Source organism: Pongo abelii, chromosome 18 (genome assembly GCF_028885655.2).
Source record: "Pongo abelii isolate AG06213 chromosome 18, NHGRI_mPonAbe1-v2.0_pri, whole genome shotgun sequence".
Taxonomy (NCBI): domain Eukaryota; kingdom Metazoa; phylum Chordata; class Mammalia; order Primates; family Hominidae; genus Pongo; species Pongo abelii.
In genome coordinates, this window is record NC_072003.2 from 50,590,293 (window position 1) to 50,662,381 (window position 72,089).

At 42.2% G+C, this 72,089-nt stretch overlaps 1 long non-coding RNA gene across 1 annotated transcript; it reads right to left on the bottom strand.

The window, feature by feature from the left end:
* Positions 1–28,647: 28,647 nt before the first annotated feature.
* LOC129050786 (uncharacterized) lies at positions 28,648–33,234 on the bottom strand. Its single transcript, XR_008514565.1, has 3 exons — positions 32,786–33,234; positions 30,464–30,554; positions 28,648–29,864 (listed from the first exon to the last, which is right to left on the bottom strand). It is a non-coding gene; the product is annotated as an uncharacterized LOC129050786 (long non-coding RNA).
* Positions 33,235–72,089: the final 38,855 nt, after the last annotated feature.

A 72,089-nucleotide genomic window follows, 5' to 3' on the forward strand; every position in this document is an offset into this window, starting at 1 on the left:
AGATAGAATATTTAGATTTCCAAGAAAAAAACCTGAGTCAGAATAATCTTTTCCCTCGTAAATAACAGAGAGAGAGAGTGAGAGAAGGAGTGAAGGGGTAACATTCCTCGGTGTGAAAAGTATAAAAGTGTCCCAGCACTGGGCTGGCCTCCTGCTGCTGGGATGTCCCCCACCCCTGCGTTCTCCTCTTGGCCCAGCAGCCCAGCTGACACGTGATGCAGGCTCACAAAGGGAAGAATTCCACAGGCTGGGCTCTGAGCTTGTCCGTAATTTGTTACATTGTTCCCCCACTTTGCTGCACGTATGAGATATGCAAGACCCCCGACAGCTCTGAGACCACTGCGGTGGCTGGGCACAATGAGGGGGCTCTGAAGCTGAATTGTGGCCATAACCTGGAGTTCCTTTGCCTTTGTGACTGCCGATAGGATGCTTCAAGTCATTGGGGTGGGCCTTTGTGAGTGTGATTACAAACCAGGAGAGGAAGGGTGAGGAAGCAGGGCTATCTGTGCACACACGTGCAATAGTTACTAAGCTGGTGTTTCTGGGGCAGGCGGAATAGGAGCTGGGTGTTTATAACATGGTCATTCTCCTTTACAGAATCCTCTGTGAGCCGAGCTGCTAACCACTATGACAGGACTTTGTTTTGGTAGCGTGTTAAGTTAGCTTGGCTGTTTCCACCTGCTGCTCAGACCCACTGGTGACATCATGCTCGCAGGCTCACTGGCAGGCTGGAGGATTCTAGTTTCATGTCCAAAGAACAAGCAAAAATGGAGCCGATCCATGTGGGAATGGTGCCCACATCTGAGGCCTCAGTCACATATGTCCTGAGAGCTCTGGTCAGTGTTCCCGCAATCCATGTCCCAGATGGCCCTCTTTTGAGATTGACCCATGCCCCGGAGCCAGAGCTCTGGTTCCCTGGCAACCGTCCCTCCCTGCCTCTCCTCACCTCCCACCCTGTACTTCTGTAGACACCTGCAGGTAGGCTGCAGCAGGCATGTAGCCATTTGGAGACTCAGTTTCCTTACCTTTAAAATATGGGGAGCCTATAGCTCCCTAAAATTTAGGAGGAGAGGGCTAGGCCCAATCATCTCACACGCTTGCTTTGTATCTCTCCACTGCTTCCCTGCCCGTTTAAAAAATTATAAAGCAGGTATTACATATTGTATACATGCAGTACCTCTGTAGGTGCTGAAGCATAATAAAAGGAAAAAAATTATGCACTTGCCACTCAAATTAAGAAATAGAACATCGCCAATACGGTAGTGTTTTCTGTATGTTTCTCTTCTATCTCATTCTACTCTCATAAAAGTAATCAAAATATGGGTCAGGTGCAGTGGCTCATGCCTGTAATCCCAGCACTTCGGGAGGCCGAGGCAGGTGAATCACTTGAGTCCAGGAGTTCGAGACCAGCCTGGCCAACATGGTGAAACCCCGTCTCTACTAAAAATACAAAAATCAGCCAGGTGTGGTGGCACATGCCTGTAGTCCCAGTTACTTGGGAGGCTGAGGCAGGAGAATCACTTAAACTAAGGAGGTGGAGGTGAGCTGAGTGCAGTGAACTGAGATTACACCACTGCACTCCAGCTTGGGAAACAGAGTAAGACTCTATCTCAAAAAAAATAATCAAAATATGTACATCCCTTCAGACACACACACACACACACACACACACACAGACACACACACACTTAAAAATAAATAGAGATCATTTTAAATGGTGGAAAAGTTCAGGCCCATATGAAAGTAGAGAAAATATTTGATGGGTTCCCAAGTGTTCATCACCCAGCTTCAGCAGCTGGTAACTCCTGGCCAAGTTTGTTTCATGCCTACTCTCATACTTTCTTCTCCTTCATATTATTGTGAGACCAATCTCTTAATGTCACTTTATTTCTTCTAATTTTGAAAAATAAATATTTTCTTTCTTTTTCTTTTTTTTGAGACAGAGTCTCGCTCTGTTGTCTAGGCTGGGGTGCAGCAAAGGGAACATGGCTCACTACAGCATCGACCTCTCTGGCTCAAGTGATCCTCCCACCTCAGCCTCCTGAGTAGCTGGGACCACAGTTGCATGCCACCATGCCTACCTATTTTATCTTTTATTTTTTTGTAGTCTTTGTTGCCCAGGTGGGTCTTGAACTCCTGGGCTCAAGAGATCCTCTTGTCTCAGCCTCCCAAAGTGCTGGGATTACAGGTGTGAGCCACTGTGCTCAGACTTGCTTTTCTTTATAGTTTTACTGCATGTGTATATATTTCAAAATCTATATATTTTTAGTTTTCCTTCTCTGTGTATTTTATAAAAGCAGGATTATTTTGTGTGTTTTCTTCTGCATTTTTTTAAAATTCAATTTTATGTCTGGAGTTCATCCTCCTTGGCATGTGTACCTGTAGCTTATTCACTCCTGCTGCTGAGTAGTATTTCATTTTATGAGCATTCATCATTTATTTAACCATCTGTGTATGGGCATTTAGGTGAGTTCCTGTTTGAGCAATTTTAAACAAAGTTGTTTCAAATATTGATAGACATGTCCTGTGGAACATACATGCAACAGTTTCTTTAAGTAGAGACCAAGAGTTAAATTTTTAAGTCTTATCATATGACCCTTTCTAACTTTATACAATGTTGCTAAATTGTGTTACTGAAGTAGTTATTTTAATATATAGTCCCATGCTGATATTTGAGTTCCTGCTGCTTTACATCCTCACCAAAACTTGACGTTGCCAGATTTTATTAACGTTTTGCCAATCTAGTGGTACAAAAATGAGTGATTTTCATGATGATGATCATTTATCTTTCCCTTTTTCCCACTAGGGTTGAGCACTTGTGGTAAACTTCTCTAGTTTTCAATGAGATTTCCTCCTTGGTGAAGTTTCCTTTGTGTCACTTTGTCTTTTGCCTATTTTCTATTGAATTATTTTTATTTTATTTAATTAGTTAATTAATTTATTTATTTTGAGACAGAGTCTCGTTCTGTTGCCACGCTGGAGTGCAGTGGCGTGATCTCAGCTCACTGCAACCTCTGCCTCCCGGGTTCAAGTGATTCTCCTGCCTCAGCCTCCTGAGTAGCTGGGATTACAGGTGCGTGCTACCACGCCCAGCTGATTTTTGTATTTTTAGTAGAGATGGGGTTTCACCATGTTGGCCAGGATGGTTTTGATCTCTTGACCTCCTGATCCACCCACCTCAAGCCTCCCAAAGTGCTGGGATTACAGGCGTAAGCCACCACTCCTGGCTGAATTATTTTTTAATATCTTAATTTTCAAGAGATCTGTAAGTATTCTAATAATTAAACTTTTATTCACTGATGATTGATTGATTGTCTGGAAATTATATTCTCCCAGTTTGTGGATTTTTTTAACTCTTTTTTTTCTGATGAATGGAAGTTCTTAATTTTAATGTAGTCATGTTTGTTAATCTTTTATTCTGCAGTTATTTACTATTACCATTATTATTATTGGTCTTCCATAAGAAAATTGTTCCCACCCAGCAGTCATAAAGACATTTTTATGCATTTTCTCCAAAAAGCATTAATATTTTGCCTTTTATATTTAGCATGGTTAATCTGTCTGGGGATTTTGGCATATAGTATGAGGTAGGGACCTAATTTTAATTTTTTTTCATGTGGGTAATGAATTTCCCCAGTCCAACTTATTGAATAATCATTGTCCTGAAGTAGTTAATGGATTTGAGTTATAGCCCAGCAAATTCCACAAAGAAAATAAAACAGCACAAGGTCCGCACAGAGTGACGGGAGGCAGGAAAGGGGAAGTCCATGCCACCCAAGGAATAGCTTCATTGAACGGGTGATCTTTGAGCTGAATTCAGAAGGAGCCACCCCTGTAAAAGTCTACAGGTAAAGATTTGCATGCACAGAAAACAGGGTGTGCAGAGACATGAGATGAGAATGAGCTTTGCAAATCTGAGGAACAGAAAGATTTGGAGAGAAGAATCTTGTGAGTGAAGAGAGCCTGGTGTAAGCTGAGTCAACACTCAGAGATAGCATTTTACATAGAATATCATAGACAATGAAAAAAATTGGGATTTTACACTAAGCATAGTGAAAAGCATTTGGGAATTTTAATCAGGAGAATTGTGTGACCTAATTTATGTTTTTAAAAGATCACATGGGCTGGAAGGTGACAAATATACCATAAGGGCCAAAAGTGAAGAAAAAGTCCAAGCCAGAGAGGATGATGGTTAGGGCAGGAAATTGAGGTGTGCCTCTGTGCATCAGCTCATCTGGCCAGCTCACACGTGGAGCACATTCCTGGGATCCCCAGAACTGGCTTTTTCTCTGCTTCTCCTGTGCTTTGATCACCAGTCCCTCTGCCCTGGAGTATCCTCCCTGAAACTGATCAAAATCCTGTCCACTCTTCAAGGCCCTGTTCACACGCTTGTTCTTCCCAGTAACCTCCTCCTTCTGAATGGAATAAATCTCTCCACCTTCTTGGCCTTGTTCTCATGTTCCTTCCCTGCCTGATGGCTCTTTGCTCCTCCCATCTTGTATTGGGGTTACTTATGTGCCTAAGTTCTAGTCTTTATCTTGTTGCCAGCAAGTTGAGTGACCATAGGCCAGTCTCTTTCTCTATCTGAGCCTCAGTTTCCCCATCTCTAAACAAGCAGGTTTTGAGTAGATCTTCTCTGAGATCCTTTTCAGGCTGTAACACTCCGTATTACATATCTCCTGCCCCATTAGATTTAAGTATATTGAGTTTAGGCAGCTTATTTTCATTTCTATCATTCTGTCCAGGCTCTTACTGAGTAAATATTGACGATTATTATAATCTATGTAATCATCATTTACCAATAAGCATTCACTCTGAGCTCTAGACGATGTTTTATGTAGGTTGTAAACAAGAAAAAAGGCAGAAATTTAAGAATGTAGATTAGCATTCTGAGTTCCACTGCCTGCTTTGTTGAGTTTCTTCTCATGTATGGATTTGGGGTCCCTCCAGGATCTGATCATATGAGTGACCACAGACTTGCTTAACTCTCCTTTTTGGATGGTGGGAACAGGCAGCTACATGACGCTAGTATCTCTCTACCCAGATGTGTGCTGTTAAACTAACCTTGTCATTAGCTTGACTTGACAAGTGGCCTGGTGACTGGTTACTAATTATCTAGTCCTTTTTTTACTGTTGTTACAGGCTGATTAAACTTGATGGGTTCTGGAGATGCCGAGGAACAGAGGCAGCATCACCTACTTGCCTGGACTCTAGATGGGCAGCTGATCATCTTGGACAGACTGCTAGATGCTGTACCCAGGATGGTCACTCCCAGACACCATAGAAAATGGTATGTGTCCTCCCTTCTCTCTGCAGGGGTCTTTGTGGGTCATGGAATGGCTTTCTTCGGTTCAGTATTTCTTGGGCATCTGCCTGTCTCTGCCAGTCTCACAGATACAAGCCATGATCTCTGCTTTCAGGAGCTTTCGAGAGAGAGGGTATTGGCCTGTGCCTAGAGAACTCTGATCTCAATTTGACAAGTGACTCCACAGACATATACCAAGTTCTGTGTCAACACAGAGATCTGCATGATGAAATCAGAGAAGTCTTTTCTGAAGAGTCAGCATAGAGAATGGCATTCCAGGGAGATGGAAGAGCACCTATAAATATGAACACATAAAGAATGTTTCTGGCCAGGTATGGAGGCTCACACCTGTAATCCCAACACTTTGGAAATCGGAGGCAGGAGGATCACTTGAGTCCAGGAGTTTGAGAACAGCTTGAGAAACATGGCGAGAACCTGCCTCTACAAAGAAATGCAAAACATTAGCCAGGCTTCGTGGTGTGCACCTGTAGTCCCAGCTACTTGGGAGGCTGAGATGGGAGAATCACCTAAGTCCAGGAAGTTGAGGCTGCAGTGAGCCATGATAACACCACTGCACTCCACCCTGGATGACAGAGTAAGATCCTGTCTCAAAAAAAATAATAATCATAATAATGTTTTATACAAAGCAAGGACTTCAGTGAACCTAGAAGCATGAGGTGTGTTAGGGATGGGAGAGAGGCAAGAAGGTGTGAGTGATGCTCAGATTTGAAGCTCACCCAGTGGGCAGTGGAGACCCAGCCGAAATTTCTAGGCAGGGGGCTTTAGGGGCCTTAGTGTGGGTGGCAATGCCAAGGAGAGTCCTGGGAGAGGCTGGAGCAGGAAGACATCCTGGGAAATTTCAGGTGAGAAAGAACCAGGGCACTGGGGTTAAAATGAAAGGGGATAATTTGGGAGCCATTTAAGGGAGGGCATAAGCAAGGCTTGTTGACCACCCCGATGAAAGGGAGGGAACTAAGGTTCAAGGTTGGGCAACTGGGTGAATGGAGATGCCAGCTGAGACAGTGATCTTGCAACTCCCTGCCCAAGACCCCCCCCATAGCTTCCCATAGGCCTAGAATAGAAGCCAAATTCCTCACTGGGGCCTCCCCATTCCATCCTGATGTGGTCCCTGCTTTCAGGCCTCATCTCCTGCCAATGTTTCCTGACTCATTACCTTCAACCAAGGCCTCTCCAGTCTGTTTCTCTACCAATCAGGCTTCTTGCCACCTTCCAGATATTGCACCTGTAGATTTTTCTGTGGCAAATGCTCTGCCCAATCTTCACATGACTGACTCCTTGTCCTGATTCAGGTCTGTTCTGGTCATTTCTTCAAACACATTTTTCCTTCTCTGGCTCCCCCACCCCCATCTAATGTGGCCCATTGCTCTCTACTTATCCCTTTATTTTCTGCATAATGCTTATCACTATCTGAAAGGATTGTTTCTTCTTATTATACACATACTTATTTCCTATATTCCCATCTAGAAGTTATGCTCCATGAGAAGGGTCAGTATGTTGTGCAACTCCAAGGACACTAATCACAAAGAACACAATGCAATTGCTGCCTCTTGCATTGTATAATCTGGTAATCTTATCTGTAAGAGCAGGGACCTCCTCTATACTATTCACTTCCATGGCCTCGTGCCTCGAATGGTACATGGCACATAGAAAGACACTAAGGAAATATTTACTGGATGAATAGGGAAGACAGGAAGTAACACAGCTTTTGTGTTTTGCAGGAACAAAAAAATACAATTGAATTTTGTTTTGGGCATGCTGAGTTTGAATCGCCCAAACAACTTCCAGGTTGATATGTATAGGAAGAGACTGAAGATATGAGTCCAAGAAAAGACATATCAACCTATACATGAAGGCCTGACCTTCAGAAACATTCTCAGAGACCTAGAACCTATTATTTCAAGTAAGAATGTAATTTTCATGGATGGGCGTTTATTTGTCACTTGTCTTAGGTGATTTTTCTTGCCTCGTCCATCAGATACTCAATTACAGACTTCGCTTGAAACTTCTCAGTTTGGGAAGTTATGAGACACATTCAAGGGCATTTGTAGATTATTAGGGAAGTAAGAGATAGTTATGGTGCTTTATGCCAGGGCATAGAGAGAGCAGTGACCCAGCTCTCTCACCCTCATTCTTTTAGTGACATCGCCAAAGTGAATCATAGATGGTCTAGACACTGGTCAAAAGAAAACTTTGTGTTTTTATGAGCTGCAAATACATAATGCCACCACTTTTATATCTTTTGTCCTATGCTTACACGGACCCTATTAATCAATCTCAGGTTTTTTTTAAATTAGTGCATAGGAGCCTACAATTCCTCAACACATCACTTCAGGCAGATACCACTAATCTGTCAGAGTTGGCACTGGGATTGAAACCTACTAGTTATACTTGTCACATAATGAGACTTTCTTCTAGTTTCTACTTAGAAAAGCACAGAAATATTAACAACATCAATGAAACTTCCTCTCTGGTGGGTCTTGCACCACTCAGCCTGTCTATCAACTGAGAAGACTCTTTACTCTCAGAAATGGCTCAAGCATAGTCCTGCCTAAGAGTGGCAGAACAGACATGACAAGATCCTTTCCAATCCTGGGATCCATTGATACTAAATTGGACAGATAGGGAGAAGCAAGGACTGCAAATACAGAAATCAAGCATGAGTAGAGACTGGGAAAAGTTTACTCTCACATTTCATAAATATTTATTGAGAATTTACTATGGGTCAGACACTTCTAGGCGTTGAGGATACAGCAGTGGGTGAGACAAGAACACAGGCCCAACATTGTATTCATGAAACTTGATTTTTAATTTTGGGAAAAATATGCATACATGCACATGTATATTACGTGTATGTATATACATACATACATACATGTATGTACATATACGTGTCTGTGTATATACACATATAACAAGGCCATAATGTCAAGCAGGGATTATTGACATAAAATTAGAAATAATACAGAGTGATGTAAGGGATGACAATGTTAAATCAAGTGGTCAGGGACCGGGTGCAGTGGCTCATGCCTGCAATCTCAACATTTCAGGAGGCTGAGGCAGGAGGATTGCTAAAGCCCAAGAGTTTGAGACCAGCCTGGGCAACATAGTGAGACCTCATCTCTACAAAAATAAACTTGGGTCAATAAATCAATAAATCAGGTGGTCAGAGAAGGCCTCACAGAGATGGCACTGAGTGAGATCTAAATGACAGAAAGAAATGAGCAGTGCAGGCTCTCAGTTCAGTACATCCCGGCAGGTGGAACAGCAAGCACAAAGGTCTTGAGCAGGATGGAGCTGCTGGGTCTGAAGAACTGGGGAGAAGCCAGTGTGGCTGCCAGGTTAGCCAAAGGAAAGTCGGTGATGTGGCGGGGGCCGGATTACTTGGAGCTTCATAGACCACAGTAAGGAGTTGGGATGTGATTCTAATTGTGATAAGAAACCCTCAGAAGTTTTAGGCAATGCAGAAATAGGATTTTGTTTTTGTTTTTTAAAGATCTTCATGGCTGCTGTATGGAATGTTGATCACAAAAGAGCGAGGGTGGAAGGGGAATGTCCAGGTAGGAGAGGAAAAGAACGTTTGCCATAGGAAAATGTTCCAAGACTTTCAGACTGCTCTAACTGTATCCATACCAGGGAGGGGTGGCTGTGGTCCCACTGCCTGCATGTGTGCTCTCACCACAGTTGCTTGTGCATTCTGTTTTGTGTGTTTGGCTTCCAAGTCTGCTGCATTTAACTCTTTGTTGTCAGTCTAGTAGGTGGCTTTTTGTGATTTCTGGGAGTCTGGCTCCCCATCCATATTTTATCTTGATTTTGGCCAATCTTCTCTTATGGTTAATGTAACATTAATGTGCTTATTTGCTGTGATAAATTGGGTCTTTTGCTTATACCAGTAGAAAAAGCCTTCAGGTCTCAAGTGGAATCACCCCATTACCCCAATTCTTTGTCCCCAGAGAGTTCAGTGATATTGTGTCCCCACCCAAATCTCATCTCGAATTGTAATCCCCACGTGTTGAGGGAGGGAAGTGATTGGATTATGGGGGTGGTCTCCCCATGCTGTTCTAGTGATAGTGAGTGAATTCTCACGATATCTGATGGTTTTATTAAAGGTAGTTTTTCTAGCACTCTTGCATGCTCTTCTCTCTCCTGCCACCATGTGAAGAAGGTTCTTGCTGCCCCTTTACCTTCCATCATGATTGTAAATTTCCTGAGGCCTCCTCAACCATGTGGAACTGTGAGTCAATTAAACCTGTTTTCTTTATAAATTACACAGTCTTGGGTATGTATTTATGCAGTGTGAAAATGGACTAATACATTCAGCAAGACTTATTCAGTCTGAACAGTGTGTTTTTAGCTATGAATGTGTGATAACAGTGGCTACTTTTTGTTTGGCACTGTACAAGTTGCCATAAAAACCTGTGTACATTTTGCAAGTATCATATCATTGGGTCCCCAGGTAGATGGAGAAGTTGTTAATATTATTCCATTTGATAGATGAAGAAACAGATTCAGAGAGGTTAGACAGATTTTTTAGAAATGCTTTGTACATGACTAATTATTGCTCTTAATTTTAAGTTTTTCTTCTTAAGTATTCAGATTTTTACAAATAATAATTTTTAAAATATTCATTATCTGTTATCTCCTGAGGACAGTTCTGTAGCATAAGTTACAACTTCCTCTGTGGGCTGTGTTTATATAGAGACTAATATTCTCCTTAAGTGCCTAAACGTTCTGCATAAATTTCCAAACACAGTGCACTCCCATATGTGCCATTCACTGTGCTGAGAGCTGCAGGAAGGGTATCAATGAATGAGCCACAGCCTCTGCCCTTAAAGAACAAGCAACTGGTGGCAGGGAATTGGGATGATTCTCCAATGGTCAACACTGCCTGTTAATAGAAGCCCAACTCAAAGCAGTTTAGGAAAAATGGCAAATTATTGGCTTATGTAACTGGAAGTCCTAAGTTGCCTCTGACTGAGCATGGCTGGACCCAAGGGGCTTAAATGATGTCAACAGGACTCCTTTTTGCTCCTCCTCTTTCTCTAACTCTAGCATCTTCTCTTCTATATGCTGTCTTCATTTTCAGCTAGATTCTCCCCTTACAGTGGAAAAGATACTCCTCACCAATGTCAAGCATATGTCACAGCTAGGAACCAGCTAGAAACACAGGTCACACTTTCCTTTCTTCCAAAAAGAGTATTCCAGGGAAGTGCAAAGAATGATAGTAAATTCATCCAACACTAGTCACATGCCCATCCCTGAACCAAATACATTATCCAGACACATAATAGACACTCAGTGATTGCAATGCCCTGTTGGAGTTAAGAAGACAGTAATGGTGCTTAAATAATATTAATATATCTAGCATTGTATTTTACAAGCATCATGATATTGAGTGCTCATAACATTTTATGAGGTAGTATATCAGTCACTTTAGGCTAAGTTATGCTTCTGTAACAAACATTCCCAAATGTCAGTGGCTTATAACAACAGAAATTTATTTTTTGCTCACGTTAATGCTCATAACAGGTCAGCCTCAACTGTGCTCCATGTTATCATCATCTGGGAACCTAGGCTGAAGGAGGAGCCCCTATCTGAGGATTGGGTGTCTCCTGGGAGAGGGGAAAGATAAGATGACAGAACCACGTGAGGCTCTTAAAACTTCTCCTTGGAAGTGGCACATCTCACTTCCACCAACATTTCATTGGCAAAAGCAAAAAATATAGCTAAGTATGAAATCTAATAGGCAAGAGTGTATCATCCTGTCAAGAAGGAGAACAAAAGTATTGAAGAATAACATGATCTCCCAAAGGCAGGAAAAGTGATTATCCCATCCGTTCGTCTCCTAGGCCTGCCATAACAAATTACTGCAAACCAGCTGGCTCAGAGCAACAGCAGTTTATTCTTTCACTCTTCAGGAGTCAGAAATCAAGGTGTGGGGCCCTACTCTCTATAACTTTTTCTTTTGCCCTGCTCTAGCCTTCAGTGTTTGTTGGCAGACCTTGGCTTTGCTTGGCTTGCAGCTGCATCATTCCAGTCTCTGCCTCCATCATCACCTGACCTCCTCCCCTCTGCCTGTGTCTTTTCTGAAAGTCTCCTCTCTGTATGTCTGTGTACAAAACTACCTCTTTTTTTCTTTTTTTTCTTTTTTTTTGGGACGGAGTTTTGCTCTGTTGCCCAGGCTGGAGTGCAGAGGTGCGATCTTGGCTCACTGCAACTTCTGCCTCCTGGGTTCAAGCAATTCCCTGCCTCAGCCTCCCGAGTAGCTGGGATTACAGGCGCCCACCACCACGCCCAGCTAATTTTTTGTATTTTTAGTAGAGACGGGGTTTCACCATCTTGGCCAGGCTGGTCTTGAACTCCTGACCTTGTGATCCACCTGCCTCGGCCTCCCAAAGTCCTGGGATTACAGGCGTGAGACACCGCACCCGGCCAAAACTACCCCTTTTTATAAGCATGTCATCATTGGGTTAAGATCTACCGTAACGCAGCATGACCTCATCTTAACTTGATTTCATCCACAAAGACCCTACTTTCAAATAAGCTCACATTCACAGATAGCTCATGTCAGGACTTGAACACATCTTTTGGAGGAACACAATTTAACCTGCAACATCTCATTTTTAAAATGAGGAAACTGAATCACAAAGCAGCTAAATACTTTACTTGTGAACACACAACTAACCAGTGTGGGGCGATGTTAGAATCACACCTAAGTGGCTTGGCTCAGAGCCTGTGCTCCTAACCATTCAACTATGCTAGATAAAAATTTCAGGCAGGGTTCTGTGGCTCATGCCTGGAATCCCAGCACTTGCAGAGGCCAAGGCAGGTGGATCACTTGAGACCAGCCTGGGCAACATAGTGAAACCCCGTTTTCACACACACACACACACACACACACACACACACGCTAGCCAGGAGTGCTGGTACACCTCTGTAGTCCCAGTTACTCAGGAGAGTGAGGTGGGAAGATCACTTGAGCTCGGGAGTTTGAGGCTGCAGTTAGCTGTGATCATCCCACTGCACCCTAGCCTGGGTGACAGAGCCAGACGCTGTCTCAAAAAAAAAAAAAAAAAGAAAGAAAGAAAACAAAACAAAATTCAGAATCTTGGGTTCTTCTTGGATTCTTGTTTCAGCTCTGCCTCTCACTAATTACAACCATGGGGAGGAACTCAGTTGTGATGTTTCTCAAATGGGCATGAATTACCGACCTTGTCTTTCAGGATTGCTCCACGTTTAAAGCAACATGAGAGGCTAGAAAGCCCTTAGAAAAAGTACTGAGTTCTTCACACATGGAAGGCAATGTGGTGAGTCACGGATCAAGAATGAGCTACAGTCCTGAGATGTTTCCTACAGTTATTACCACAAACCTACTGCTTCTAAAGAGCAACAAGTGGCAATATTTGGTAAAGCAATCAAATTGGTCTCCAGCTTTTCTGCTCCAAGTTTCTCAGTCATAAGCATGAAACTGTAATATGCAGCAAAAGAGGCCGTTACATAAAAATATGTGTATTTTTAACGTTTTAAGGATGTCGGTGGAACCAGAGGGTTGAATGGTACCCAGATGATGTGCAGTCAGGATGTGCTGGATAAAGCAGGGTTAGGATATCCGTAGACGTTTTGGTTATTAGAGCAAATAGACTTCTAGTCCTTTGTGATAATACCAACTCTTTCTGAGGGCTCTTGATATCCATCATATATGTTGATCAAATAATCTATTGATGACTCTCCTCACTCTTAGATTACCCTTGCTCTTATACTTTCCCTGTACTCCCCCAAAGGGAACATTTTGCAATCATCTAACCTATGAGGTCTTCTTGTCCATCTACATTCATTCCGTTAGTGATGCTACTCAGGGCTCTGGCTTCCGCAGTCACCTGAACATGAAACCCAAAAGCCAGAGCAGGTAAGCGGTGTCTAACTCAACAACAGCCATGGGCAGTATTCCACTGGCTTGAGCCTATTGATTCTTTTCGGTTTCTCCCTCTCATCACTAGCCCTTGTCTCCAGAACCTAAGTGTGGATGACGAAGTATGATGGGGATGTCAGTCTGACATTGAAGTATGCAACTCTGTGTGTTTTCCTCCTACATCCTCTCTCCCTAGCCAGGATTTAGTGGACTCTTTTCTCCACACCTCAGCTTCTTCTTTTATTATTGCTTCTTGAAAAATATAAAAGTTGTGGTTGAAAAATTAAAATAAGGCTAGGTGTGGTGGTTCACACCTGTAATCCTCCATTTTTGGAGGCCGAAGTAGGAGGATCACTTGAGGCCAGGAGGTCGAGACCAGCCTGGGCCACACAGTGAGACCCCCGTCTGTACAAAAAAAATGAAAAACTATCCAGGTGTGGTGGTGCATGCCTGTGGTCTGAGCTACTCAGGACATTGAGCTGGGAGGATCACTTGAGTGCAAGAGTTTGAGACTGCAGTAAGCTATGATCATACAACTGCACTCCAGCCTGGGAAATAGAGAAAGACCCTGTCTCAAAAAAACAAAAAGCGAAAACAAAACAAAGCAAAAAGTTAAAATCATACCCCACCCCATGATCCAGATATAGCTCATGTTAAGGGTTTATGTATATCCTTCTAGATCTTTGTCTGTGGACATGCACACACATGTTTCTGGACATTACACCACATCTCCAGCCTCTTTTTTTTTTTTTTTTTTTTTTTTTTTTTGAGACAGGGTCTCACTCTGTTGCCCAGGCCAGAGTGCAGTGGCACAATCACAACTCACTGCAGACTTGACCTCCCATCTCAGCCTCCCAAGTAGCTGGGATCACAGGCGCGTACCACCATGCCCAGCCAATTTTTGTAGAGATTGAGTTTTGCCATGTTGCCCAGGCTGGTCTCAAACTCCTCGGCTGAGGCTATCTACCCACCTCGGCCTCTCAAAGTTCTGGGATTACAGGTGTGAGACACCATGCCCGGCCCCCAGCCTCTTATCTCCATGTCTTCTTTCTTTCTTATTTTTGCTTTCTACTGTTCTTATTCTCCCCCTAACCCTTATGGCTTAGGCCTCTTGAATCAACCCATGAGGACAACACATTTACCTAACACCAGGGGTGCTGCATACGGTTGTGCACTACACAACTCCAGGGGGCGCTGTAGACTTAGAGCCCTTGTTACTGCCTCTTCTTGACATTCCTCCAGAATAATATGTGTCAGTATTTGTCAGTCTTGCATAGAGCTCTTTATAGATTTCAGTTTACAAAACATTTTATTTGACCTTTATAGCAATCCTGGATGGTAGACCAAGCAAATAAAATGAGCTGTTTTCTCATGAGCCAGTGTGAAAGACTCAGGTCGAACCAACTGTAAGGAGTCATGGACATCTTGTGTGTCTCTTCTCAGACTGTTTTCCAATGGGAAAAAGGGTGGAGCGTACTCAGTCTCAAACTAGCCTTGAAAGAAGATGAAAAGACGTGACCAAAGGTGACAAGAAGAACAACAAAAGGTTGGTGAAAGAACCATAAAACTTCCCCAATGCGAAGACATTAAGATGCTGCATGCAGGAGAGGTGGGGCTTGTAAAAGGTGAGAGTAAAGACAAATATATAAATGAAGATATTTGGAGGGGATGGTCAAGGCCAGAACTTCTCTGCCTAGATAAGGAGGACATCTCACCCCTCAGGCTGAGGTTGTTGCTGAGAGACAGAGTGGAATGGTATTTCCATTTTTGTAACTCTCAGAATCCAGCTCTCCAATCCAGCCCACAAATAATCTTGCCTAATTTTTTCATACAAATAGAAATCTTGCATTTTTTGTGAACCTTGAAATATATTTGGTTCTCAAGTTCGGAGGATCATGTTATATTTTGAAATAAAAATTGTAATTGGATTAGACTCAATTGCAGTTGTAGTAAGACTGGCTTTGGGTATGGAATATGAATGAGGTCAGCTTAAAGGAAGTAATTCATTCCTCTAATGACAACATCTTGGTCTATGAAATGAAAAAAGATCAAAGCTCATTCAAAAATAAATGTATTTAATGGAACAGTAGTTAAAGAAGTCTGGAGAATTCATTTTATTTTCATTGTATAATATCTGTTTCTCATAGAGTTGTCTTGTTCTTTAGTACTTTTTATTCTTATAACTGTGCATGGGTTTGATTAGCTTAATTAGTGTTAATGTCTTGGGAGCAGAATGTGGGACTGTGAAAGTTTGGGTTCCTGAAGACTTTGAAAACAGAACTGTTGGCCTCGTTCTACATAAATTCAGAATCGAAAATGTCTGATGGTTATTATCATCTTAAAGTAATTGAAGCACTGCTAAAAATAAAAACCAGAAGGAGAAAAATTGAACCCGAATAAAAGAAATAGAGTTATCCCAGATTTGGATACAATTCTCTTGGCAAATTGAGCTTAAATCTGAAGTCTCAAGAAATAGAATGACTGCCAAAAAATTATTTTTCCCACTGTGTGCTGTTAACAAGGGCAGTCTCTTCGTTTTCACAGTATTTCCTTCTATTTTCCTCCTGTTGTCTGTGGCCCCACTTTATGTTAGTAGGGACGTTAGAATTCGGAAATACCACTTCAGATTAAAGTCTTGTCAGATCTCATTTATTAACTGGCACGGCGTCTGGTGTCCTGGAGCGAGAAGGTCTCCTGAGGAAGCATTTGTTGTGAGCCTCTCTTGCAGGGACTGAGTTTGGAGCAGGACTTTCCAGGAACTGTCCTGTGTTAGGAGGAGAGGAAGTTCCACAAAACTAGGACCCAAGAGAGGATTAAGTATTTTGATCCTAAAAAGAAAAGGGTTGAGGGATGAGGTGGGGAGGGAGATGTTCCAAAATGTTTTACTTTGAGCTGGGCATGGTGGCGGGTGTCTATAATCTCAGCTACTTGGGAGGCTGAGGCAGGAGAATCACTTGAACCCGGGAGGTGGAAGTTGCAGTGAGCTGAGATCGCGCCACTGCACTCCAGCCTGGGTGACAAGAGTGAAACTCCATCTCAAATTAATTAATTAATTAATTAATTAAAATGTTTTACTTTGATAACCTGGCCTTTACGTTCTTTGCATTATGTGAAATAAGCTTTAATCAATGGTAATATATGAAATAACACTGCTTCAGTCATTCAATAAATATTTATAAGTTAAAAAAATATATATGTGTGTATTTGTTTGTATGCCCACAATATAGCATGCCTGTACTCGGGGCTGGAGAAGTGGTGAATGGAACTTAACACATTGCTGCCTTTTTGGCAGTATTAAGGTGTCTCTGTGTGTGTGTGCGTGTGTGTGTGTGTTGAATGTGGTGAGTGTTAGAGAGACAGAGAATGAACAAATAAAGAACAATTTCTAATAGTGATCCGTGCTAGAAAGGAAATAAACCAGTTAATAATATATAATTGGACTGTTCTTTCCATACCTTTTAATAACATGTTTAGCATTTGAAAAATTAACATGTTTAAGTAACTTTATAGATTTTTTCCTTATCAATAATTATTAATTACCATCAACTATAATATACATTGATAGAATATTTGAGCAACTGGAAATTTTTATTTCATGCCACTTCAAATATTTATTTACAGTATCTATTGCTTTTCATGACATTTCTGAACCAAAGAGGCTTTTATATTTTTCAGTCTCCTTTTAGTGTTAGATTTTTTTTCACCTGTTAATTCCTTGAAAATGGAGCAAACCATGTAGAGTCCATTCATTTGGTTATTCAGCGCACACTAATTCATACCTTCTCTGTGCTAAGCTGGGTGATGTGGGCTGTTTCCAGAGTTTGTGTGACAGCCTCTGTTAATCATAATGTAATTCCAGAACACTATTATTTCACTCAGCCGGGAGATGATAGACAATTTACTCATTTTTACAATTAATTTTCCTATCCAAATCCTTTTTCCAGACCAGATTGAAGGTTAGCATTCAGTCTAGCCCAGGCTCAGTTCCTGCCAGTTCCTCTTCATGGAGCTTTTGACCAATTTGTTTTTTGTTCCAGTCACGGGCACCTGTAGAAAGGTGTGGATGGGGAAAGCCCTTCAGAAATACAGGAGCCCTGACATCTCCTTGTCCCTGGAGAGGATGTCTCAGGGGAGGAAAACATTTAGTAAATGACAAAGGATAATAACCTCTTGGAAAGAAAGCTAGGGTGGACGGAGACTTTAAATATACGCCTGGGGGAAAATTTTGAAATCTTTTAATGCAAAGAAGAAAATATTTCCAGCAATAAAATGTAAAATACAATGAAAAAGTCTAGAAGAAGCCCTTCCCTGCATAGTGTCCTGCCATTTACAGACCTTCTTCTGAGAGGAGAATATGGCTACCTTATCTCAGAGGAGCTGCTTTAGGTACTGAGACGGGGAGCCAGGGTTGGGGTACATGGACACTCTCTCTTCCCTCCCCGCTAGCTTTACTGAGGCATAACAGACAAGCAAAAATTGTACACATTTAAGGTATACAATATGATGTGTTGATATATATATATATATATATGTTGTGAAATGATTACTACACTCAAGCTAATTAACATATTCATCACATCACAGAGTTACCGTGTGTGTGTGTGTGTGTATGTGTGTGTCTGTGTGTGTGTTTGTGAGAGAGAGAGAGAGAGATGGGACTACTTAAGATTTGCTCTCTTAGCTAATTTCAAGTATACAATACAACATTATCAACTATAGTCACCACATTGTATATTAGGTCTCTGGAACATATTCATCTTATAACTGAAAGTTTGTGCTCTTTGACCACTGTCTCCCCATTTTCCTCATCCCCCGAACCCCTGGTTACCACCCTTCTCTTTTGAAGCCAGGCATTGGTGGAATTTTATTAGGATCTTGAATTGTCTAATTTATCCCAAAGAATATAAGTGCCAGTGATTCATACAGGTACTTATTATCAGTTTTTCATGTTTACAGTGTTAGTTAGGAGTCTGTTGTCTATCTCAATGTAACAAATTACACCAAAATATTGTGTCTTCATGCAGCAAACATTTACAATCTCACAATTGTGAGGTGGGGGTACCAAGAATCTGGACACGCCTGAGCTTGTGTCTCTGTGTCAGGGTCTCAAAGTGGGACTGGGGGAAAATCCCCACAGGCAGGTCCCAGTCCTTGCTGTCTGTTGGTAGGGCATTGGGATGTGGGCCTGACAACATGGAGCTACGGACAACATGGCAACTTGCTTCTTCGAGGGCAAGAGCTTTGAGAGAGAGAGTGTGAGAGAGACAGAGATAGATAGAGAGAAAGAGACCCAGAAAGAGACGTGACAGCCCGATTCTTTTGTAACCCAATCTAAGTAACATCTCATCACTTTTGCTGTATTTGTGTTCTTTCCTTTAGAAATGAATCACTAGATTCAGACCTCACCCAAGGGCAGAGGATTATACAGTAACAGGAGACCAGGCTCATTGGGGGCTCTTTTAGAGGCTGCATACCACAAAGTTTTGACTTTTCCTCTCTCTTTAGATATTTACTGCCCAGCTCATAAGAAATACAATAATGACCTTGGAGTTGGTGATGATGGTGGTGGGGAGGTATCATTTTCTCAGAAAAGCCTTCACTAGTTACACCCTGTGGCTAGAGTTTGTTTCTTCTAGGATAACTTGCACATCTCTATAAAACTAAACTTGCATTGTCCATTTTCTGTTTGTGTGAATCTACACACTGGAATAGGGTAGGCTTATTTAACCCTCCTTTCTCAATATTTCCACACTCTTTGGTATGCAGTTGGTGTTTAATCATAATTTGCTGAATTGAATGAAATGGTGAATGAATTATTAAATATGTAGAGAAAAAGGTCACAGTTTTTCACCTTCATGAACCTACAAACAACATCCCCTTTTAATAACTTTAACACCTCACACATCCTTTCTTTCACCTCCATTTAGAATCTTCCTGGTTGGCAGGGAGGATGTCTCATTTCTCCATCAGTTAAGGGTATTTTCATAGTGTTTCTTTGTGTGTCTTCTAGGAAAACAAAATTCTTTCCTGCCTCTAGTATACAATTACAGCAATAAATATTCCCTTAAATATCCACTTCCCTGATTCTGATATGTGCCCATCTCCCAGGGGGTGGTACCTTTCCTTTCCCAATTTCAGAATTACTGCTTCAGTTAATCTCTGAACCCTTTTACAGCTCAAAATTCTGCAAGCCAATTCGTTGCCAACATTTGGTCAGGAGATGAGTGGAGATGAGAGGGATTTAAAAAATATATTGGGCAGCTTTGTTCTTAAGCTGGTATTGGTGCCATTATGGATCTGGAGAGGTTTTGTGGTCAGATTTTGATTATTTGCTACTTTTGGCAACTGTTGAGATGTTAGATCTCATATTGTTTCTATCATATTTTATAGTTTCTTGTTTAACTCTTTGCTGAACGTTTTAGACACACATCAAGACTCTCAAGCTTGATTTAAAACAGAATTGGCAATTGTGCCTCTCTTTTTACTTCAGGCTCTCCTGGCAGGACCTGACTCCAGGTTGCTGGGCAATGTTAAATCCGCATGCTGTGTTAGGGGACGGTAGTGCACTGAGTGGCCATCGTGATCTCAAACACAGGAAAAGACTTTACTGCATTTAAAGAAGGTAGTGCATTTAAAGAAGATTGGAATCCCCACAAGTGGGACCAATCAATCTGTATTGGCTTTATAAATTTATTCTTATTCGACACTTTGATACTTCTCTTTGAAATGTCCGACCCTACATGTTTCTTTTTAAATTATTGCAGCTTTCCCAAGATTGTTTACCATTCTGAATTATGCCCTCCTTTGATATTGTCCTCTGGTCAAAGAAACTCCATAACCCTCCCACCCCTGATGCTCCCCACCACCATTGAGTTCAGTCTATGCATTTTAAAACTCCATCTTCAGGAACTTTTGAGGAAACCCTCACCTCCCCACACCCTCACTCCAAACAATAGTGCATTGGAGGTGATTTCAAATACAGTTCATTGAGACTGTGGAAATGGATGAAAACTTCTGCGTGTTTGCCCTTAAAAAGAGAGGCTGCTTGCCTGGTTGAGTCTTTGACAACAGGCTGTGTTTCCTACCAGCTCTTACTGTGGGCCCACACTGACATTTTTGTAGCCAGATATTACATGATTGGTTTTTGGTTTTTCAGTTCATAGCTTAAAATCATATTGATAAGAATATGACCTCCAAGCACTGGAAAATCAACTCCACGTCCTGAATTCTCTGTATGCCAATGCTCTAAGTCACATGAGCAGAGTGCCATGTTACGTACATTACATAAACCATGCAGACTCTAGGTTAAATGGTTCCGGATTTTGTAATGTGAAAAGACCTCTGGTGACACAGCCGGGAATGTAGGTAATAGGTGTCACTTGACTATTATTGCTACATGCCTCAGAGCTGTTTGGAGGTAATCATGGCAGACATTAGCTTATTAGTTGCCACACCAGCAAACATTCTCTCTATCCCTCTTCGCATCATCCCTTGCACAAGTTAAGGTAGTACGATTTGCTTAACAGAGAAAAACCAACAGCTCAGCAGCTTGACATCACAGAGATCTCTTGCTTGGGTAAAATCCAATTGGAGGTGGAAGTTGAAGGGAGGCTCTGCTCCAGGCAGTCATTCAGGGATTAAAGTTATTCCATCTGTAATCCTATTCTCCACTAGGGTTTTAGAATCTTTTCCATTTATCCAGTGAATGGGGAAAAAGCGAGTGCAAAGAATTTTGTGGAAGATTTTCATCGGTCAAGTCAAGAAGTAGCCAACATTCACTAGCCATAACCCAATCACATGGCCCAAAGAGGTTAGGAAACGTGGTCTTGCTGTATGTATGTCTAGAATGAAAAAGCCCAGTGCTGTCCTTAGACCTGACACAAAGGGCCTCTGGCCTGTGCCCTCAGCTTGAGAGAGTTCTACATATCACAAACATATGCATAAAAATACACTTATGACAGAATACCTAGCTGCCTCTATCATGTGGATCTGGTGCTTAGTCCTGGCACAGCATGACTTATAACCCAAACATCTGCTTCTGTGGCTAATACAGTTCAGGCCCCAGGGAAGTGCTTTTCCACCTCTCCAGCCATGTTTCCTCAAAACAGCATGCAGATGGGCCTGAATGCCAGAAAGATCTGAGGGTGTCCCACTGTTGAATTCAGAGAAAGACAGTGCTGTGGAGAGCAGGAAGAACTCAGCGATGGAAGCTTTTAGGTAACATAAAAGACAAATTACACACATCTTCTTCCTAGATAGGAAGGAGGTGGTAGGTTTTGGCATAACAAAATATTATTCCCACAAACAAGGAGAACCCCTTCCCTGCTTCTCTTTGTGCTCTGCTGGGTGACATCAGAGGGACTCACAGGCAGCTTCACCCTTATTCTTCAATGTGTTGTCACTATAAAGGCATTTTTCAAGGTAGAAGTGGGGTTGCCAGATTAAGAAACTAAAAATTTAGGAAGTCTTTTTAATCTGGCAACCCAGGGCAGGTAAAACATATTTTATTAGACTGTTTGTTAGCTTGATTGATAACTTAAAAATCTTTATACATATGGAGGGTTGGCCTCTATTTATACTCTTTCCTGGGGTCCCCACGTATTTAGGGATAAGCCTGGGCCCAAGTTTTGTTTGGGAGCTTCACAACTTAGATGCTATCACTTCCTTTCCTGGCTGTGGGAGCAGATCAAGTGACGATGCTAAACAAACCAGCATAGCCAACCTCCTGGTCCAGAGGTTCACATGTGAACAAGCTGATCTGATATAAGTGATTCTTTGGACTTTTTCCTGGGAATTAAGGACAAAGTTATTCCTGGTTTTGCTGCTGGCTTTGATTAAAGAACGCATGGACTAAGGAGGTGCCAGCAGCCATTTTAAACCACAAGAAGAGCCACTTACAAAGACTCCCTGTGACCCAACTTTAGTCAAGATCTTCTGAGCTCTCTTTTCACCTAGGCCTTGACATTGACCCTTGGCTTGTCTTTGGCCTGCCCAGCCGAGTTTTGGTAAGAATCCTGCTAAATTACTTCCCACCCTTGATATGGCATCCCCCTTGATATCAAGTTTCTCAACCCTCACTTTCAATGTATATATCTCTGGCCTGCCATTAGCAAGAATCCTGTTAGGCCAGTTTAGCAAGAATCCCCTACCCCTGATGTCTCTCCTCTTAGTAATTTCCAATCCACTGATACCCTCATCCTGTTCCTTGGCTATAAATCCCCACTTGTCCTTGTTGTACTCAAATTTGGGCCTGATCTCTCCCCACTACTGCAATACTCGTGAATTAAGTCTTCTTTACTCCTTTAACTAGTTTTGCGATAATTTTTGTTTTTCTTTCCCACCATCCTTAGGATTAAACTGACACCCAAGAAAGTAGAATGGAAAAAAACAGAAACTAAGTTCTTGAAGCTAAGATTGAGCTGGTAAATCAAATCTCATATGAACTCAGTCTCAAATATGGACTCTTTGTTACAAAGCCAGAAAATGTTTTTATTGATCAAGCAAATTTGAATTATGTATTATGATACTTGCCATTGAAAGATTCCTGACAATGGGAATGATTAGGTAAAGATATATACAGAGAATTTATAAACACAGCGCCCTGCAGAGTGCAAAGAGGGTTTTACAAAAAGAGAAGCGAGATCCCAAGAAGAGTTCTCACAGGGAGACTGTTATGCTTACAAAATGAAAAAGCAAGGCAGGCGACCTCTGCTGAGCAACTTCAGCACAAAAGAGCCGTGGCTGAGGGAGTGGTGATAGTAATCACTATCCAATGTGTATTGAGAGCTGATTGTGCATTAGACACTGTTCTAAACACGCTCCATGCGTTATCTTAATTATTCTCTCAATAACCCAATGTGGCACTTATTACTATCTTGGCTTCAAAGAGGAGAAGACTGAGACACAGAAGGGCTAAGTAACTTTCTCAGCATCGCACAGCTAGACAGCAGTGGAGCTGTGATTTGAACCCAAGTAGCCGGAGCCCAGAGCACACACTTTTAGTCATCACATTATTCTAAGAGAGGGCAGCTATGGGGCTGGTCTTGAAAACAGGATATGGCATGAATGGAAAAAAAGATGGACATAATTTCTTCTGAACATCAGGCATCTTTAAAGGCCAGTGATGGTTAACTTCTCCAGAAAATGTTCTCAGACCACAACTGCCCCAAAGAACCTATGTTTCCTGGACTCTTTTCCTTTGTAGTGCCATCACGGCTCTAGCACCTGTGGGCAGGATTAATCACTGTGTATATGTCTCTAATGTCCTAGGAGGGTAGAGGCTTTGTCCATGACTTTCTTGACAGCCCTGAGCACAATGTCAAGGCAAGGTTAGGGATTCCATCACTATTTAATAGAGTGAAAATGGGCCACAGCAGTGTCTGCTCAGCTGGAGAGAAAAGATGCTACCGAACAGTAGGAAGATGAGCTTGGGGCAGCAGGCAGGAGCCCAGAAAGCCAGGAACTATGCTTTTATATTCTGTGACTGGCTCTGTAAAATGGTACAACAACTATGGAAAACAGTTTGGCAGTTTCTTAAAAACTTAAGGGTACAGCTATTATATGCTCCAGCCATCTCCCTTCTAAGTATTTATCTGAGAGAACTGGATCCCTATGTTAAAACAACCCCTTGTTCATAAATTGTCATAGAAGCTTTATTTGTAATAGGTTAAAAAAAACACTGGAAGTAACCCAAACCTTCATGAGCCGCAAACCAATAAATCAATTGTATACCCATACAATGGAATACGTCTAAGAAATGAAAAAACAACAATAGCAATGAAACTATTGATACACAAGGGAACATGGATAAATCTCAAAACAGTTATGCTGAGTGAAAGAAGCCAGATATAAATGAGTATATAATGTATGATTCATTTATATAAAATTCTGGGAAATACACACTTATCCACAGGGGCAGAATGCAGAAATCCTAGGCTGCCTGGGATTTGTGGGAGGGAAAGGAGCTGGAGGGAGTAATCACAAAGGAGTCAAAATAAATTTTGGTGGTGATTATCTTGATTCATGGTTGCCTGGATATGTAACATACATCACAATTTACTAAGCTGTGTACTTAGCATCCTTGCAGTTTACTGTGTGCAGGTATACCTCAATGTAGCTGGGGGGAAATAATGATTCTGGGAGTAGCCTACAACAGCAGTCCCCCTTTTTGGCACCAGGGACTGGTTTTGTGGAAGACAATTTTTCCATGGACCTGGAGGTGGGGGGAATGGTTTTGGGGTGATTCCAGTGCATTACATTTATTGTGCATTTTATTTCTATTATTATTATATTACAATATGTAATGAAATAATTATACAACTCACCATAATGTAGAATCAGTGGGAACCCTGAGCTTGTTTTCCTGCAACTCAATGGTCCCTGGGTATGATGGGAGACAGTGACAGATCATTAGGCATTAGATTCTCATAAGGAGTGTACAGCCTAGATCCCTTGCATTCACAGTTCACAATAAGGTTTGCACTCCTTTGAGAATCTAATGCCTGCTGATCTGACAGGAGGTGGGGCTCAGGTGGTAATGAGAGTGATGGGGAGTGGCTGTAAATATAGATGAAGCTTCACACACTTGCCTGCCACTCACCTCCTGCTGGGTGGCCCACTTCCTAACAGGCCACGGACTGGTACTTTGTGGAGGCTTGTGGGGAGGGTGGGGACCCCTGGCCTAGAGCATGGATCAGCAAGGCTCAAAAGTGGCTATAAGGACACACTTTTGAAGAGCCATGCAGTATGCAAGCGACAATGACAGCTTAGACAAGAATTCAGGGGAGCAGGCAGACTTGAGAGAAGTTTGGAAGGCAGAATCAACAGGAGAAATCAAAGATGGTTCGAAGTGTTTTGGCTCAGGTGTCCGGGTGGATGGGGCACAATTTAGAGAGAGATTGGAGAGAAGCAGGTTGAGGGAGTGGGGAGGTAATGAGCTCATTTCTTGGGGGATTGAATTGAGGAGCTTATGGAACACCCACAAATAAGCAATTTAATACCATACTAAAAAAACAATTTGAGACCAGGGACCACATATTTTGATTTATGCCTATATATTATGCCCAGTGAAATAATATGCCTGTAGTGACTTTTAAAAAAATTTTCAATAAATGGGTAAGAAACTATGAGGTTTGGTTCTGATCATTTCTTACTGGCTGTAATTCTTGAGTCTTTTTGGTTTTATCTGTTGCCTGTTCTATTCTAAATACCGATATAGATACAGAGGCAGATATCCCTTTTTTTAGGTCTGATTTCTCTGAAATTTTTTTTTGTTAGTAGACATGGGGGTCTTGCTATGTTGCCCAGGCTGGTTTCAAACTCCTGACTGCAAGCAATCCTCCCACCTCAGCGTCCCAAACTGTTGGGATTACAGGCATCAACTGCCAGGCCTAGACTGGAATCCACTTTCAACTGCTCAAAAAAATATGACTAATTCTGAGGATAGGCCTGTCAGAAATACAATCTCTTCCCTGTACTAGAAGTAAGAATATTGGCAACATTTGACAAGGAAAAGCAAGAGGGCTGGAGGAATACCACCTGGGATACATTTTCCAGCAGCACTGCCATGCAGGAGATATGCTGGAATGAGAATCTGCTGGCAGAGAATCTTGGAGAATCTGCATATTTAAAAGTTTTTAAGGTGTATGTGTGGACCATCATCCAGTCTGACTCTTCATTTGTTGCTTAGAGTTCTTTGTGCGTCATTCAAAATTTCAGACCTGGTGTGTTCATAGGGAGAAGGGACACAGACCCCATCTGTGAGCCTGTGGTCTTCTAAATGCCTTTGCTTTTGAATTCTGAATAGCTTTCAGCCATTCTAGTGGCAGAGAAAATCAGATCACTTTGCCTTTGGTAGGGTGGTCAGATATTAATTTCAAAATGCATTCTCTAAGAACCAGTGCCCTTCCCTCCACCCAATAGTACAGAGAGGCTTTGGCATTCAAAGCTAAGATGCATTGCACACACCAGCCCTAGAAACAGACAGGTACCAAGGAACCATCCTACTCTTCTTTAACATAAACACATCCCGCATACCAGATGCTCCTGCCACAGCTGATTGGACCAGGAAGAACACTTATTTGAAGGGGGACCAATCCACTAGTTGGTCAGAGCTCTGGGACTTGTATGTTATGATAGCCAAGCCTGTGTCTTATTTAATACACTCTGGAAGCACAGCTCAGCAGCTTGGCTGCAAAAACTGCTGGAGCCACAGATTTGAAACTAACAAGGCATTTCCATCCCTTATACCTTTGTGTGGCTTCTTCCTCATTCACTCACTTTGGCTCCTCATTGTCACATTTCCTGAGGCAGCTGTTACAGAGACTCTTTTCCTGTTCAAACATTATGAATGGATACACTTAAGTGAAGTATCCACCCCTGAATTATGCAGCCTTGACAGTGACTGGGGTCTTGTAGGAAATTGGAAGCTCCTCCTTAGATATGTGAATACATGTAGTGTTACTAGCATATATCACCACAAATGCTCACTGCAGATAAAATAAATGCTCTGTAAGTGAGATGGCGGGCAGGTGATTTGGAGATGGACAATCAAAGTATCAATGAGGCACTGAAACTGCCTTTGCAAAGATTATGACATGAGAGAAGTCGAGCATGGCTGAGTCTACCTTGCTTCTAGCCTCACAGGTTGGCTGTCCTCACTTGTTCCTGGGCATACCATGGGAGAAATTTAGTCTATAGTTTAACTTTGAAGCAGGGGTGATAACAGTCCCTCCCTAAAACTAACCCCCTTCTTGCTCAGGGACAGAAGTTATCTTTGTAAAACTAAAGAAGGCCATGAGATAAGGATTATGGGAAGAGCCTACATTCTGCTAAAAATAAAGGCATAGTTAAATGATAACCAGACATTAGTCCCTGGTTTGCCTTTCTATAATTCCTTGGGGCTTGGGGGTCATGTGGCCAGGGTCACGAGGTTTGTGATCTCCCCAGTTGCTCCTATAGATAACATCACTATTGTAGAATCTGAGATGGGTCTTTTGAGGTGTTTTGCAGACTTTTGTGTTCTCATAACCAACTCCACCTGGACCTTGACTCATGACTCAGCCAGTCTTGTGGTCCCCAACCAGAGGCAGACTCAGCGCAGGAGGACCATTTTCCACACCTCTGCAATTTCATCCCCAACCAATCAGCATCCCCCAGCGTGCCAAATTATCCTTAAAAACCCTAGCCTCTGAGCTACTGGGGAGGCTGATTTGAGTAATAAACTGCTGTTTACTGCTAAGCTAGCTCTGTGTTTATTAAATTTTTTATTTGCTGTAGTGACTGCTGGTGGGGAAGTCCAAGGCATGCCCAAGAAAGCTGATATCTGAAGGTTTATGTACCTGGGTGCATGACTCTGAGTTGGAAGGCATTACTATCCAAAAATAAGACTAGAAAGATAAGACTGCAGAAAGCTTTCCTTGCTGGGAGAAGTAGTTTGGATTGTATCTTACAAATCACAGGAAGTCATTGAAGCCTTTTAGGCAGAGATGGGCTAAGAGAAAGAAACTTTGCTGCCTTACGCTTGTTAGAGAGTGAGTGGTCTATTGGATTCTAGTCAGAAGAACCCAGAAAAAACACTGAAGGAGGAATCTAAGGCCCTGGGCTTAGAGTTTAGCTCTCCCAGTGTCTCTGGGCAAGCGAATGTGGGCAATGTCTGTAATCCTATTTCTTCGTTTGTAAATTGCAATTCTAATCTCTGCTCCTCCCACTTCACAAAGTAGTTTTGAGGGCCAAATGACATGATAGAGTACATGAAAGCACCTAGCCAAATATAAAGCACCACATAAACAGTAATTTGTGTTATTGTGTTATCACATCCAGCTGGCACGCCAAACCCGTATCTTACTGGTGAAATTCAGCTGTTTCCTTGTCATGAAAAGAAGAACCATTAAGATGATCAGACAGAGGGGGGGAGAAAGAAAACCAACATTACTTAACTGAGGCTAGAATACTCTCTTATTGAGAAAGTTACATCATTTTAGACTTCTATGGTAAAGTTTCAATGGTTGCTTTATTTATTAGACATTTACTGGATATTTCCTATGTGCCTGGGAATAAAAAAGTAACTATAATAAGATTCTTGCTATCAAGGAGCTTAGTGTCCAGTAGAAGGAGATTGACAGGTAATTATATAAGTGCCCTAAAATGCTATAGGATCAGTGAAAGGTTTTTGCATATGGTGGCCTCAAGTGCAAGCAATAAAATGGTCCATTCTACTTGGTGCCCAGAGGTGCTTTAGAATAGGAACTTCTACCTAAGCTGCCTTCCCTCCTTCATGCAATCTAAAAAATGCTCATTGAGTGCATAACTTGTGCCTGGCCCTGCATACTGGAAGTAAAGCAGCCAGTTAGGTAGGCAGACAGAGCCCCTGCCTTCAGGGACCTTATATTTCAGAAGGAGAAACAGAAATGTAAGAGCAAACAGATACATGAAGAACAGGATTTCAGATGGTGACAAGTAAAATAAGGTGATGAATGAGGGAGAAATATTTAGAGAAATGGGAAAGGCCTTTAGAGTACCTACATTTACAAAAGCAGAAAGAAACAGGTGGAGTTCATTTTAAGAATATGCTTTATTTCAGCTAATGCAGTTTATCCTTGAACAGTGCAGAGGTTAGGGATGCCAATACCCCACACAATCAAGAATCTGCCTATAACTTTCGACTCTGCCCAAACTTAACTACTGTCCAAAAATGTTAGCATACTGTCGATCAGAAGCCTTACTGATAGCAGAGTTGTTTAACACATATTTTGTATGTTATAAATATTATATACCACTGTATCCTTACAACAAAATAAGCTAGAGGAAAGAAAATGTTGTTAAGAAAATCACAAGGAAGAGAAAATATATTTACTATTAATTAAGTGGAAGTAGGTCATCATGAAGGTCTTGATCTTCATCATCTTCATGTTGAGCAGGTTGAGGAGGAGGAGGAGGAAGTGCAGGGTTTGTCTTGCTGTCTCAGGGGTGGCAGAGGCAGGAGAAGATTCACTTATAAGCAGACCTGTGCAGTTCAAACCCATGCTGTTCAAAGGTCAACTGTATATCCAAAATGTTATCACTTCCACATGCAACCAATATAAAAATATTAATGAGACATTTTGTCTTCTTTTTTCATACTCAGTCTTTGAAATCCTGTGTGTGTCTTGCACCTAGGGCACATCTCAATGTGTCCTTGCCACTGTGCAAGGGCTCAAAAGCCAGGTGTAGCCACTGGCCACTGTACCCAACAATGCAGCTCCAGCTTCTCCATTAGACCAGGCTAAGTCTCCTCCTTTCTTTATTGCATGGGTGTCTTGGCTCTACTCTTAAACCCCATAAAAGGAATTTTTAAATTTAAATGTAATCTGCAAATGCCAACATTACCAGCAATGTGCTCTCATTAATTCCTGTAAGGAATATCCCAGAATTGACCTGTTGGGCATGTTGGAAGGACTGAGTCACAGTGTTGGTAAGCCATCCCTCACCAGGCAGTCCTTGGGGCAGGGACGGGTCAGGATGGGTCCAGCCTTTCAGAATGGGTACCAGGGAGCCAGCTGCGGGGATGGGCTGGGCTTGCTTTCTCTGTGAAGATCCCTCCTGGGCTGAGACTGGAAAAAAGGAGCTCATTTTTGTCCTGTAGTGGTTCTCACCCTGGCAAAGAGGAAAATGAAAATGAACACTTTGAAATGCTAATTATTTAATCTCTGCCAATGTTGGCTGCTTCCAGCGGAGGCTCATGCTCATTTGTAAAATGAAACCATTTTAGGAAATAATCCAGGTCGGGAACGTGTGGCCCGAAGGAGGGCCGAGGCAGCCTTCCCTGAACCCCTCAGCCTTCCAGCAGGCTTGCATGTCCTCCCTGTGGGATTAGGCTGCTCTCCTGGCTCCTGCTAAGCATCTCTCATGAAGCCTCTTTAGTTTAGAGAATTTTGCCAGCAGAATGCCATGGGGGTTGAGAGCTCTGATTTTAAGGGCAGAAAGACCTGACGACTTCTGCACTTCCTTCCTGAGAACCAAGCTGCAGTTTTCATGTCTCTAGAATTTTTCTCCCTAGATCTGTTTTGACAATCAGGTGACATCATTTATGTGGTGTGTGTGGCACTGCCGGTGTCCAACCTAGTCAGCACTCAGTACATTTTAGCCATTCTTAGTTTTATTGTCATTGTTAAAGAGGGTCTTAGTCAGTTTGAGCTGCTGTAACAGAGTACCACAGACTGGGTGGCTTTTAAACAACAGATATTTATTCTCACAGTTTTGGAGGCTGGAAGTTTGAGACCAGGGTGCAAGCATGGTCAGCTTCTGGTGAGGGCTTGCTTCCAGGTTGCAGACAGTCAACTTCTCCTAGTTTCCGCACATAGAGAAAAGAGAGTTAGCAGCTCTCCAGTGTCCTCTTAGAAGGGCACTAATTCCATTCATGTGGGCTCCACCCTTATGACTTAATTACCTCTCATGATTTAATTATCCCTCTAATTACCTTTAAATGCCATCACCTTGAGATTAGGGTTTCAATATATGAATGAGGGAGGGGGACAAACATTTAGTTCATTGAAGAGGATTGGCAATTGTGTGGTTATTTCTGACACACTATCATTTGTTTTGTTTTTGTTTAGTTTAAATTACTCCTAACTATAGAGAGAAAGAACTCTAGGACAAAATCTCTTCCTTTGGCCCATATAAACCTGTATTATTCTGCTAGGTCTGCCATAACAAAATACCACATTCTGGGTGAATTAAACCACAGAAATTTATTTTCCCATAGTTCTGTGGGCTGGAAGTCCAAGATCAAGCTGTCTGCAGGGTTGATTTCTCCTGAAGCCTCTCTTCTTGGGTTGCAGATGGCTGCCTAGAATAGCCTAGTCCCTGTGTGCTCATATTCCTGGTATTTTTCTCCTTTTTCTTATAAGGACACCAGTCCTACTGGATCACAGCTCTACCCTGATGACCTCATTTGACCTTAATTATCTCCTTAAAGGCCTTTCTCCAAATGCAGTTATATTGGGGATTAGGGCTTCAACACAATGAATTTTGGTGGTGGTTGTGGGGATACAATTCAGTCACATAACAAAGCCGAATCCCAAGTCTCACATAAAAATTCAAAGTATGGGACAATGCTAACAGAGAATTAAAGAATGACATTGCATTCCTCAGTTCTTTGGAATACACACCTGAGATTTCTCCCCAAATCTAATCACATATATAACAGTGTTTTTCAAACTTCAGGCATTTAACTACCATCTTTATGTTTTACCATACTCACAGTCCCCCACACTATAATTTATTTTTAGTATCTTTCTTGAAATTGACTTTATATTTAACTTAAATATATTTATTTTAAAAATAAACTTGGATCACTACCCAGAAATGAAAACTTCCTTGCTGTTCATAAATAAAGTGATGATCAACTAAATCAGTGAATAAAAGAAATGACACTGAATTCTTCCTACTGTGTTATTTGACAAACACAAAGCACTTACTAAATGCAGACACTATCTAAGAACTTTATAAACATAATACAGTGTATTCCTCTTCCCTTAAAAATAATAAGGTCACTCTCCTTTGCTTATTTTATCGAGGAAGAAAGTAAGGCACAGAGATGTTAAATAAGTGCCCAACGTCACACAGCTAGGAATCCAGACAGTCTGATTCCACAGCTCTTAACCATTAAATTGTATTTACTTAAAGGCTAATTTCTATAGATTTCATGGTGAAAACACCTGGAGATTACTCGTCTACATTCTCAGGATGAAAATTTCAAAGTCACATCAAATAAACTAAAAATAATCTTTGATTCTAAGACCAAATCTGAAGAGTCTGGCTAAGAGCTAGATGCCCTGACTTCAGGAAAACATTTCAACTGAGGCTTTTCTGACTAGGAAGTCCTTGGGGGATCCTTTACCCCAGGTGTCTTTTCCTATTAGGCTACAAGAGACACAAGATTGAAAAAGAGAAGCAATTCGGAGGTGGGGGTGGAGAGGCTCACTCATGGCTCTGTCTCTGGGGGCCACGAAAGCATCAGTTTACCACATAGCTGAAACAAAACATGATTGAAGGATCCCTGGCAGAAGTCTCCACCTTGCAAAGCCCATTGAACCAATTACCAGAATCATCTTGAGTGCCTCTCTGACCACACTAGGCTCCTGGCAGAACTTTCCTTTTAGATAACTGATTTAGCACCAGATAGCTAATATTGTTCACTTGTGTTGACTTGCACATTCTCACACACACACACACCCACATAAAATTCACATATTAATTTATCTTTACCACAGTGCTTGAGATTTTATATGTATACATATATGTGTATATATAATATGTATATGTGTGTATATACATATATATGTGTGTTTATATGTATCAAGCACTCTGGTAAAAATAAATTTACGATGCAAAAATGAGATTATTTCTGTAATATATGTCATTTTGGCATTGTGAATTTATTTTTACCTGAGTGCTTGACAGGTTATATACATATACACGTATATTATTATATGAGTAATATAAATACAATATAATATATCAGATACTTTTAGCCCTAACTCTATCCTAGGAGAAACGAGAAGATAGAATGTTACCTCCTTTCTTCTTTTAGCTCAGCTAAGAGCCCAAGCCAGGCTGTGGCAAAGGAAGTCGTCATTTTAAGGTGAAGACAGGTGAGCTCACCCCAGGCCAAAGCCCAGCCAGCCCCACATTTGTCCCAGAATCCAGGGTGAGAAAAACCAGCGATTGGCCATTCCTAGTGGCTCCCACCTGTTCCCAGTCCTGCCATTCGGCAGGTCAAACTAGCAAGAGATCGCGGGCATTTGACCCCTGGGCCCAGATAACTCTTTCAAACCCCGTGTTCCACGTTGCCACTTTGTCCCGGAAGGCTGCCTTGGAGGTCTGCCCTGGCATTCAGACGGCCATTTGTCCCCTAGCAGGCCCAGCCAGTCGCCTGTTGCTGTCAGCGGGGGACTCCGGCCTGGCAGTTTCATGCCTTAAAAGTAGTTTTGTGCAAATGAGCTCCTCCCAGCCCCCCTGGAGCCCCCACGGCCCACAGGATTTCCAGGCACCGGAGAAAAGAAGCTGGTTTGATTTAAGCACACAGAGGGTTTGGGAGCTGGGGGTGGGGGGGGCAGTGTTTATATTTTCTGCCTCCATTAGGATGGGTGGCTGAGGGGTAGGGAAGGTGGGGGCCGAGCAGAGAGAAACTTCATTTATATGTTAATAGTTGCCAGCACCCGGGCTAAACTGACAGAACTATTTCATGGGAAACTGACAAATTTTGTCAGCCAGGCTGTGCGTCCACATCTCAATGGAGCAATAATCTTGATTAGCAAAACAATTGGGGGCCTCCGGGTTCTCTCTCAGGTTACACTTAGCCAATGTGAGGAAGGCTGGGCCTTCAAGCTTGAACACATTTTCAAAAGCCGCCGAGTTTAGGCAAATGAAGGGAACCGTTGGGGTGGGGGCGGGGGGAGGGAGGCAATGGACAAAAGGGGTTAATTTGATTGACCGAATCTTCATAGTCTTATAACAGTCATTTACTTAGCAAGTAATTCCGCAAGAAACCAGTGGCGCCGACAGGAAATTGGAGTGCAGGATCTGTTTGCCCCAGATGTGTGGGAATTTTAGCCGCCTCCTACCTCCACTTGCCAACCCTGGAAAAAAAATTCGCATCCCCCTTGGGGCCCTAATTACCACATGCAGAATAAGTCACTGTCTAAAAATACACACATACACACACACACACACACGCACACGCATGCTCCACACCCGCAAACAGAGTCACTGCAGTCCACTGCCGTTACCTCATCTTGACTCAGGATTCGTCTTCATTTTTATTATTAGTTCATTGTATTGCTAATTAAATGTGGAACATGGTGACTTATTCCCCCTTCTAGAACAGGAACTCGGACCACTTCAAAAGCTCCGGTTGCTTTATTTTCAGTCTGACCAACTGGCCCTGTTTCTGTTTGTAAACATACACTCAGGAAGGGCTGCGGTTCCCCCATCTGCCTGGATACCAGGAGAATCCTTGAGAAAAGGCTGTCCCCACTTGGGCGGTGAATGAGAGGAATACACACAGATTCCACACCTCCCCAGTGGGAAGCTCTTGCCCACTGTTAGACTAATCCTGCTACCATCCATTGCTGAGGCCTCCTGGAAAAGCAATGGTTCAATGCGATGTGATGAATTAATTTATTTTAAGCTTTTTACTTTGAAATAGTTGTAGGCTTACCAACATGGTACAACGAGGTCCTGTGTACCCATTACTCAGCTTCCCCTAATGATGACATCTCAGGTAATTAGTGTGCATTACCAAAACCAGAAAATGTGTTGGCATAGTACAATTAACTAGACTACCGACCTTACACAAATGTCCCTTTTTCTTTTTCATGCACTCATTTGTTTTTCTTTTGCTTATCTTTGTGTATCATTCTATGACTCACTTATTTTTTAATGTAATCACTAAACCAGTCCTGGGATTTCAGAGATGGAAATATCATGGTAATCACTTCATCCTACCCTTCTCTTCAATCCTCCTCCACCCTTCCAACAATCACCTCCCTACCCCGCTCTAATCTTGAGTTCCCTCAGGAAAAAACAAAAAACGAAAAAACAAAAAACCCTTTAAGAAATCATCAAGCTACTGCTTACACACTTCAGACAGGAGACACATTACCTCTTGAGTGAAGCTGACTTTTCTTGTTTGACAGTTCACATGAAGACCCAAATTTTCCCTGTCTCTAGTGGCTCCTCAATGACTCAAACACTACCATGGAGCTCTGAATTAAGTCAGTTGAATACAGTAGTCGTCAACCTTGGTTGAACCTTCAAATTACCTGCAGAGTTTCTGAACACCCCAGTGACAGAGTGAACCCCAGACCACTTCTATCACAATATCTGCAGGTGGGACCCAGGCCCCAGTATTGTTTCTAAAGTGTCCCAGTTGATCACTGTACCCAGTTGAGGACTGCTTCATGCAAATCCTTCAAGGAGTTGAAGGTATCCCACATCCCACATAAGTAGGGTTGCCTGATAAAATACAGGGCACCCAGTTAAATTTGAATTTCAGATTTTAAAAAAACCTGGCTGGGCATAGTGGCTCACACCTGTAATCCTAGCACTTTGGGAGGCAGAGGCGGGTGGATCACCTGAGGTCAGGAGTTTAAGACCAGACTTACCAACATGATCAAATCCCATCTCTGCTAAAAATACAAAAATTAGCTGGGTGTGGCAGTGTGTGCCCATATTCCCAGCTACTAGGGAGGCTGAGGAAGGAGAATCACTTGAACCCAGGAGGCAGAGGTTGCAGTGAACCAAGATTGCACCACTGCACTCTAGTATGGGCGACAGAGCAACTCTGTCTCAACAACGAAAACAACAACAACAAAATCCAACATTTTAGTGTAAGTATATTCCAAATGTTGCACAGGACATATTTATACTAAAAGTATTCATTGTTTATCTGAAATTCAAATTTAACTGAGTGTCCCATATTTTTATTTGCTAAATTTGGCAACCCAACACACTAACCTTCTCCTCTCCAGGCTAAACATCCTTATTTTGGCATCTAACATGTTTCCAAAACACTTCACCAGTCTGTCACCCTCTAGAGTAATGAACTGGGGTTTTGCACTTGCTTTCTGAGAGTGGCTCCAGTGACTGGTCCCTTAGTTTTGGCCTCCTATATTAGCTCTTTGTACCTTGAGACTGGTGTGGGACTTTTCTGCACAATAGACTGCTATGGGCTCTTTCTTTCCTTGGGTCTTTCTGGGCACCAAATGTGGGAGAGTGAGGGGTTACCCAGGCAGCTCCTTATTCCTTGGATAACCTGATCCACATCAGGGTACATGTTATAGCTACTCAAAGTGTGATTCTTCGATAAGAAGTATCAGGATCACCTGGGAGCTTGTTAGTGTAGGGGAGGACAAATTTGCCCCCTACACTCTTAGGTTCAATTACTGGGGGCCTGTTAATTAAACAACAACAGACAGATAATATACAAGAGAAAATACACACATTTTGCTTAATTTAATTTTAATTGCTATTTATGTCTTTATTTATTTCTTTATTTTGAGACAGGGTCTCACTCTGTCACCCAGGCTGGAGTGCAGTGGCACAATCATGGTGATAGGGAGAGGAAGCAGAGAAATTCTGGGCAGACAGGGGCAGGTCCCCGCTGAAGCCCCACCTTTGAGCCAAAAGGCCTGAGACTGCGGCCCACAGTGAGAACTTACATCCCTGTTTTCAAGCTTAAATGTTGCCTTTTCCTAAGCCACACATGGCTCTACTGTGCCCCATCCTGTGCCTATAAAGACCCCAGCCTGAGCTGGCAGAGAGGAGAAGCAGCTGGATGCCAGAGACTATGGCTGGCCATTGGAGAGAAGTGGCTTGACTTCAGAGGGACAGCTTGATGGTGTAACTTTGGAGAAGAATCCAACTGGAGATGGCTGGACTTCAGGGGAAGATTACCTACCACCCCTCATCCTCTTTTCAGCTCTCCTTCCCACTAAGATCCACTTTCCTCAGCAATAAAATCCCTCACATTTATCATCCTTCAATTCGTTCATGAGACCTCATTTTTCCTGGATGCTGGACTAGAGCTCAGGAGCCACAAGTGTGGATACAAAAGGCTGCCACACTGGCCCTTTGCCCTCACTGGCAGAGAGCAGCCATGGGCCCACCAAGCTGTTAACACTTAAGCTGTCTGTGGATGGCAGAGCTAAAAAGAGCACTGTAACATACTCTGTGGGGCTTCAGGGGTCACAGGAACCTCACATGGATGCTGCCATGGGACACGCACGGTATTCACTCCTGCTGGCATCCAAAAGTGCTCACTCCGTCTCCTGCACCTGCTCACCTGCACGCTTCCTCCCATGAGGGGTGGTATACAGCAGGTCTGAGTGGAGTTTGATCTGGCTGGCACCGGTTCCCACCTGGTTTGCTCAAGTGCTCCTTCCTGCAAGGAGTTGACAGCAGTGGGCTGAGTAAATGAGGCACCCCATCACAAGTCTTGTGAAGGTGTTAGGGAAATATCCTGCTTCAATGGCTAACTGCAGCCTCAACCTCTTGGGCTCAGGTGATCTTCCCACCTTAGCCTCTGGAGTAGCTGGGACTACAGTACAGGCAGACACCACCATGCCTGGCTGATTTTTGTATTATTTGTAGAGATGGGGATTCACAGTATTGCTGAGGCTGTTCTCCAGTTCCTGGCCTCAAGCAATCCACCTGCCTTAGCCTCTCAAAGTGCTATGATTATAGGCATAAGCCACCAGGCCTGGCCTAGAAGATAAACAAATGTTATTGACATGTGCAGAACATACACCTGGGAGAACTCAGTGATGAGAAACCCAAAGGAGTGTTTAGAATTTGGAGGTCTGTAAACCTAAATTAGTAGGTCAAGAGAGAAGGGAGAAGGGGCATTTATGGAAAAGCAAGTGACTTTTTGGAAAGATAAATAGACCCTAAGGAGAATAAATAGGAGATATGACAGTCTTGTGACAATGTCTGTTTGGGTGTGGTGCCAGCTTTTCCTCTCCAAGAAAAGAATATTAGAATTACTCCTAAGGGAGGGACTTATGACAATTAAGTTTTTTGGGAAAGGCTTTGCTTTTATACAGATAAAGGATTTCCGGATCTAAAATGCCTTCAGCCCTAAAAGATTCTTATGCCAAAATAGCATATTTTGGGATTGCATAGCTTGATCTTCTTCATTAAAAATGCAGAATAGCAGGCCCCACCCCAGTCCCACTGAATCAGAATCTGCATTTTATCTAGATCCTCAGGTGATTCTCATTCACATTAACCTTTGACAAGCACAGTCGTAACTACAGCTTTTGTAAATGCAGCTTGTAGCACATAGTTACACTTGCTATCTAAGAAAGTCTTGATCTGTCTTAAATATATGGGTTTTATGGGGTATATAGACCCTGTGGGTATGTGTAGGCTTCCTGCAAGAGGTGAGCATTCTTCACTGCACTCATCTGGGGAGAGGAAGCAGAAAACAGATGTCTTAGCCTGTCTCTGTTGCTATAACAAAATACCTTAGTCTGGGTAATGTATAAATAATAGAAACCTATTGCTTACAGTTCTGGAGGCTAGGAGGTTCAAGATCAAGGTGTCAGCAGATTCGATGTCTGGTAAAGGCTCTCTGTCTGCTTCCATGATGGCACCTGGTTGCTGCACCCTCTGGAGGGGACAAACATTGTGTCTTTACAAGGTGGAAGGGACAGAACAGCCAGGAAGCTCTTTGAAGCTTCCTTTATGAGAACATTAATCCCAACATGAGAGTGAAACCTTCATGACTTTATCATTTCTCAAAAGGCCCCACTCCTTAATACTTTTGTAGGACTTTCTCCTTAGTTTAGCTAAAAATGGGATCCTAGTCCCATGACCATGAAAAATTAGGCTCGTAGACACTTTGAGGGTTGAGAAGGGTAGGGTGCATTGGGTGAAAAGGAAAAAAATGGGAAATGAGGACTGTCAGCAAAACCAGAGTCCTGCTAGTGGGCTTCCAGGCTCTCAGATTAAATCCCAGCTTCCACCCCCAAACAGGAGAGGCCAGGCTCCTGCCCCCTAAAAATGGTATGAACTTCCATGGCTCCACCCCAGTGCACACTACTCCCAGTGCGCAGGCCGGTTAGAGGTTCTCCTGGGACGCCTTTATACTTGGCTGCCTCAATACCATCACTTTGGGGCTTATGTTCCAACAGATGAATTTTGGAGGGACACACATATTCAAACCACAGCAATAGGAATGCGAGAGATAGATCCTGGGTCAGCAGGAGCAGGAACTCCAGTCTATCTTTGGCCTTGATCTTGCATCCTTATGTGGTAGAAGGGAGCTCTGGCAAGGTAGTCGATGGTACTTCCAGGGGATAAGGAGCCAGGAGGAGCTGCTCACAATGAGAATTTGCCAATCTGAACAAGCCAGGTAGCCTTATTCCCTGGCTGTCTCTGTGTTTATTTTTGCCACCTCATCTTAGAGCCATGAGGAATTACAGGAAGGGTTTGTCCACAATTAGGAGACAGAAACAGTGGGCAGTAGCATTCCCTCTCATCTCAACCCAGGCCAGTGTGGAGTTTACAGAAACACTCAGGAATAACCACCAGAAAAAAGTAATGCTCAGGTATAAGAGTCCCAGCTGCAAAGCTTCACCCTCCATCCTCATGTAGAGAGTCTCCCGTCACTTGCTAACATTGAAAAAACAGTTTTATTTTATAATGGAAGGTGGCAATTTTCATAAGCTTCTTGAAAAGTTTTACAGTTAACTCCTGGGAAATATAGACTTGGAGTCATCTTTTCTATTTCCCCAGAAGCTGAATTCGGTTCTAAGAAATAGGAAGGTCCCCAAAGTATACTTGCATGTAATTTGCATTTATATTCTCTACATCCTCTGGCTTTAAGGTGGAGGAAACAGCACATCACCCTTTCCAAAATTTATGCTTCATCTTTTTTAATTAATAAAGGCCAGCAGGCTTTATTGTTCAGCATTTGAGGCCAACACTCCAAATTGCAAATCGTCATATATCAGGTGGATGTATTAATTCAACCTAAGTTTTCCTTTGTTTCCTTTGTTTTCTACTTTATCAGATTCTAACATGCTAAAGTTTGAAGAGATCTTAGAAACCATTGAATTCAGGGGATGACAAAAAGATCTTCTTTTGATTCAACTGTGGTAGAATGAAGATTGTGTTAAGAGGAATTTGAGACTATGTCTCAGCTTAGCAGAATATAAAAAAATGCTGTGATTGATTAGTGATGTCTGCATGGGCAAGCAGTGTGGAAGTGGCAACTCCATGCCAGGCATTGAGCAGTGCAAAGCTGGGCCCATCCCTCATTTTATAGGTGAGGAACCTGAGTACTAGAGAATGGAAGTGATTTAAGCTCATATAGAAAGCCATTAGCACAGCCAAGATGTTGATCTCTTGACTTCAATCTATTTCCATTATGCAACTGTCGGCCTCTAGTATCCTGTTTGGTCATCTGCACTACAGGTTAATTGCTAAAACTCTTATTTTCTTGGTATCTTATAGATACAAAAATAGGCAGAGAGTAACTTCCAACTGTCAATCCACTGAGCACACATAGTAAAAACTCAAAACTTTTTGAATGGATTAGGAAAATGATCCTTGTACACATACTAATATCACAAAATAAGTGGGTCATGGGTTAAATTTTCAGGAACATGTTTATAATGGTGCTAATGATTTTAAAGGTACACATTTAAGAATGAATGATTTATCATTATTTTGCTTCATATACAGAAGAACACTCTGAATCCCAAACATCTGACTTAAAATTGCATGCCACTAATCACAAAGAAGAGTACCAGATGAGGAAATATAAATAAACTGTACAAATCTTTTTCCACTTTTATGAAAACAGCTCAAAGAGCAGGTTGTAAGAGAGGCAGGTGAACAATGACTTGTTTGTTCAGTTTTTTTAATTTAAAGAAACAAGCTGCTGTTTTCATGTGATGCAGAGCTGTGGATTGTGTAGGAAAGCATGATCAATATATAGTAATGTCGAGATTAATTAGTTAATTACTTTTATTATTTATTATTATGTATTCTACTCATTTTTCCCCTGGAAAGAGAACTTTTTTTTTAACAAAGCTTGTTCTCCAAAGGCTGAAGGAACTTAGCCACTTTTGCACTGGGTTGGAAGCTATGGCAAGAATCAAACTTACCCTTCCACTATCCTTTTATAATAAGAAAAGTTTGATCTTGGCACATTGTTCCCCAGCCAAAAACTACATTTCCCAATTCCCTTTGCTGCTAGTTGTGGCTATGCAGCCAGGTTCTGGTTGATGGGAAATGAGAACTGATGTGTGCAACTTATTCCTCACAACTTTAAAAGGGAAAGAGTGTGCTCTCTTTCCTCAAATTCCTTTCCCCCTTTCTCTCAGTGAAACGTAGATGTTGCAGGAAGAATTTGGATGGCAGCTATCTCAACCATCACGAAGGAAGCTGCATGTCAGGTTGAGAGACAGTAGAATGAGTTTGTGTCCCTGATGCCACTGAGGTACCATAAGCCACTGGACCATTTGGAGGAAGAAATTATGATCTTGTTTAAGCCACTGCATTTGGGGAGTTATTATTGGCAGAAGCTGAGCATGGATTGGTTACTACATCTGAGGAGCATTTATTGCACCATCTTGAATGCAGGTATTTTTCAAGGTCTCTTAATGTTAGAGTAAGCAGAGAGCCAGAAATGAGCAGGGAAGGGAGCCCCTGGGAATAGAAGTCCTGGAGATGATGCCCACCTACTGACAGCAAAAGACAATGGCTACATTGGCTACTTCTGGCCTTGTGGTTGGGCTCCTCTGGCTCTAGAGGGGACTTATCAGGCCCTAGCCACAGATAACCATGCTAGGGATTTTCTCCACTGATAAGCATGCACACTCCTCCAAAAACTCGCCCTAGAGCAGCCTTTTGCTCATTATAATAGTAAAAACTACATCCCTGGGTGGAGATTTTAGATGCTAATGAGACATGTGTACTAGCAACGTATAACCACAGAGCATGCACACCCAAAGGGACTTCCCAAAATATGGTTGCAAGTGACACCTCCTCGTGCCCCTTCATGAATAATCATCTAAGATTCTCCTAAAGAGAGGCCCCCAGCACTGACTGCTGTTGGCTCATTCTTTCCAGTGGCCTGTGGCTCATTCTTTTGAGCAGCCTGCTCCACCTTGTCTTTCAGGGTGTACTGTCTTTTTAAATAAAACACTGCTACTATTATACTATTTTTCCAGCCAGAACAGTCCAAAGCTTTTTCCACTCCTCTCTAGGAATGTACTTTGTCTTCCTTCAATAAACTCTGCTACTAACCATTGCTATGTGTCTCTTGGTTGAATTCTTTCTTCCAAATTAGACAAATACCAAGGATTCCCACACTTCTTGGTAACATGTAGATACTCCTAACCCACATTCATGTTTCCAATAATTGGGAAGCATCAGATCATGATCCACTATCTTCTAGGTACCTACATCATATGAGTTATACGTTGAAAATCTTCATTCGTTGAAAATTTCTCAATAGGAGAAATTGAGAGGCAGCCCTTCACTGTCACTAATCAGTTCCTTTTATCCCTAGGTTGAAGAACGTTAGTGATTTTCCATTGTGCTTAGACTAAAGCCCAATTCCTTACATGGCCTTGAAAGTTGTGATTTTGTCCCTCCCTACCTTCCCACCATCACCTCCTATCACTCCCTTCTTACCCACCCTCTCTGCTCCAATGCTGTGGCCTTTTTCATTTCATAAATGAGACTTGGCAGTTCCTTCAATGTGGCCTTCTATTCCCTAAGATCTCCCCATGGCTGGCTCTTTCTTCCCGTCAATGGCTGACTTAAAAGGTCAACTCTTCAGACAGCAAACCTACGTGAAGTCCCATCTAAAATACATCTGAAGTGCCCCTTCACTTCTCTTTCCTTCATTTTTGTTTCCCATTTTTACCGTGGAGTTATCACCAAGAGAAATTGTCTGATTGGTTCATTTTCTTGGTGTCTTATATTAGTCAGTGTTTTCCAGAGGGACAGAACAAATAGGATATATGTATACATAAAAGGGAATTTATTATGGAGAATTTGCTCACATGATTACAAGGCAAAGTCACATAATCGGCTGTCTACAAGCTGGGGAAAGAGAAAAGCTGGTAGTGGCTTGGTCCAAGACCAAGAGAATCAAAACAAATGAAGCCAACAATGCAGTCTTCAGTCTGAGGCTAAAAGCCTGAGAGTCCCCCACAAACCACTGGTGCAAGTACCAGAGTCCAAAGGCCAAAGAATCTGGAGTCTAATGTCCAAGGGCAGGAGGGGCAGAAGCAAGCATCCAGCACAGGAAGAAGAGGAAGCCAGAAGACCCAGCAAGCAAGGACATCCCACCTTTCTCTGCCTGCTTTGGTCTAGCTACACTGGCAGCTGATTGGATGGTGCCCACTCACATTGAGGGTGGGTCTACCTCTTCACTGACTCAAATGCCAAACTCCTCTAGCAACAGCCTCTCAGACACACCCAGAAGCAATACTTTGCCAGCCATATAGGCATTGTTCAATCCAATCCCATTGATCTATCACACATCTCTTTCTCCTATGGGAATGTCAGCTTTATAATAGTACGGCTTACTATCCCAGTGTCTATGAAAGTGCCAGCACATAGTAGGTGCTCAATAAATATTCATTGAATAATTACAGACTGAACCCTTATGAGGTATGTACCATTGTTTTCCACAGTGGACAGCTGAAGATAGGAAGGGAGGTTCACAGAGCTCTCTCAAAGCCTAGCATGAGAGCACTGACTCAATGTACTGCCCTGTTCTGTAGACACTAGGCTCTTTCCTTCTAGGAACTAATCTAGATTCCTTGAAATTATCTGTCAGTAGCTTGCCTATATTACAGTCTCCATGAATGTCTATTAATTTACAAGGTGAATCCACTAATGGGGCAGTCAGAGATCATAATACATTTACATATTCAAATGTAAAGGCAGACAGCTGTGGCCAAGTCTTTTTTTGGTCTGTTTTGCATCTGAGTGTGGAAAAAAAATATGTTTTTGAACTTGGCTTTTGAGTCAGACTTGGCTGCTGATGATAAATGGCAAAGCAGTTCTGATCTTATCTGGACAGTTTTTCCATGAAATATAAAGGGAGAAAGAAGCCAGAATAAAGATCCGAAATAAATATATTGACAGAATTCAAAGAAAAGATAATAGATTTACTCATGTTCCTGGCATCATTGGTTAGTGGGAAAGGAGGCTTGCCTAGCCAGAAATGTGTTTGGTTATAGATTAATAATCCAAGGTACAAATGGTTCCGGACAATTTAGAGAAAACATAAACTACAATATTCAACAAACTGGAGTTCAAAGGTTTGTGGAATTTGCTAAGTGTTCTAGGTCATACATTTTTCAAAAGTGATGACACAATATGGAGTTCTTGAACTTTGCAACACAAATAGCAAGTAGATTTTTGCCTGAATCTCATTAAAGAATTGTGCAACTATTATTAAAAAAAAAAAAAAAAAAGAGAAAGAAAGAAAGAAAGAAAAGGAAGGCAGGGAGGAGGAAGAAACAAAGTGGAAAGGTTAGAAAATGCCAACTGTCAAGTTGCTGAAAATCGAAGAATAATCTCATAATTCTACTGTAGGAAGTGTGCTTTTAGTTCATATTCTGTGTTGCATGGTGGTTGCAAGCATGGTTTCCGGGTCACTCTGCAGATCCCCATCTGCCTCTGATCCTTATTGGCTCTATAATCTGGGACAAGTGATGACGCTTAGTTGATAGAAATATTGTTTATGTACTATGAGCTATGACAGGCACATTTAACTTCTTCCTGAATCCACTCTTACTGCTCCAGTCTGTTCTCTATGTTACAGAAAGAGAGTTACCTTTATAATACAGATAAAGTCATGCCTCGATGTCTTTGCATAAAGATGAAGACCACAGTTCTTACTCTTCCTCTGTCGCAGTCTACTCAGGTACCTTCTTGTTCTCTGTGCTCCAAGCCACACTGGACCTTTCCAGTTTCCTTCAATATGCCGTACTTCCTGCCTCAGGGTCTTGGCAACTGCTCTTCCCTCTACCTAGAATTCTCTTTCTCATCCTTTTGATTCCAACTGAATTACAAAGTCTTCAGAGAATGGTCCTTCTCCATCTTTCTGATCTGCTCCTTTCTTGCATGTACACAGGTGAACTTTGACAGTGAATTGTCAAACCAGTGGGTATTGTCCACTCTCCAACTAGACTGGGGGACAGAAGTGGCTTCTGACTTGGTCACTACCTCCCTAACACTTAGCACAAAGCCTTGCACATTGACAAGCACTCAACAACCACTGCAAGATTGAAGAGACTGAATGCATCATGGCCTCAGCTGGTCCAGGTCCTCATCTGTGAATGCTGGGAAGACATTACCTTTCTCATAGGTTCACAGAGAAGATTGAATGAGAGAAAAGTATGCAAGGGCTTTGTAAACCATGAAGGGCAATACATGAGTAAGGGATGACTATAATTTTTAGGTATCTGCTGATGATCATTTCAACTGCAAGTGATCCGAAATGTAACTCAAATTAATGGGTTTAGTCTGAAAAAGGGAATTATTTGGCATACACAACTGATTAGACTGGGCAAGAAAGGTAGGATTCAGATGCTGAAATGGCATCATCTGAATTCTCTCTCTCTCTCTCTCTCTCTCTCTCTCTCCTTTGTGCATTTCCCTCCCTGCTTTCCTACGTTCAATCATTGGCCAGGCTTTCCCATTGTGGTGATGACCAATAGATTCAGGTTACATTACGTTATACCAGCCTAGCACTCCCAGGGCAGAAAGAGAGCCCTTTTCTCTAAAGTTTCAGCAAAGATCTATGAAAAATTGTCTTTGGCTCACCTTAAGCACATGACCTCTCTGAGTAGGTCACTCTGGAGAGGGGGATGCACTGACAGAAGGGCCAGGTCTAGGTTACACAACACCTTCAGATCTTGTGGATGGCATTAGTCACCAGGAACTCCATGGACTGAGAAAAGGAAAGTGCAAAAGAAAAGTGAATGTTTGTGCAAAAGAAAAGTGAGTGCTATTAACAAAAGCAGAAACAAATGCAGACTGGAGAAATCAACAAGCATCCTCTATGGAGACTCACCAGTTCAAATGAAGGATTTTTTTTTTTTTTTTTTTTTTTTTTTTTTTTTTTGAGACTGAGTCTTACTCTGTCACCCAGGCTGGAGTACAGTGGTGCGATCTCAGCTCACTGCAACCTCCACCTCTCAGGTTCAAGCGATTCTCCTGCCTCAGCCTCCAGTAGCTGAAATTAGCCACCATGCCTGGCTAATTTTTGTATTTTTAGTAGAGACAGGGTTTCACCATGTTGGCCAGGCTGGTCTTGAACTCCTGACCTCAAATGATCCACCTGTCTCGGCCTCCCAAAGTGCTGGGATTACAGGCATAAGCCACAGTGCTGGCTAAATGAAGGAATTTTTGGCTCCCATCTCCTCACTCTAATCTTATTGTGTCAGTTGAGTTCTGTCTTTTCTCCCACATGATGGAAAGGCAATGCAAATCATATTCCACAGCCATCTTCACATAAAATAACATTGCCTGGGGAGGTCTTGCTCTGAGTTGGGAAGAAGGAGGTCGGGGAGGTGTACAGGAGAAAGCAAGTGAAGTGATTCGGTCCTCTATGCATTAAAGCGGGTAAGATCAGAGTAGTCACATTCATCTCATACATCTGAATCCCCATAAAAGATAAGGTAAACCCTGTAAGAAGAAAAATGCCCCAGGCCCTCAAATTTGGGGTTCCTAGGAAACAAGCATATTAGGGAACTCACTGGTGTTAATGAAAGAAAGAAATACCACCAAGCATCATTAGACAGTTGACTTTGTCATTCATTATCAGTGTGATACTGGATAAGTGTGGCACATGCTGACGGATAGCTGAGCCAATCGCTGTTCAACCTCCTTTTTCCAAGGGAGGAAGCTGTGGCCAATGAGATGTAAGAAAAAGTCACTGGGTGGGGCTTCTGGAGCTACAGCAACCATCTTGTAATAACGAAAGTGAACGGCGCACACAAAGTCTTTATGTAAAATCAAGAGGGTTTTTTGTTTGTCTGTTTGTTTGTTTGGGGTTTTAGCGTTTCCATGCTGGCTTAACTAGCTAGATAATGGCTATCAGTGTTACATATAATAACATTGATTTGCACATCACTTTCTGGTTCCTTTTCCATTTTCTCAAACTGGTGGGAGCCGTTTCTTGAGTATGGAGTGATCATTTAAAACAAGCTTGTCCAGCTCGGGACCTGTGAGCCACATGTGGCCCAGGATGGCTTTGAATGCAACCCAACACAAATTTGTAAATTTTCTTAAAACACTATGAGATTTTCTTGAAATTTGTTTCCTTTTTTGTTCAGTTCATCAGCTATCAGTAGTGTTAGGGTATTTTATGTGTGGCCCAGCACAATTCTTCCTCTTCCAATACGGCCCAGGGAAGCCAAAATATTGGACACCTCTGATCTAAAATAAAGATCTTTGCTCCATTCAAATTCTAATTTTGTAATACATTTTTAAAAACTTATTATTACTGTTTGGGTCCTGAATCTTTTAAAAAATGTTTCGTGGTAATTTGAGGAAATTTTCCTATGAAACTTTGCTACATTTCTTGAATATTCACTTTGTTTTGGAAGTTGCCAAATTGTATTACTGTCTATAAAGAAAAAAATGTCTAAGCTGGGTGCAGTGGCTCGCACCTGTAATCCTAACACTTTGGGAGACTGAGGTGGGTGGATCATTTGAGCTCAGGAGTTTGAGACCAGCCTGGGGAGCATAGTGAGACCCCAGCTTTCCAAAAAAAAAAAAAAATACAAAAATTAGCCAGGCATGGTGGTTTGTTCCTGTAGTCCAGCTACTTGGGAGGCTGAGGTGGGATGATTGCTTGAGCCCAGAAGGTCAAGTCTGTAGTGAGCCATGAATGCACCACTGCACTCCAGCCTGAATGACGTAGAGACCCTGTCTCAAAAAAAAAAAAAAAAAAATCTCTGAAAATATTATGCTTGGTGTTTTCCTTAGCAGTCACACAATTCCAGTTATCATATTTTCATGATTAAGTTAGAGAATAAAAGAGAGTTATATTTCTAGTTGTAGAAACTATATTTGTTGGTTGCCATTGAAGTGGCCTGTCTGGTACTTTACCATGATAGTACTTCATGAGAGTAACCAACAAAATCTGAATGTACTTAGTGTGTGATAGGTGCTCATAGGCCTAGGAGGCAGATGGAGGTCATGATGAAAGACAAGAAAGACATTGGTCTTCTGCATTGAATTTGTGAAACAGCAAGACATCCACCAAGAGGACATTTTGAAGTGGAGGTGTTTCCTATGTTGTGTCAGCTATTCTTGTATTTTAACAGAATCATAGAACATTGATGGGAAGGGCATAATTTCTAGGAAAAAAATCATAGAACATTGATGTTAAGGAACAATATTAAGGTCTACCTAGTCCAAAGCCTTCCTTTTACAGAAACAGCCCTGGATGCCCAGTGAGGGAAAATGACATGCCCAAGGTCACATGACCAGTTAATGATAGAGCCAGGAGTAATGCTTGGGTCTCTGAGATTTGCTGTTATTTAATCCCATCTTAATGGCTATGATCAAAGGACATAGTTTCTCTCACACATAAAGAAATAACTTGACTTTTTAAAAAAGTTGGCTAGGTGACTAATGAACTATGTTTACCATGAAGTGGGTATCCTTAGTCAACTGCCAAGGCCTGTTCGTGCATGTGCTTTTATTTCTGCGTGACAAGCCCTCATTTGGATGCACGGTGAACACACATACCCCTGTGGAAAGATCATTAACTGAGTTGTGGTGGGGCCCACCGGTGGTCAAACCACATGTTTGTGTACGCACAGGTGGAAGTGATGGTCGTTCTGAAAGTGTTCACCTCCTACCACCTTGGGGCTGTGTCTCAAACATAGAAGTTCCCTCTCCTGGGTAGTAACCCTCTTGTCTTAATTAAAAAACAAAATCTATACTTGCAGATTGATATCTGCCTATCTATCATCTATCTTCCTCTGATATATGTGTTTGTGGATATGCTTGGTGTGTGTTTGTGCGTGTGCATGCACTTACATATATAAAATGATAAAGAGATACATATTTTCTTATCAGATGGTTTTATTTGTCAGGGATCTTGCAAAAAAAAAAATAGGCATACAGTTTTTAACCCAGTTATGACCTTCTGTATCAAAATTGGGTTTTGTAGGGTTTGGTAAATTACATTGCAATCTGCTACTCATTCTGACATTAAATATAAATGAAATTAAACTGTAATGAACAGAAAACACAGCTTCAAAGAAAAAAGAAGATATTAAAAGAGAGGCTGCTGGACTATATGCCCTGTCTGAATACTGGGGCCTCAGATTTTGTTTCCTTTTAATTTATGTTTGTACCATTTGAACCCCTCCACAAGCCCCTCCTGGAGCAACCTGGACAGCCCTTATGAGGTGAGACATCAAGCCCTTCTGATTCACAGCACTGTAGGGCAGTACTACTGCCACAGATAAGTTGAGCTTAAGCCACATAATTTTAGGATCTACTTTAAAATGAGAGCCCGGGCTTAGAATTTTTCTCCAAATTCTGAACATTATAAGCCAGCAATGAGAACAACAACAACAGCAACAACAACAGAAATAACCCGAAGCAAATGCCCCCAGTTCTTTTTGCCCTAATTTTTCACCAGTATCAAACTCTTAACCTTCTGAATGTACAAAGAGATTCTTATTTTAAATCCAAGAAAGAAATGACCTCTTCAAATTCATAATGAGGTATGCATTGAACGGAACACAGCCCAAGGTGAGTCATTCATTAATCATAAACAAAACAGCCCCTGATCAAGGACACATAAGCACACACTGTAAAAAGAGGCCAGGTTACCCAATCCCTTTATTTAATATTAACTACATTATGTTTTTCATGTGAGTTCTGAGAAGGTGATTTTCTCACTTTATTTGTAGCCAGCTCAGTGTGAATGGATAATTACTTCCCTTAATGCTGTTTCCCCTGAAGGTTAACCCTGTTCAACAAGACACGATTGAATCTTGCCCCTCACGGTTGGGTGGGGCTGGAGTGGGGGGAAGGGTCTGCATCCGTAGCTAAAGACTTTTAGCTGGAATTCTTCAAGCATAAAAACATCCGCCAACAGGAATATTTCAAACGACATGAATAATATTTGTGATTAATAACAGCTAACCAGAGATGTACAATCCAAGAAATACATGATTAGCTTATTACAGATATCTGATATGCTAATTATCTTCAAAAATTTCATTGTTGATGACTGTTTTGGCAGAAATTTGAGCAAGGGAAGAGGAAATTTAAACTTTTATGTAAGTTGGAAACAAAGCATTTGGGCAATTGGACTTTAGAAGACCTGGGAATGGTATTTGGTATTTAATTCTGTCTGATGAGGAGGAAATTAAATAATGAGAATAGAAATCAGTGTGAAGATTGAAACTTGAGTCAACGAGAACTTGGCCGTCATTGTCAGAAGCTCTTCGTTACCTTCCTTGACAAAAGGCTCCTGGCCCTGAAATGAACGGGTAACATCATGTGGTTTGGCAAGACTTGCCTGGGTGCCAGTCATGGGTGTGTATCACTGCTTGTGGAAGACCAACAGTTTCCTAAAGATTTGCTTCTCATTTCCAGTGGAGACCTCTGCAGCACCAGCTACTTTCACTGAAGCACCACAAAATATCCTAACACATGGTAGGGGACCCAGGAGAAAGCCACACAGCTACTTCTGGGAGGAGCCTGGAGTACACGCTCTCATTTTACTGATAGAAAAGCTGACTCCCAGAAAGGATCAGCAAGTTAGCAAAGGTTTCAAAAGGATGATAGAATTCAGGCCATAGATAGCCAGCCATCTGCTGTGGAAATAGTGAACTGATATCACGGGGCCATTTGCATAACCACACATGTTCTCTGTCTCACTTTTCAGAAGTTTACAATCAAGAAAGACATTTTGATGTTGATGGCAAACAAAGTAGGCTTAAAACACTCCTCAATTTAACTGCAAAGAAGGAGAGGCAGACTCTCCAGCAGGGAGACTCCCCATCTCCAGCCCTCCTTTCTGCAGCTTCATTGCCAAGGTGCTACTTCCTTTGTTTCTTTCTCTACCACTCCCTAAGTGGATTGGGGTGTCTTTGTAGTCTATTAAGTAGGTGCAAAAGTAATGCAGGTTTTGCCATTACTTTCAATGGCAAAAACTGCAATTACTTTTGCATCAACCTAATACATTCTGGAAGAAAAGAAGTAGGGATCACAGCAGGCAACTGCTCGGGGCAGTGATCAAGAACATCTTGCACCTCCCAGGCTGGACAGGAGTAGTCAGATTTGTGATTCTGATCCCCAGAAAACCAGATAATCCGCATTAAGCAAAGGTCCGCAAAACAATGAGTTTATCAGAGCAAACCAAGAGCTAAAGCAGAACGCTCCACTGAATGCAACTTAAGCCTCATGAGGACTGAGACCTGTGCTACCTTATTTACTGCTCTATCCCCCTTCAGACCCCTCACCCACCGATCTAGAACTGGTCTGACCCAGATTAGGCACTTATTTCTAGAAAGAACAACTGATTTGAACATTTTGAGCACCTATGTGGTGCCAGGCTGCTAGGCAACTATAAAAGACAAAACCACTGCCCTCAATGAGTTCTCAGTGAATGCAAACAGAAGAGAAGGTGATGAACGCAGTGGACTAGTGGCCAAGGGAGGAGACTCCTGGTGGCCAGATTAGTTCCTTAACTCTGCCATTTATCGGCTGTGTGACTTTTGACAAACTAGTTACCATCTCTGATCTTCCGTTTTCTCAAATGGAAGAGGTGGAGAGTAATAATCCTAACATATATAGAGGATTCTGTGAAGGCTATGAAATCACAGATGTACAGATTCAGCACAGAGGGGTAACTAGAAACAGAGAAGTCAGCTAAATGACTACTTCAGTTGTCGCCAAAGCTGCAATTGCAGTTGCCTTGTGTGTTGCAGGCAGCTTTGATTGAAAAGTTAATCAGTAGGCTTGAGTCTCTATCAATAAAAAGGAGAGAGATTGATTTAAATACTTGATGATTCTTTTTAAAAAAGCCCTAAACCCCAAACACCTTAAAACATAAGCGATAGTGAATCAAGAGACAATGAAAGATGAATAATGGGATATTTTCCTCAGAACAATACAATTTTCGAGAAGAAAGTGGCCTCAGGGACCAGCCATGGTAGCTTATGCCTCTAATCCCAGCACTTTGGGAGGCCAAAGTGGGAGGGATAACTTGAGCTCAGGAGTTCGAGACCAGCCTGGGCAACACGCGAAAACCCCCTCTCTATTGAAAATGCAAAAAATTAGCCAGGCGTAGTGGTATGCACCTGTAATCCCAGCTGCTAGGGAGATTGAGGTGGAAGGGTCACCTGAGGCTGCAGCGAGCCGTGATTGTGCCATTGTACTCCAGCATGGGTGACAGATGAGACCCTGTCTAAAGAAAATGGCTTCAGGAATGAAAATTCAGTCTTGTTGTGGAACTCTGAGAAGGAAGATGGGTATGAAAGATAGGAGAGTGTCTGATAACTGGTTGGGTGGGTGTTTATGGGTGCAGGATGAGCCAGTGCCTGCCAGAGCTCCCTGATATCATGTTCACCTCCATCCCACACCCCCTACTCTGCCCCAAGGTACTCTGAGGGCTCAGAGGGTGTAGATGAGGTACTCTTCTCATTGGTCCAATCACATAATGGTGAACAGCTTAAGATGAGCAACAGCTAAGCATTCAGTAGAGAGGAAGAGCTTTGTAGGTGGAAGAGAACTGGCAAGGCTTGCTGGAGGAGGGGTATTTGCATGGGGTATTGAAAAATGGGTATTTCAAAGCGATAAGTATATTGAAGTCATCAAGTTCTTTTTTTCTGAAGTCATCAGTTCAACCTTTTAGCTGATAATTTGAAAAAAGGATCAACACATCAGGTGGTAAAAAACAGGCGAAGAAATGCAGTGTTATCTCTCAGTTTCCAATAGGTTCTCAGGATAGCTTCATTGGCCTTCAGTAAACTGCTGGTGGTGGAATGGTAATAATAATTAGCAGTTAGTAAGTGTTTACCATGGCCAGGCTCCATACCAGGTGCTTTTCAGGTAGTCTCTTATTTACTTTTCTCAATCACCTTAGGAAGGCACTAATTTAACTGCATCTCTCATTTTATAGATGAGGAAACTGAGCTTCGAGAAGGGGGAGTAACTAGTCCTGAGTCACACAGTTGGTGAAGTGTGGAGCTGTCTTGAAAGTTCATGTGTTCACCTACTGCACTGCTTGAAGAATATTTTGGTGTATTACAAATCTGTTCAGAAGCAGAACAGAGAAAACAAAAATCTCCAACAGCATACAGAGCTTATTTGCTAGCAATGTACATGCACATCAAGTGCTTAGCACAGTGCCTGACATGGTAAGTCCTTTCTACATCTTAACAGAGATTTGCTTTTATTAATGAGTTATTTACTGCGGAGTCAAGAAGACAACAGGTACTCAGTAAATGGCAGGTGTTGCTATAATGACTGATACGATCACCATATGAGCTCTATTCCCTATCACCTTCCCCTATATAATCAAAGTCCTTGCCACTCTTGGTTTTTCCCTACCATTTCTAGTACAAAATGCATTTTGGGAGACTCTGTTCCCTTGATCATGCTAAGAGAACTCTTAGCTAGAAGTGTCATTTCTTCATTCTTTGCCCATCTCATTCTGCAATGCCCAGCTCAAGAACTGTTCTTCCGTGGTGTTTGTCTAGACCTCTTTAATTTCCTTGCCTAATCCTATAAACAGAATGTCTTTATTTCTCCTTCGTGAAGGCTCCAGGCTTTCATTACACCTAGATAAGCTCTTATTAATTTTTCTTGCATTATTCTGAGATGTAAACATGACCATTTCCCCCAACTCCACTCTGATGTCCTTGAAGTCTGGATGTTGTTTGTTAATATTTACTCTCTTTTCATTCTTCATCCTGCCAGCAGCCTCTAGAACTGGGCTCAGCACCCAGTAGGCACTCAATAGTTGACTTGAATTACAGAGAATTTGGGGGAATCCCACTTTAAAACCCATGTGCTTTTTTCAGATGCATTGCTCAAATACACTGTTAGCAGATATTGAGTCCTTACCAGAAATATACTGTACTCAGAGATCTCAGTCTGCCGTGTAGAGAACAGAGTTTTGATGGTACAGAATAGGCATCAGATAAGTCTTGAACAGGAATGATCGGCAGGACGAGAACAAAGAAAACCAACACTGTTTGGAGATTAAAAGCCATGCTGCAGATACCTGCAAATAGGATTGTTGCAATAGTGGCCCCCAAACCACCATTACCATAGAAACTAGAACTAGGGCTGGGTAGGCGTTTCCCAACTTGCTGCATGGTGATCCTGAGTAGGTTTGGGTGGGGCACCTGTTTGGCACTCTCTGAGAACATGCTGTGGTAAACACAGTCCTCATCCCCAGGGAACCTGTCAGTGTCACACATTCTATCAGGCACTTAAGCAACCCCCAAATCACTACTTTACAAAAGCATCTTTTGATTGATTCATCAGCTACCAAACAGGAAAGACACAGCTGTTACAGTATGGGGAGCAGTAATTAGCAATGGAAGAAACTCACAGGTTGGAGTTTTGAGATTTGGCATGGAAGATAAAGCCAAAAAAGAGATCTTGGCCAGGCGTGATGGCTCACACCTGTAATCACAGCACTTTGGGAGGCTGAGGAGGGTGGACCACGAGGTCACGAGTTCGAGACCAGCCTGACCAATATGGTGAAACCCCGTCTCTATTAAAATTACAAAAATTAGCTGGGCATGGTGGCACACGGCTGTAACCCCAGCTACTCAGGAGGCTGAGGCAGGAGAATCGCTTAAACTCGGGAGGCAGAGGTTGCAGTGAGCTGAGATTGCGCCATTGCACTCCAGCCTGGGCAACGGAGCGATACCCTGTCTCAAAAAAAAAAAAAAAATCTTCATCCAAACACCCCAAGCAGCCTGGCCCCATTACCTGACTCACAGATAGGAATAAAATGGAGTGTGAGAACAACATATTAGAATAGTAATATTCATAGTGTAATTAACAGATGCTGATTGAGCACTTATTGGTGTTAGGTGTTTTATGTATATCATTGAATGCTCAAAACAGTCCTATGGAAAAGGAATATTTTTTCCATTTTACAGATGAGGAAATAGGAATTCAGAGACATGAAACACTTTGCTCAAAGTCAAACACCAAAGAAGTGACACAGGGCTTTAGAAACAGGTCTTTCTGAACCTGATACATGAGTAGCTAAACATTTTGATTTGCTCTGTTGGGAGGTGGCCATAGTCCGGGATTTGGTTGTACAAAGTAGAACTTAAGTTTGAGGAGAGACTAAAACTTGCTTGGTAAATCCCCACTTCAAAGTACAACCTTTTCCTTTTTTCCTTCTCAAGAGTACCTGCTCCTCTCTCCATAGTTAAGCATGCAAATGTATAACATTCTGTTTCAAACTGTTAGGCACTAGGGAATTACAGTTTAGCCACTGGCCATATTTAATTTTTTCAATGTGTTTTTATTTATTTCTCTGCTTCTGGGATCTTTTTTAGAGTTTTTTTTTCCAAAATAGGAAAATTCTTAGTTATTAATCCAGCTAACCTTAAAGTAGTCATTTATTATTATTGATATTATTATTCTTAATTAGAAACAGGTTTTAGCAGGATTAAGGGAAATTTTGAATCAAAAATGAATAGAGCACATAATCTACCAGCTTGATATAACTTTATTAATGTCTTGTATTTTATTGTGAACAACTAGATCACAGAGCTATATTTTCACATAGGTGTTATGTACACAAACGCTCGTATATTTTTCATAGATTTATATAATTTTAATTTTTTTAAATCAAAACAAAAATTCCATTTCACTGACTTTCCTAATTTCCCAAATGATTCTCCATATCTTTGGATATTGAGGTTGGGTCTGCTTTTCCGACATTGTGTTGCTAACAGTGATAAATCTTGCATAAACACTTTTCTTCCATTTCCTAAGGCAGTGATTTATCTTCCCAGACTACTTTGATATGTCCTTCCTACCTAATTTTAAAGAGTTGACAAACGACACTTTAATTTGCTGACTTCAACTATTTTTAACCATCCTTTGATTCTTTTTACTAAGCCAAACACCACTGGGCACCAAGATGGCATGAACCTCAAGTCACCATGACTCTTATCCAAGTAGTGGTGACAAGCTGCAAAAGGCAAGCATCACTGCTGGGATTCCTGGGTTTCCTTCATGAACCCAGCCTGCCTGTGAGAGCATGTGAGAGCATGTGAGAGCAGGGTGAGCGCAGTGTGTGTATTAACTGTGGCTTGTGCCACATACTCATGCTATACCAGGTACTGTGCCAAATGGTTTATATGCGCCAGTGCCTAGCACAGTGCTCTACACATGGCAGTCCTTTGGCCAGTGTGTGCTGAATATTTGCTGTATGATTGTGTTCTCAGAATATCTTCAGAAGTCATTCCCATGATTAGTCCCATTTGAACTGCTGAGTAACTGGTACAGTCACGTAGTGGCTGGGAGTAGTGGCTCACGCCTGTAATCCCAGTACTTTAAGAGGCCAAAGCAGGCAGATCATTTGAGGTCAGGAGTTCAAGAACAGCCTTACCAACATGGTGAAACCCCATCTCTACTAAAAATACAAAAATTAGCGGGGCGGTAGTGGTGTGCTCCTGTAATCCCAGCTACTCTGGAGGCTAAGGCAGGGGAATCGCTTGAGCCTGGGCGGCGGAGATTGCAGTGAGCCGAGATTGCACTACTGCACTCCAGTCTGGGTGACAGAGTAAGACTTTGTCTCAAAAAAAAAAAAAAAAAGGAAAAGAAAAAGAAAAAACCCAATAAAGTCACATAGTTAGTAAATGTTGAAGCTAATGGGATGCAGTTCTGCCTAAACCCAGAGTCCATCATCTTTCTGTCTTTTTTTTTTTTTTTTTTTTAAAGGGTTAAAGCCTCCTGTCTTTACCGTGCCACTGTGCTGCTCATTGGTGGAAATGCATCTGCTTATTTATTTTCTTCTCTTTTATCTGATCTAATTTCTGGGAATCCTTAGGAGACCTAAAATAACCTCAAACTCAAGGTTTTATTCTAGTTTTGTCTCAAGTTTTTATTTATTTTTGTTTTTTAGTTTTATGTTTTGAGACAGAGTCTTGCTCTGTTGCTCAGGCTGGAGTGCAGTGGCGCAATCTCTGCTCACTGCATGCTGGGTTCAAGGGATTCTCCTGCCTCAGCCTCTTGAGCAGCTGGGAATACAGGTGTGAGCCACTATGCCTGACTAATTTTTTATTTTTAGTAGAGATGGGGTTTCGCCATGTTGGCCAGGCTAGTCTTGAACTCCTGGCCTCAAGTGATCCACCTGCCTTGGCCTCTAAAATGCCGGGATTACAGATGTGAGCCACTGTGCCTGGCCTCAAGTTTTTAAAGAGACAGCGGGACCAGAGGAACAGGTATATTAAAGTCCCTGATGTGTCTCACCAATATCCTAGAGGCAAGCCGAACACCAATTTGCTCATTTAACAGATGCTTTTGGAAGCTCCCATCTGTGCCAGGCATGGGGGTATCAGGATACACGCACATGAGAAACCTCCCATTAATATCTCCTATTAAGGCAGAGCAGAATTGTGCACATAATGGGTTCACAATAATTACTGAGCATGAGGGGCTCACCCAAGAAAATAAACAAGGTGCTGAGATATGGATAGCAGGATGGGATGAGGGGGACCTAACTTCCGTAGGTTGATCAGTCACTGCTTGCTATCCTGTGCAGTGTAGGGTGTTCAGCAGTACCCCTAGTCTCTACTCATAAGTTGCCAGAAGTCTCTGTCCCCTCGGTATGACAATGAAAAATGTTTCTAGACATTGCCAAACGTGCTTCAGGAGCAAAACTGCTCCGGTTGAGAGCCACTTCTCTAGATTTGTAGATCATAACATTTTTGATGTCATGAATAATTTCCAGAATCTGACAAAATCCAGGAAATGTGTAAAAATAATAACTATTATGGAGTGCTATGTGTCAGGCATTCTGTTCAATGTTTTTCACACATGATCTCATTTAATTTTCATAGCAGTCATATGAGGAAGGTATTGATTTTTGCTACTTTCTTAAGGGCTAAGATCACATGGCTGAGCCTGGGGTTGAACCTGTGTCACTGTAATCCACAGACATGGATCTCTAGAGAGCTGTGACTCTCTAGAGCCATGAACAGGCGTGGATTGTCCTCACAGCATCATCAAAATCAGCATATCTCACACTTTAAAGTGCACGTGAATCACCCAGGGAGGTTGCTGAAACATCAGTGTTAATTCTGCAGGTCTAGGGTGGAGCCCGAGATTCTGCATTTCCATAAGCTCTCAGGTGATGCCTATGCTGCTGGTCCATGGACCACACATTGAGCACCCAGGGCCTGGAGCAGCAGTTCTTACTTAAGCCTTTCTGGGTTACAGATGCAGCCAAGAATCTGGTAAGTTATGGAACTCTGCCCAGAAAACTGCAATTATGCAATCTCCTAAAAGCCCAGGTTAGATCGCAAGCTTTCTCTGGAATCATACATGAACCCTTGCCAAACAGATGGATCTCACCTGTTCCCGCAGATTTCTGATAAAGCAGAATTCCTAATGCCACCTTGGCTTACCCCATTCCATCATCTGGAACACTGGCAGTTTTGGGGTCTTCGCAGTGCCTAACTGGGGCCTTTTTTGTTGTACTACAAGTCCATTACTTCCATCATTTTCCTAAGTAGAAGTAAACAGCAGCCCGTCAATAAAGAGCATTGGCCTCAAATCCAACCCACCACTTTCTTATTTTGCCTAAGCTTAGAAAATTCTTCAAATCCTGCATGGCATCTTTCCATAATAGTACTTCTTCCTACCCACTCCCCTCTTCCATGAACAATTATCTACGTAACGCATATGCCATGTGATACAGTTATCAGAAAGTGATGTTACCTGAACATACACACACAAAACAATATGAGAAGATACTTTGCTAAAATAACAGATAACCTTAAACATTAATAAGTGGAAAATCTGTGAAATCAAAGCATTTTTTTTCTTTTTTATATAATAGCCTTTCATTCTTTTTATGATTTTGTCTTTGAAAGCTCTTTCTGCAGATGACAGATGATATTGTTCTTCCATCCTGCTTCAGACAGAATTAAGGGAGGAAGGGGGAAAAAACTATTGTAGAGCCGCTCTGCTCTGCAACACGATTTTTATAATTAATATATACAACTGAGCAGAGAAAGGTACGTTATAATGAAATGCAATTAAGAGGTGTTTGTTCTTTTCCCACACATGATGACTATAATTTCCTTGGCTGTTTAGAAGTCAACCATTATCATTACATTTTGCACATATCTTTTCTATTTTTTTCTTTTGCTCCCGAATTTGTTTATTTTTCAATAAAAAACAAACATGGATTTAGAGCATTTGATATTCAGATAACATCATCTTTTAATTATAGTCCTTGGTGATCATTAAATCTAACACCTTTTATGGGATTTCTTGCATTGGCATGACTTCCAATTTTTAATTAATGGACCTTTAAAAATAGCTCCAAATAAAACCGTAATTTCAATTTACAAAAAAGCTTGGGTTGGGCGACAACATTATGTTTTCCTTCCATGTGGAAAGGAACCAATCTGATTTTATAGTTATCTGTCATCTTGGACTTTAATTATAACTTTCCCTTACAACCTGACATTTAGTCATGCATGCTGGGCTGCCCTCTCTTCAGGCTCCCCCGTTTTCTTTCCCTTTTTTCCTGATTCTCCCCAACTTGAATGGAAGAATAAAGGTTGGGAGGATCCACCAGTCACTTGTTGGGGGAGGCTGTGTATGATGGGGTGAAACCAGGCACCTATTCAGATCCTGCTTCTCATTTTCCCTGGCTGTTTTCATAGCTGAAAGTGTCTGGCAAGTCAGAATCAGCCCAATGCGTGTAACTGGTTTGGAATCTCTAAGCTCAAGTGCTGCGAAACTCGCCTTTGACAGCAGAGACCCACCAACCTGGGAACGTAGAACCATCACCTTGCATACGGGATGCTTAATACAAAGCTGTGGCTGAAAAGAATCCAGGAACTTTATAGGAATGAACAGAAATAGATACAAATGTTAGGGAATTAAACGACACTAAATGTTAGGGTGTAGTTTTTACTCAACATCTTATAAGTATTTTGAGACTTAAAACTAACAGTGCTGGTGGCATTTACTCTTCTTTACTATATTTCTTTCTTTCTTTTTTTATTTTTTTTTATTTTTATTTTTTGAGATGAAGTCTCGCTCTGCCACCAGGCTGGAGTGCAGTGGCGCGATCTCAGTTCACTGCAACCTCTGACTCCCTGGTTCAGATGATTCTCCTGCCTCAGCCTCCCGAGTAGCTGGGACTACAGGCACGCACCACCATGCCCAACTAATTTTTGTATTTTTAGTAGAGACAGAGTTTTACCATGTTGGCCAGTATGGTCTCGATCTCCTGACCTTGTGATCTGCCCACCTTGGCCTCCCAAAGTGCTTGGAATACAGGCATGAGCCACCGCGCCCGGCCTTCTTTACTGTATTTCATTTTAAGGGATTATTTAAAACACACATTGCAAAGAATCATTATGGCCTCTATAGAGCTATGCTTAATATTTCAGAAGTTGCCGAGTGTGGTGGCTCATGCCTGTAATCCCAGCACTTTGGGAAGCCATGGTAGGAGGTTGAGCCCAGGAGGTTGAGGCTGCAGTGAGCCGTGCACTCCAGCGTCAGTAGCAGAGTGAGACTGTCTCAAAATAAAAAAGTATGTCAGAAGCTACTATCAGTGAGGATACTGCTGGTCCATCCATGAGTATGTCTCTCCTCCCAGGCATGCACAATCAGGAGATATAGGAAGAACACATAAAGCAAATATTTCTTTCTTTTATTTTATATATTGTGTAAAGTTTTATTAAAGTGGCAATGTCACTAAATACCTTAAATAGCTCTTCTCAGCCTGTTAGTAGGAATCAAAATATATAGAGAATAAGATGTAAAGGAAAACACTTGGATCCCAAATAAGCACCTTCCTCTACAAACCCAGCTGTTGCCAGTTCAGGAGGCTTTATCTGAGCCTCCTATGTGCCAGATAAAGCGCTAAAGGGACACCACAACAAATAAAACAATAATTCCGGTTTTTGAGAAGCACTTTGGGATTGACAGAGATAGGCAAAGCAGACAGATGTTCTAGCAAAGTAGTGGGAAAGATTTCTCACACCTGGTAGGTGCTGAAATGCTGGGCTCTCTGGCCAATCTTCTGGTTTCAGACTTGCCTCTGAAGAGCTCCTTCCTTCTTCATGCTAAGGCTGAGTCAGCATTGCCGTGGTTCTGAGTGATCAGCAGTTCCATTTATGAAAGAGCTGCTGGTGAATCCTAGGGTGAGGGGATCCCAGGCTCCTTTTCCTTATACCCTCTTATTTCCTGATATTTCCTATCAGGGCAAAAAATGCGGAAGAAATGTTAAAATAAGCTGGACCACATTCCCCTGCTCTGAAAACTTTGCTTCCAATTGTAGGAACAATTTCCTTTCAACCAGGAGTAAAGCCTTCTTAGCAACTAAGTTATGATTTAATTAACTTTTCCTTTACACTTTTACAACCTGCTTCAGCCAGGTCTTTTTTTTTTTTTTTTTTTTTTTTCTGGCTATTGCAAAACACTGTTTGAACCTAAAAAGATTTTACAGGTATTTGTGTGGTGGGCTCTTCCCTTAGGCTTTTCCATTTGTTTCTTTTAGGGGTCTGTCTGCCTGGCTCAGCACCTACCTTGCCAGGAGGTGTCAGGCATGTGACCTACTGATGTCCTGCCAGCCTTGGTCCTCAGCCGCTTGGCTGTATGAGTGCTGAAGGGTGTTTGGGGACATTCCTTTTCTTCTTTCCTTTGTTCAATTAGGGAGCCATGAGCAGAGGTTATGTTTGGACTTGATTTTCCTAGTAATTTTCCAAGTAACTTTCAGAGTGTCTTGACCTCTCTTCCCTTGATTGTAAAATGGGACAGGTGAGAAAAAGAAAAAGACAGTGAGACAATGCATTCCAAAGAAGGGAGTGTGGCCCTCTGGTTAAGAATCCAGGCCAGGCCAGGCACGGTAGCTCACACCTGTAATCCCAGCACTTTGGAAGGCCGAGGCAAGCAAATCAGTTGAGGTCAGGAGTTTGAGGCCAGCCTGGCCAACATGGTGAAACTCCATCTCTACTAAAAATACAAAAATTAGCAGGGCATGGTAGTGGGTGCCTCTAATCCCAGCTACTTGGGAGCCTGAGGCGGGAGAATGGCTTGAATCTGAGGGTGGAGGTTGCAGTGAGCCGAGATTGCACCATTGCACTCCAGCCTGGGCAACAAAGTGAGACTCCACATAAAAAAAAAAAAAAGAAAAAAAAAAAAATCCAAGTCAGAACTCAGAATTCAGACTCTGTCCATGCAGTAGTTATAGACCCTTGAGTCTGATAGCTAATTCCATGAAGCCTCATCTCCCTTAGCTTTAAAATTGGGATAATATGGAAAATAGTATGGAGATTTCTCAAGAACTAAAAATAGTACTACCATTCAACCGAGCAGTACTATTACTGGGAATCTATCCAAAGAAAAAGAAATCATTATTGTATTCATCCATTTCACACTACGGATAAAGACATACCAAGACTCGGAGGTGAGGTTTTGTTGGACTTACAGTTCCACATGGCTGGGGAGGCTTCAGGATCATGGTGGGAGGCTAAAGGCACTTCTTACATGGGGGTGGCAAGAGAAAATGAGAAGGATGCAAAAGTGGAAACCCCTGATAAAGCCATCAGATCTCATGAGACTTATTCCCTACCACAAGAACAATATGGGGGAACTGCTCCTGTGATTCAAATTATCTCCCACCAGATCCCTCCCACAACAGGTGAGAATTATGGGAATACAATTCAAGATGAGATCTGGGTGGAGACACAAAGCCAAACCATCTCATTCTGCCCCTGGCCCCTCTAAATCTCATGTCCTCACATTTCAAAACCAATCATGCCTTCCCAACAGTCCCCCAAAGTCTTAACTCATTTCAGCATTAACCCAAAAGTCCACAGTCCAAAGTCTCATCTGAGACAAGGCAAAAAATCACAAGCAAGCTAGTTACTTCCTAGATAAAATGGGGGCACAGGTATTGGATAAATACAGCCTTTCCAAAGGGGAGAAATTGTCCAAAACAAAAGGGTTCCAGGGCCTATGCAAGTCTGAAATCCAGCGCGGCGGTCAAATTTTAAAACGCCAAAATGATCTCCTTTGACTCCAGGTCTCACATCCAGGTCACACTGATGCAAGAGGTGGGTTTCCACGGCCTTGGGCAACTCCATCCCTGTGGCTTTGCAGGTATAGCCCCCCTCCTGGCTGCTTTCACCGCCTGGCATTGAGTGTCTGCGGCTTTTCCAGATGCACAGTGCAAGCTGTCAGTGGATCTACCATTCTGGGGTCTGGAGGATGGTGGCCTTCTTCTCCCAGCTCCACTAGGCAGTGCCCCAGTAGGGACTCTGTGTGGGGGCTCCAACCTCACATTTCCCCTCTGCACTGTCTTAGCAGAGGGTCTCCATGTAGGCCCTGTCCCTGCAGCAAACTTCTGCTTGGGTATCCAGGTGCTTCCATAAATCTTCTGAAATCTAGGCAGAGGTTCCCAAACCTCAACTCTTGACTTCTGTGCACTCACAGGCTCGACACCACGTTGAAGCTACCAAGGCTTGGGGCTTCCATCCTCTGAAGCCACAGCCCGAGCTGTACCCTGGCTCCTTTTAGTCATGGCTGGAAAGGCTGGGATGCAGGACACCAAATCCCTAGGCTGCACACAGCAGGGGAACCCTGGGCCCAGCCCACAAAACCACTTTTTCCTCAATAGGCCTCTGGGCCTGTGTTGGGAGGGGCTGTTGTGAAGACCTCTGACATGCCCTGGAGACACTTTCCCCATTGTCCTGGGGATTAATATTGGGCTTCTTGCGCAAATTTCTGCAGCTGGCTTGAATTTCTCCTCAGAAAATGGGTTTTTCTTTTCTATCACATTGTCAGGCTGCAAATTTTCTGAACTTTTATGCTCTCCTTCCCTTTTAAAACTGAAGGCCTTTAACAGCACCCAAATCACCTCTCGGAGTGCTTTGCTGCTTAGGAATTTCTTTTGTCAGATACCCTAAATCATCTCTATCAAGTTCAAAGTTCCACAAATCTCTAGGGGAGGGGCAAAATGCCTCCAGTCTCTTTGCTAAAACATAACAAGAGTCACCTTTGCTCCAGTTCCCAACAAGTTCCTCATCTCCATCTGAGACCACATCAGCAGGGATTTCATTGTCCATATCATTATCAGTATTTTTGTCAAAGCCATTCAGCAAGTCTCTAGGAAGTTCCAAACTTTCCCACATTTTCCTGTCTTTTTCTGAGCCCTTCAAACTGTTCCAACATCTGCCTGTCACCAATTCCAAGGTTGCTTCCACATTTTGGGGTATCTTTTCATCAGTGTCCCACTCTACTGGTACCAATTTACTGTATTAGTCTGTTTTCACACTGCTGATAAAGACATACCTGAGACTGGGAAGAAAAAGTGGTTTTATTGGACTTACAGTTCCACATGGCTGGGAGGCCTCAGAATAATGGTGGGAGGTGAAAGGCACTTCTTACAGGGTGGCGGCAAGAGAAAATGAGAAAGATGCAAAAGTGGAAACCCCTGATAAAGCCATCAGATCTCGTGAGACTTATTCACTACCACAAGAATAATATGGGGGAAACCAACCCCATGATTCAAATAATCTCCCATGAGGTCCATTCCACAACATGTGGGAATTATGGGAGTAAAATTCAAGATGAGATTTGGGTGGGAACACAGAGCCAAACCATATCAATTATATAAAATAGACACCTGTACCCCCATATTCATTGCAGCACTATTCACAATAGCAGTCATGGAATCAACCTAAGTATCCATCAGTGGTGGATTGCATAAAGAAAATATGGTACATATACACCATGGAATACTCTGCAGCCATAAAAATAATGAAATCATGTCCTTTGCAGCAACATGGATGGAGCTGGAGGCCATTATCCTGAGTGAAATAATTCAGAAAGAGAAACTCAAATACTACCTGTTCTCACTTATAAGTGGGAGCTAAACAATGGATTTACATGGACATAAGGATGAAAATAATAGACACTGGGGACACCAAAAGGAGGAAACATGGTGAGGAGCAAGGGTTGAAAAATTACCTGTTTGGTACAGTGTTCACTATTTGGGTGATGGGTACACTAGAAGCCCAAACTTCACCCTTATGCAATATATCCCTGTAGCAAACCTGTAGATGTACCCCCTGAATCTAAAATTTGAAAAATAAAGGTAATAATGTTTCATTCTTTATAGAGTCATTATGAAGCTCAAATAAAAGCTTTTAATACCAAACCTACCGCACAGTAAGTACTCAGCAAATATTGGCAATTATTACAGTTGTGTGTGTGTCTGTGAAATAGGAAGCTTGACTAGGATCAGGTGATTTCTGTATTAAATGCTGTCGAGCACTGATGGGTAATATAACCTTTTACAAGCCAAAGCATTGGGCTCAAGTACCCAAATTCAGAGCTTCTTCCCCTTAACAGATTTTTTTCTTTTATTGATCAACATACTGTTATTATAAAAGCCCATTTTGACTTTTCCTTACCAGTTGTTCCAATAACAGCTACAGGGTCTCTTTGTGTTTTGAACAAGTCCCCATATCTCCTAGTGCTCCTGATCTCAGTGACCATCAGACAGGGATTTACTCTGATCAAAGATGGCTTCATAGGCAAGTGACCCACATCGCTGTATGAAGTCCTGCTCTCAAAAGGGCCTTGCATTTGGCTTAATGCCCTGTTGTTGACACCTTATCTTGAAATTCTTTTTGTATGTTTGGAGGTGAGGGAGAGACGGGGTCTCCATCTGTCACCCAAGCTAGAGTGCAGTAGTACAATCATAGCTCACTGCAGCCTTAATCTCCCAGGCCCAAGTGATCCTCCCCCTTCAGCTTCCTAAGTAGCTGGGACTATAGGTGCATACCACCATATCCAGGTAATTTAAAAAAGTTTTTTTTGATAGAGATGGTGTCTCAGTACATTACCTAGGTTGGTCTTGAACTCCTGAGCGCAAGCAATTCTCCTGCTTCTGCTTCCCCAAGTGTTATGATTACAGGTGTAAGCCACCGCACCTGGCCCTTGAAATGTTTAATAATTTTTAAACAAGGGGCTCTGTGTTTTCATCTTGCTCTGGGACCTGCAACTGATGTTGCTGCTCCTGTATCAGACTTTGGTTTCTGACACGGGATACTCTTGTTCTCTGAGCCTCCTTAAATCCCACTCCTGGAGTAGGTGTTTGCTTTCCAATCAAGTTAGAAAATTGATGTGTGATCTCTTTTCTGAATCCTGTGGAATTGCTTTACTATTTTATTCCTATGGGAAAGGCCTAGTGTACATGTCATTAACCCAACTCCACACACTCTTCACCTCAATCATCTTTGCTGTCTGATATCAAAACCCATTGATGAGAGAGATGGTGCAACCTAATTGTGGGTAATTTGATTAATGTTGTTGTTCATGGTCACATGGGCTGCAGGCACTTAGTGTGCTTTCAGACACTTGGGATCAATTGCCCTGTAGTTAAAACATCAGCCTTGATACAGTTCTTCCAGAGCCCCACAAATCATAGCCCTGTCACCTTTGTTGACCTGCCTATGGTGATATGGTTGCCAAACCCTCTCAGGAACTCAAACATCCCTTCTACCAGCTCCTACACACCATCAGAATGCCCTTTGCCAGTTTTTTGTTTTGTTTTGTTTTGTTTTGAATTGTTTTGTTTTGTTTTGTTTTGTGAGAGAGTCTCGCTCTGTCGCCCAGGCTGGGGTGCAGTGGCGCAATCTCAGCTCACTGCAAGTTCCGCCTCCTGGGTTCACGCCATTCTCCTGCCTCAGCCTCCCAAGTAGCTGGGACTACAGGCGCCCGCCACCACGCCTGGCTATTTTCTGTATTTTTAATAGAGATGGGGTTTCACCGTGTTAGCCAGGATAGCCTCGATCTCCTGACCTCGTGATCTGCCCGCCTTGGCCCCCCAAAGTGCTGGGATTATAGGCGTGAGCCACTGTGCCTGGCCCCTTTGCCAGTTTTATATCTGCCCTGCATCGTTTTGGTTTCCCTTCTATTTCTCCTTGTAATGTCAGGCTATGCCCAGTGATTGACAATTATGATTATTCCTCGGAGAGCCTCATATTAACAACAGCCACTGATCTAACTCAGATCATTCCAAACATCTTTATTTCCTATCCTCAAGTTGGACTTTAGCTCCTCCAAACTTGAATTCTATACTTGCAAAGGAGAACTAAGATGAGGTTTCAAAATAATAGGTAACCTTCCTCTCTGTATCCGCCCCAAAGCAGAGCCCACTCTCCTCAGTAGATTTTTTTTTCTCTTCTTGATCAACATATTATTATTTTAAAAAATCCATTTTGACTTTCCCTTGCCAGAAAAGGCTCTCTAGCCTCCCTGCTGCACAGCAGGAAGCTCTTTCAGACTTGCTCAGATTGGTGGGTGGAGGAGACCACAATTATACCCCCTTTCAATGACATGTCTGGGGTTGCAGTGACTCCAGACAAAGAAGCTGAAATGTATGAAAGTTTCTGTGTCTTCAAGACAGAACCTAAAAATACCTGCCTGAGATGCAGGTTGGGAGCTATTTCCAGCAACAGGGCTCCAAGGTTTTCCCGCTGGGAGCTTGAGAGCCTCTGAATTCTTTTCAGCAGGCTGTCTAAGCTACCTGGGGATCAGGGGAGTGATGGACAAAGACCAACACGGAGGTTTAGAAGGCTCCCCTAGAAGCACCTTGGCCCCCTGTTTTCACCCTGCTGTGATTGGCGACAGATTTCCTCATGTCTACTCTATGCTATTCTAAATAGCTAAGGACACAGCCCATGCAGAGGGCTGGGTCTTTAGGGATCAGTGTTGATGCCATTGGTCCTATTTCAAAGAGATTTCTCTGTCATAGGGAGAATAAAAAAGAGAGAAATGTGAGTGTGTAATAAGGGATCTTGGAGATTTTTCAAGTCACTCTTTCACCTGATGCTTGAATTATCTCTAAGGTGGTTCCTCACCCAATCGTCATACAGCCTTTGTTTTCATACTTCCTTTGATGGGGAGCTTACTACCGACGGAGACATCACATTATTCTATCTTTGGCCACTCCCCTTTAAAGCATTCTTCCTTGTTCTTGAGTCAAAATTGACCTGTCTCTAACATCTAATTAGGGGCATGGGTAATTCATCTCACTTCTGTTCTACAATGTAATATGTAGGGACTTGGAAACTTGCTCACATGTTCTACAAATCTTGTCTGCTGTAGGCCAGTGTCTCTGTTTCCTTCAAGCTTTCTTTCTGTTACCTTGAGTCTAACCTCATGAGGTCTAACTCTTCTGGAAAATCCACCCAAGACCTTCTCAACTGTGGCACAAAGGTCATGCCTTCTGATATGGGCATGTGAAAGGACATTCTGGGAACATTTTAACAGTGCAAATGAGGATGAGGTTTTCCCATGAGACTCAGGGATGAACCCTGTCAACCTGAATTCTTTGAGGCATCCAGAGGTCAGCTGGGCTAACTGAATCTGGTGTTGAAATGCTGAATCTGAAATCCATATCTGGACTGTGCTCAGGAGTGTCTCTTAGCATTTTGTGATGTGCAAGGTCAGCTCCTGGTTCCAGGAAAACTCTTTGTGTGACGGTGGTAGTGCTCTTCTTCCAGAAGGATGAGGGAGAGTCTCCTGATTGGCTGAGCAACTTGAGAGAACAGAAACATTTGTTAAAGGGAGAGCGGCGAGAATCATAGTTGTGGAGGGCTCTTTCTTTCTTTCTTTCTTTCTCTCTTTCTTTTTTTCTTTCTTTCTGTCAGCATATTATTATTTTAAAAATCTGTCTGTCTGTCTTTCTTTTCCTTCCTTCCTCCCTCTCTCTCTTTCTTTCTTTCTGTCTGTCTGCCTTTCTTTTCCTTCCTTCCATCCTTCCTCCCCCTTCCTTCCTTTCTTTCTTTCTCTCTCTCTTTCTTTCTTTTCTTTCTTTCTTTCTTTCTTTCTTTCTTTCTTTCTTTCTTTCTTTCTTTCTTTCTTTCTTTCTTTCTTTCTTTCTTTCCTTTCTTTCTTTCTCTTTTTTTCTTTGTTTCTTTTCTTTCTTTCTTTCTTGACAGAGTCTCCAAGGCTGAAGTGCAGTGGCTCAATCATGACTCACTGCAGCCTCAACCTCCCTAGGCTCAGGTGATCCTCCCACCTCAGCCTTCTGAGTAGCTGGGACTGCAGGCATGCGCCACCATGCCCAGCTAATTTTTGTATTTTTTGTAGAGACAGGATTTTGCCATGTTGCCCAGGCTGGTCTCTATCTCTTGGGCTCAAGTGATTTTCCCACCTAGGCATCTCAAAGTGTTGGGATTACAGGCATGAGCCTCTGTGCCCAGCCTGCCTGCTTGCTTGATTACCTGCTTTCTTCCTTTCTTTCTTTTTCTTTCTTTCCTTCCTTCCTTCTTTCTTTCCCTCCCTCCTTCCCCTCCTTCCTTCCTTCCTTCCTTTCTTTCCTTTCTTCTTTTCTTTCTTTTTTCTTTCTCTCTCCCTTTCTTTCTTTTCTTTCTTTCTTTCTTTCTTTCTTTCTTTCTTTCTTTCTTTCTTTCTTTCTTTCTTTCTTTCTTTCTCTCCTTCCTTCCTTCCTTCCTTCCTTCCTTCCTTCCTTCCTTTCTTTCTTTCTTTCTTTTTCTTTCTTTCTTTCTTTCTCTTTCTTTCTTTCTTTCTTTCTTTTTCTTTCTTTCTTCCTTTCATTTCTTTATTTCTTCCTTTCTTTCTTTCTTTCTTTTTCTTTCTTTCTTCCTTTCATTTCTTTCTTTCTTCCTTTCTTTCTTTCTTTTCTTTCGAGTCTCACTCTACCACCCAGGCTGGAGTATAGTGGTGTGATCTTGGCTCACTGCAGCCTCTGCCTCCCAGGTTCAACAATTCTCCTGCCTCAGCCTCCCGAGTAGCTGGGATTACAGGGGTGCACCACCATGCCTGGCTAATTTTTATATTTTTAGTAGAGATGGGGTTTCATCATGTTGGCCAGGCTGATCTCGAACTCCTGACCTCAGGTGGTACACCAGCCTCAGCCTCCCAAAGTGCTGACATTACAGGCATGAGCCGCTGTGCCCAGCCGTTTTCATTATTTCTTAAAAAGGATATAAAATACCTGCATGAGCCACATTGTAAAGAAGGGGAGATAATTGCACCAAAAACCTGGACTAAAGAAAACCATATAGTTTTGCATAAGAATAATTTCCTTTTTTATTTTTTGTGAAGTTTTCTTTTTAAAAAATATTTTTTAACTCAAAAGTTTTCAAATCCACAGTAAGGTTGAAAACGTAATACAATAAACGACCATATATCTTCATCTAGATTCACCAGTTGTTACCATCTTACTATAAACTACGTATCTTCTTTACATACACACATTCTCTCTCTTTCTCTCTCCAAAAATAATTAGTAGACATCATGATATGTCCCTCCCATTAAATACTTTATCTGGCATCACCCAAGGAGAAGGACATTCTCCTCCTCAACCAGAACACCATTATCAAAGCTAAGAAAATCATTAATTCAATAATGTCATCAACATACAGTCCTTATTCAAGTTTCAACATTTTCAAAAGAGAGTTTTTTGGGTTTTTTTAAAATCCTGGTTTAATCAAATTCCTTGCATTTCATTGATTGTTACGTGTTTTTGTTTCTCCCAATCCAGACAAATCCCACCACTTCCCTTTGGTTTTCATCACATTGTGTCCTTTGAAAAGCCCTAGCCAGGGTTTTGCAGAACAAGCCACATTCTGGATTGGTCTGGCCATTTTCTCCCACTTAGATTCAGGTTAAACATTTCTTTTGCAAGAACACAGTTCCCTCCCACAGCATCACACCAGGAATGTTATTGGTTTCCTTTTTTTAAGAACCTCTTAATGCCTGCTCTTCCCTGTCCCACCAGCACAACAGCAGCAATGACCACGCCACCCACAACACAGCACCCATTTAGAAGATGAGAGAAGATGGTTCTTTGTGGGCAATCCCAATAGAATTGAGAAGATTTTGAAAAGGTGGTAAATAAGGTGACTCTAAATGGGTTGTAACAAGTATGTATTTACAGACAGAGTAGCTCCAAATTATCTGATCTGATTTTTAGTTACACTTAAGGGTAAAAAAAGAATGGACTTGGGTATTTTACATGTAACATCAGATGTCTTGTAAAAATCTAATATCTTAGAGAATTTGAGTAAAACTGAAATGTCCTTATGATTAATCAACTGTCCATATGACTGTGACAACTGGTTGCCATCAGCTCCTCAGTCTTCCTCAACATCTCCCCAGCTATTCTGGAGACTCTCAGGGCAGGTGGTGTCTACCAGGTGCTTTAGAATGACTCTACTCATGGGCTTTCACTCTGAACCTCTTGTCAAGGCTTGGCCACAGCTGCCCCTATAAGGACCCCACTGCCTGAGCTTCCTGCCCTCAGTTGTGCACTCTGCAATCTGTTCTCTGAATCAACCTAGTCAATGACTGGACGTTACAAAGTCTCTCAGGAGTATAGTTCTTTTTTTTTTTTTTTTTTTTTTAAGATAGAGTCTCACTTTGCTGCCCAGGCTGGAGTGCAGTGGCACAATCTCGGCTCACTGCAACCTCCGCTTCCCTGGTTCAAGCAATTCCCCTCCCTCAGCCTCCCAAATAGCTGGGACTACAGGCGCCTGCCACCACGCCCAGCTAATTTTTGTATTTTTAGTAGAGACGGGGCTTCACCATATTGTTCAGGCTGGTCTCAAACTCCTGATTTAAGGTGGTCCACCCACTTTGGCCTCCTGAAGTTCTGGGATTATAGGCATGAGCCACCGTGCCTGGTCAGGAATTTAGTTCTTGTTTCTAACCATCCTGCTCAAAATCAGGGTTCGAAATCAGCTCTTAACCCTCAGGGCTCAAAATCAGCTCTTTGGGGCATATAAGTATGGGAGGAGGGTGAGGCCGGTGTTATAAATTCAGAAGTCTTGCTGTCTTTCTCCACTTTCATTGTGTTCCCGTTTTCATTAATTCCTGTACCCAGAGTTTCTCTTTCCTCCAATAGCACATTATCTTCTCCCCATTAAAGCCTCCCATAGACATCACATACAGTAGCTACTTGGAGGGCAGGGTCTTACTCACTTGTGGCCTAAGCTAACCTTCAATACAACCAACACAATGTAATCAAGACCAGCATTCTGTTATGTGTGTTTTATTAGAAACCATTTCTTCAGGATATATATATCCATTTCT